General features: G+C 38.6%; 5 protein-coding genes across 7 annotated transcripts; 3 read left to right on the top strand and 2 right to left on the bottom strand.

Annotated features, from left to right (window-relative positions):
- Positions 1-5,519: 5,519 nt before the first annotated feature.
- ccdc13 (coiled-coil domain containing 13) lies at positions 5,520-14,169 on the bottom strand. Of its 3 annotated transcripts, XM_044369480.1 has the most exons (14): positions 14,025-14,166; positions 13,402-13,586; positions 13,114-13,262; positions 12,878-13,020; positions 12,694-12,777; positions 12,473-12,586; positions 12,273-12,377; positions 11,973-12,137; positions 11,705-11,881; positions 10,820-11,029; positions 10,562-10,662; positions 10,210-10,272; positions 9,970-10,101; positions 5,520-8,827 (listed from the first exon to the last, which is right to left on the bottom strand). In XM_044369480.1, the coding sequence occupies exons 2-14, from the start codon at positions 13,581-13,583 to the stop codon at positions 8,719-8,721; spliced, it is 1,734 nt and encodes a 577-aa protein (XP_044225415.1). In that variant the 5' UTR covers positions 13,584-13,586; positions 14,025-14,166; the 3' UTR covers positions 5,520-8,718. The 3 variants fall into 3 exon arrangements, with proteins under 3 accessions (XP_044225415.1, XP_044225416.1, XP_044225417.1); XM_044369481.1 differs by lacking the exon at positions 10,210-10,272 and having other exon boundaries at positions 8,491-8,827; positions 14,025-14,164; XM_044369482.1 differs by lacking the exons at positions 12,473-12,586; positions 12,694-12,777 and having other exon boundaries at positions 8,491-8,827; positions 14,025-14,169.
- Positions 14,170-15,973: 1,804 nt separating this feature from the next.
- higd1a (HIG1 hypoxia inducible domain family, member 1A) lies at positions 15,974-19,161 on the bottom strand. Its single transcript, XM_044368860.1, has 4 exons — positions 19,007-19,161; positions 18,548-18,622; positions 18,172-18,306; positions 15,974-17,916 (listed from the first exon to the last, which is right to left on the bottom strand). The coding sequence occupies exons 2-4, from the start codon at positions 18,615-18,617 to the stop codon at positions 17,843-17,845; spliced, it is 279 nt and encodes a 92-aa protein (XP_044224795.1). The 5' UTR covers positions 18,618-18,622; positions 19,007-19,161; the 3' UTR covers positions 15,974-17,842.
- Positions 19,162-23,835: 4,674 nt separating this feature from the next.
- On the top strand, positions 23,836-26,763 carry LOC122993805 (5-beta-cholestane-3-alpha,7-alpha-diol 12-alpha-hydroxylase-like). Its single transcript, XM_044368253.1, has one exon. It carries the CDS (start codon positions 24,364-24,366, stop codon positions 25,897-25,899), a length of 1,536 nt encoding a protein of 511 aa, XP_044224188.1. The 5' UTR covers positions 23,836-24,363; the 3' UTR covers positions 25,900-26,763.
- Positions 26,764-28,660: 1,897 nt separating this feature from the next.
- On the top strand, positions 28,661-31,070 carry LOC122993880 (5-beta-cholestane-3-alpha,7-alpha-diol 12-alpha-hydroxylase-like). Its single transcript, XM_044368323.1, has one exon. The coding sequence runs from the start codon at positions 28,671-28,673 to the stop codon at positions 30,204-30,206; it is 1,536 nt and encodes a 511-aa protein (XP_044224258.1). The 5' UTR covers positions 28,661-28,670; the 3' UTR covers positions 30,207-31,070.
- A 27,823-nt stretch (positions 31,071-58,893) lies between these two features.
- gjc2 (gap junction protein gamma 2) lies at positions 58,894-64,030 on the top strand. The gene is made up of 2 exons (XM_044368202.1): positions 58,894-59,300; positions 61,622-64,030. The coding sequence occupies exon 2, from the start codon at positions 61,651-61,653 to the stop codon at positions 62,902-62,904; it is 1,254 nt and encodes a 417-aa protein (XP_044224137.1). The 5' UTR covers positions 58,894-59,300; positions 61,622-61,650; the 3' UTR covers positions 62,905-64,030.
- Positions 64,031-66,191: the final 2,161 nt, after the last annotated feature.

Genomic DNA, 66,191 nt, shown 5'->3' with positions numbered 1-66,191 from the left:
AACCAGACATTTTACTTACAGAGTACATAAAGGTTCCAGTTAAACAACAGTAACAGATGGAGGGGAGGACCTGGCAGGGAGATGCTTTTCATACTGTAAATTCAAGCATCATCTTCATGTCTCAGGACAGGTCTAATAGACTCTTTAATAAGAAATGCTATTAGTCAAAGTGGATATGTTGTTATTATAGCTCCATTTGCCAACCTTTCCCTTGGCCTTGGGTAAGTCTTTAATTAATAGTGTCAAAATATATTGTGTCGAAGATTTTCTTTCCAGCAAAGACCATTACAAATCATCCATTAATCACCATAGAAACTGGGGCACTATGCATAAAGTGTATTGATCGAGGAACCTATACTTACATACAGATGGATGAGAAATTAAAGGAAAAACCAACATAAAGTGAAGTACAATGTTGGGCCTCCATGTGTCATAAGAACAGCTTCAGTAGGCTACGCCTTGGCATTGATTCTACAAGTCTCTGAACACTTCTGGAGGGATGAACACCATTCTTCCAAAAGATATTCCCTCATTTGGTGTTTTGATGATGGTGGTGGAGAGCACTATCTAAAATCAGTCAGTCAGTAAAATCGTCAGTCCAAAATCTCCCAAAAGTGTTCAATTGGGTTGAGATCTGGTGACTGTGAAGGCCATAACATATGATTCACAGAATTTTCATACTCATCAAACCATTCGGTGACCCCTCGTGCCCTGTGAATTGGGGCATTGTCAACCTAGACGAGATCACTCTCATCAGGATAGAAATGTTTCATCATAGGATAAAGGTGATGACTTTGTGTTAATTTGCAGTGACCCTTCCCTCTAAGGGGACAAGTGGGCCCAAACCATGCCAGCAAAATGCCTCCCACAGCATAACAGAGCCACCAGATCCCCTCACTGTAGGGGTCAAGCATTCAGACCTGTACCAGTTTTACCTTTAATTTGTCACCCGGCCATATGTAACATACTTGAATCTGACTTCCCTGATGATGATTAATAAGGAAACGTTTGCTACCACCCTGCAGCCCCATCCTAAGGGTTTCTGGTGATAATGAGAGCCCTTGTCCTCAGCCTTAGTCAGAAATAGCTCCCGGTGATTGGATTTTGTCAGAGGTGTCCCAATTACCATAACAGTGCTATAGTGCTACATCAGCTACAGTGGATCAAGTCTGACTGGTGGGACATAAAACAACCTGCTGTGTTGTTGCATCTGGTATGATTTCACAAAAACTTCAGTTTTTCTGTTATTAAATCTCTCTCTGTCAACAGAGTGGCATTTCAAAATCACTTTGAAAAAAAGCTGTGAAGTACTGTTCCTATCTGGCTTGGTATTTGATTTTTGTCATAGTTAAAATTGCAACAAGTGTCAGAAAACAACATTTGGTAATAATATTGCATTGTCTTGATATTTTATTTGTAGTCAAAAAAGATAACCTTGTAGCCAATCCACCCTCCTCTCCCATAATTATGAATACAGGTCTGTCCGCGCCAAGGTCAAAGTATTCAAAATGAGCTTAGAAAACTGCAATATTTTAGATGTGAAGAACCCACTCACTCATTCAAATGTTTGAGTGAGTAAACCATCTTGTTTACTGTAATTTATTATCATCACCGTGCACTTATGATTTCCCTCTGTGTGGTCTAGTTGTCTGTGCATGAGGGGAAATTGTACAGCTCAACGCTCTGCAACTTAACAAAACGGCTGCAAATAGACAAAACACAACAAAATGGTGAAAACATTTTCACCACTTTGACAACACATTAGTAGCATTTGGGAAAAAACTCACTGCAATTAAGAAATATATTCTCCAATTTGACAACACATACAGTATATGGCATCAAGAGATGGGCTGCAGATACAGAAAACACAAGAAAATACAGAAGTTTTCAGTTTTGACATTATGATTGCATGATTACAATATTATTAGAGATATCTAACATTTGCCTTCCACTAGTCGCATGATCATCAGTTTTTAAGCCTTCTCCAGAATCTGTCGTGCAACACTTGCAGCACCTCTGTTTTAATTTATTTATGTATTCTGTATTTGCAGCAAGTTTCTTGATGCCATGTATCTGTTGCCACAGTGGCAGAGATGTCTATTTACATGTGGGTTTTTTTGTTTCTATTGGCCAATGTAGGAATGCAAAAATTAATGGGGGAAATTTGTATGCACTGTACATAAAATATAACTAAATTTAGTAAATAAATATAACTAATTGCCTAAATGGGACCCAAAGGATCATTAATCCATGGAGCCCACATGGAGATTTTAGCTAGAATTTGGTACATACTGGTCCCAGCTTCTTTCATTTACAAACATGTCTTAGGGCACCAAGGTACACGCCCGTACTACCCTATTACTAGAAACTCTGTGGCTGTCTGGGTGTTTCTTTTATAAGAAACATGTAAAATAGCATTAAAATGGTATCTCTGAGAAATTACAATGTGATATTACATGATTCATCCCATGGACAAGATTTATTTGATAGATGTACTTGTTTTATTCAGTTTTTGTAAACAACACAGTGTTCTCTATGGGTATTGCTCTCACTATTATTTTGCTGTGTTAGTCAAGAATGGGTTAAGAGCAACATGTTGCATCCTACAACCTCAAACACTGAGTTTTTCCTCTAGGGGGACAAACTCTGAGTGTTTGATATTTTCGTCCTATGGCCGTCCACTGAACTAGATTCTGTGTGATGGAAGAAACGCACTTGGAGCCATTAAGGCCTGCGTCAGGGGGTAGAGGACAAGTAAGGTGGTAGAGCCTCCACTTAGAGCCTATATGTGCTGTATATTCACCAAATATGTCTATCTTTTACCAAATTACTTTAGTGTCAGAAAGCAGTTACATGGGAAAGAGAGGAAGAAACGGATTGCAGCTTGTTCAGGGTACAGCAGCTAACTGTTGCTGTAAACAGAAAATACTGTATGTGAATTTTCAAATTGTGCAGTATTCTGTTCCGAAAAGCTTCAAAACATCTCGAAATCTTTGAACATTTTCTTAATGGGCTCTGACAGTGTTTGACTGCATGCAGCCTTTACATAGAGCACCACATAAAGAGCTACAGAATATGGGTCTGTGCAGGCACAATGAGGATCCATTAAGCATTAATCAGTAGATGTGATTGCTGTGTCAAAACAAAGCTTCACATATTTATATTCATAAAGCATATGCAAACAGTATTTCTCTGAGCAATAAGCAGCCTCTTGGGGTGTCATGGTGGCTCAGCTGGCATGTCATCCCCTTTTGTCACTTTCTCCCAATTATTTCTGTCTCTCTCTACTTTGAACTATCATATAAAGGTAAAACTACAGAAATCAGCAGCCTGTGATCAGTGAGTGCTTCATGGACACATCTCCAGAAAGCAGCAGATCCCACTGGCGATTATCGGTGAGTAAAATGTCACTACCATTGTGTCCATTGTATCACTGTGTGTTAAGTGACTTGTTAAACAACTTTGTTCATTAATGGACATTATTGCTCCCCCTGCCTTGCAGCTGCAGTCAGCTACAGTCATTTTTTTAGTCTTTATGTGTCAGCTGCCTGGAGCATTAAGGATATCTGCACCAGTGACAATGGACACGCATGACACAGCCAATGATTCAAACTTCCAGCTCTGACACATTCTCTTCTGATTTTGGCTGTAAATAAACATGTATGTATCAATAAACACTCTTTCTTCTTTGACACAGGTGATTTAAAAGGCAATGTCAGTGGGAGAGTACTAGATGTTGGATTAAAATAAATTTCTGTCAGGAACGACATCAGATGTGAGGTGAAGTGTTTCCTAAAGCAATTGTTATTTTTTTGAGTTTGACAGAATAGTTCAGTATAGAGTGAGAAAACTGTTCTTCTGATGGGGGCGGATGAGACGAGGAGAAGTCAAGAGTGACAGCTAGGTTACTACAGTGATGGGAAAGGAAAGTCAGCCAGTAGTAACAGAGCATGCAGGGCGCAGACTGTGAGGAGCTAGTTTGTCAAAAATCGTTCTAAGCTAATACTGTCACCATTTTAGAGTCAGTTTGTTTTTGTGTCATTCAGCTCTTTGTGCCTTTGTGCAGTTGTTCTAAGAGTTTCAGTAGAAAAAAACAAAAAACAAAAAAACAACTGGTATGTTTCTTCAGTGCTGTCACCACTAAGATACACGCATGTATATTTGCTAAATTAAGAGTGACCTACACAATAACATTCCCAAAAGGACAATGCTATTGTGGAATTATTGTATTTATCATAATTTCATATTTATTAACTCACTTATTTACTCCATCCCCTTTAAGAAGCAAGGAGATTATTTTATTGTACAGTCCACTGATTCAATTACCACTAGGTCATTATAATGGCAATCAAAATGTATTGTATAGAACAGCAAGGCTGTATACAGCAGATTAGGCATATTGTATATGTTTAATTGGGATTTACCGATTCAGACCACATCATTGGAGGACAATAACAAGTCACTGGTTGCCAGAAAAACACATCAAAAGTAGTAGATATACAGCACATGACTAGCCACACTGCCATCTAGTGATGCTTCCCGTATCTGGACACACATTTTTTATTATTATTATTATTTATTTATTTATTTAAACTTGATAAAATGAACAAACTTGCCACAAGTACTGACATCATATCTTGCTGCACCAGACTGTGCCTGTTGGGGAATTGCAAGCAAAGCCAAAGTTTGAAAACAAGCGAGCATAACTTCAAAGGTTTGAAATAAGAAAGCAAACTGCACAGCTGCACAGAGAAAATCAAGATCAGATAATCTCCTGGCAGAGCTTGTCTCATCAACACATCACAATGAATTGTGTGTGACTGTAGTAAAGGACTCCATACTGTGTGATTTTGAATATCGGTATCAGAAACAATTTTATTCATCCTGTGGACTTTGATGAACATTTCAGTTATTAAAAGTGCTTATCATCGCTTCACCACTGTCTTAGTAAAGATAACAGCTCATTACTCTATTTCTGCTTACTGTAAATGAGCACATTAGGGCTCGACTGTTTATTTTCTTTCCATTAAATGTAAATGAGAGGCACTAGGAGATGAATGGACTCATAGAGGCACAAACCGTTTTCTGGCCTGAGTAAAGTTCACAGATCCCTCATATACTGATGGCTAACTTTAACCTCTGCGTTCACAGCTCCACTATTTACTTTAGTTTCTGGATGCAGTCAATGGTCTGCAGGAAGCATTGGTCCAGAACGAGGGAATACCTCTGAGGAGAAGGATGGAGAAAGGAGTCATTCAAACCTGGAATGACAAATAGGTGAGGCTGTTTACGTATGCTGTGTTTACATAAGTTTGTGTTTGGTTTGGTGGGTTATTGGGCATTTTGGAATAAATCTACACCTTTCTGCGTAATACAGCTTCATAAAACAATATTAAAATTGTTTAGTGAAATGTAATTTATTTGAAAGTGATGATACTCTTTAATGACTGAAGTCAACAGGAGAAGTCATATTAATCTATGACAACATAGGTTTGTAACTGAAATGATACAGTGGAATGAGTATTCAACAGCAATAAGCTTTATTTAAAAGCCAAAAACTGGTAATATTGGCCTCATTCCTATCAAGCACCACAAGTACAAGATAAAAAGCTTTAGACTGCGGTTTTGAGAAATGATTCTACATGTTTGCAAACATTGACTTCATTTTTTATATCAAGTTGTGTTGTGCAGATTTAAAAAACAACCAAACTAAAAATTTATTAGGCTAAGTTAAACATTTTCCCTGGACTCGGATGCAGTAAGGGACCATGACAAGTATTTGCTCCATCAACACCCTTTCTGACGCACATTGCTACATTTGATACATATTTGGCAATCCTGTAGGGCATGTGGTCATAAGGCATATGGTATCTCTTCTGTTCCTCCAATGACACATCTCAACAGTGAGTGGTTACCTCCGCTACATTAAAGGGTGCCTCACCTTCTATCCAGGAGGTATTCAACACAGGCTGTTTTTTGTTTCTCTGCGCATAAAGGATTTCTTCATCACGTCCAAACTCTGATATTTTTGTCTTGTGGCACTTTCTCGCTCAGTCCAATGGGGACCTGCCAATCTCCCACAGGGTCCTGGAAGAAATAGTGCGGTATTTGAAGCAGCACACTAACTCAGCCATGGTTTTAAATTAAGCGTGATGTGGAGGGGGGGTTCTGCTGAAATCCTTTTGGCTACATCGGAAGAAAATAACTCAGATGTTAGTATGAATGTGGGAGCCACTCCCACCAGGCTACGCATAACCAGACAACCTTTGGATTAAGGAGCTAAGATCACATACTGTACATACATGTGACATGCTCTGGGGAATGCATGGAGGACTACAGTGGGAGTTTGTGCAGCTTGAGTCCGCATTCATTTTCAACCACTATTCCCACACAGCTGGTTTCAAGTCAGAAATGATTAGCAGTAATATTTAAAAGGAATATTAAAGCTTTTGGGAGCTTAACTGGGGTGTTTACTATTTGGATTGGCTTGTCACACATTTATGTACAACCATCTGGGGCCAAAAAAAACAAAGAACTCTAGGAAAGTCATAGTCATGAAGGTAAACAATGTGTTGAAAACGTCTGATGAAGGTTTGGCTCCCTCTCATTGATTGGATTAGATGTTTCATTTGCTTACACAAATGCTTAAAAAATAGACATTGTTGCTCTCTATACCTGCAATGCACTTAAGGTTGCCAGCGGTGGAAAAGATATATGTTGACTTAATAAAATGTGACAGTGACATTTATAAAACAGCAAGCATACAAGATATGAAACCATGGGGAGACATCCTATCAGCATCAAGGAACACTTGTCTGATGCCTTTGAGTTAAAAGCTCTGCTACTCAAGGTATACTCAAATGGTTAAACTCAAAAGATTTAACGCACAAAGGAACCCATCGTAAAATGTTTTTGAGGATTCAAATGTAGAAAAAGACCATGGTCTGTATGATGTTTGTGTGGCAGAGGAGGAGAGCCTGTTTCCTGCAGGCTGCTGTTTGTCACATGTGACAGAAGAAGGTAGGGCTCAGCTGGACGTGAGGTTATGCAGGGACCAGCCAGTTCCCCTGGTTAGTGTCTTGTCTGGGCTGTCACAGACCCTGCAGGAAAACATGCTTGACTTGTCTCATCACGTCACCGTTGAGCTGCCGGTCATGGTGGAGAGTGCTATTCAGCAATGCCCTCAGCGCCTCTGTTTCCTCCAGCTGAATGACCAGCCAGGAGACAACATACAAGAGCAACACTAACATCTCTGCACAGCCCAAACATGAGGAGTAGAATTAGCACTGTCCCTTGGCAGTGTGTCCATTGTCGTGCATCATTATTTCTTTCTGGTGTAAATTCACTATTTTAAATTTGATAGATGGAAAAATAGAAATCTCGCTTTTTAGGACCAGGTCAAACCATCCACACAGTTTCCTCAATATTAGAAATGGCAACAGAGTTGTTGGAGCGTGTATTCAGTTTGTCTACAGACAGCTCCGGTTGCTTTAAGACTCCTGCCAACCTGCTAGTGAGGGACACTGCTCCTTAGTCATGATAGCCACAAGCGAAACAGAAAAGGTAGAAAAATGAGTCATAATGAGACTTTTCCACTAGGTAGCTCTGTGCATTTGGCCGTGATCATGTGCCGTACAATTTAGTAGAGGGCCAGCTGCTGGCGGCCATAGCGGCTAGGCTAGTGGTTTCTAAAAGTTTAAAAAAGTTTTGTGGCCACATAGCAACTGCTTTCACTTCACAATTATCACCACAGTACCATAATGATCCGTGTGCATTTTGACTGCCTACAGGGGATACATTTTATCTGATAAGAAAGCAGCAATTGGGCCCAATATGGCAACATTTATTGGGTGTAAAATTTTCCACCCAGATCCACTTATTTTTCAGCGTGTGGTGTCAACCAATCAAGGGCCACCAGGAAAAGCCAAACATATCACCATCAATGTATTATAAGAGCTGGATACCAGACCGAAAATGGCGCCTATTCAGTCCAATAACAATTGCTCAACTGGCGCATACGCCAAAAAGGTTTCTAGCCTCTGGGTTTACTTCTGGGGGTATGCGGCCCATTGAATATGTGCAGTAATGTTTCTCCTGCTGGTCCCGCCCACAAGTTCCCGCCCATAGACTTTACATTGTGGTGACGTCACATATTTTTAAATCGCTTTTCTCAGCTCAAGGAAAGTTTTACAAATATAAATCCTCCATGGATCAAAGATTCATAATACAAAGAATTATAATTGACCTTATTTACAGTTCGAGGTGTCCTGTCAACAGTTTTACAGACGTCTCTTTTACAATGGTAGTGTATGGGGAAAATGCTTTTTGGGCTGCAGGGGGATTTTTCACTACGGTACCACGAGTGGCCACTGAGAAAAATTGGCTGCAAGGCTAAGCGGCACTGCCGTATCCAGCTCTTATAATGCATCCACACATATTACACACATACGCCATCGGGTGGAGAAAAGTACGCCCTTCAGCACACAAAGATTGCAGGCAGCGCTTTTTCATTAGTCACTGCACATTTCTGTAATTATATATGATTTATATGAGAGTAACAACTAAAATTTATACACACAAACAACTATAACAATTACAATTTTTCATTATAATACGTTATTGGACCACACGCCCGTGACTGCTTGCCATTGTCACATCATGCTGTCACTGAGCCTCAGCATACCAGATCCACCCTTGCTGTTTGCACAGTACTTATTCTCAATCCAATTTTGTCCTCTCCAGCTGCTGCTCCAGGATCACTGTCCTGCAGTGCTCCTCCTGGTACTTCTGTTCTGCCTCCAAACACCTTTGGTTCATCTCTTTCTCTCTGGAAGATTGACACAAAGAAGGTATCTCATGGTTACAAATTTGTTTAAAATAATGCCATTACTCTTGATGGTGACTGTAGAGATGGATTGATGAAGCTTCAGATGGACATAGATATCTGAATAGATACATTTACTTGTTTAATTGCTTACTAATATAATAATTACACTAATAAATCTAAGTAACTGTCTATATAAATTATATAATTATTCATTTATGACATAATCAATTTTCTGATTTAGTAATGTAGTGGGATTCTAGGTAAGGGAAAGGTAGCAAGTACTACTTAAGCCTGAAGGCTGTCAAAGAAACTAAAATCTTGGTTTCAGTGCACCTGTCAGTCATGATTTTCACTAAATAAATAAATAAATAAAATGAGTTCCAAGAACTAGTGGAAACAACCCTGCAATACACAAAAAGCAGTAAGAACTGTCCATGGCCTTGAAACGGGCACGCACAATGGACTATGAATCAGTGCTCTAGTGTAACATTCCCTCATATCATATTAGGAAAAGGTCATTCTGAAAAATATGAAAAATAACATTTCATTTCATTGCAGTTTAATTGCTCCCCATGTGAGTTATTTAACCGTTGTGTACTTGCCAAGCCAAAACAATCTCTCAGTGGATAGACATTACCACCAAGGGTGCATGCTGTAATGCTTTTGTTGTGGCAGTCTTTCACGAGCAGCTGACATTTTATTATATTAGAATAGCATAAGTGTTTATGATGGCAAAGGTACTCTAACATCGGATAATTTTGACAAAAACAATCTTTGACAAATACAAGAGCCAGCAACAGTAACATGATGATGCTGTTTCTGATCTAGCTGTGACTGTTAGCTTTGCAATGTCAGCCTCTATCATCAGTGAGAAAAGTAACAGAATGAAAAAGTTCTTACTTTTGGGGACTTTTAATGGCAACTCACTTTTTTGTTGTTGTGGGAGTTTGTTTGAATCAATGTAAATTGAATTGTTTTAAAGCTACAGATGAAGTGGTATTTTTAGATCTATGTTTCTCTACAAACAGCATGACCACCAACAGCAGAAAATGCAGAGAAATAAATTGGAGAAAAAATGTGTTCAACAGAAAAAAATTGGGAGATAATTAAAAAAAAACAACTATGTCTACAGAAGGAATTACTTTGCCTGTAGGATGTTAACTTGTTTGAGGAGTCTGTCCTTCTCCATGCAGAAGTTTTTATATTCATTACACTGGGTCATCAGTGAGCTCACATCAGCTAAACATTGTGGACATTTTGAAGAACTTTGACCTCTGCGAACAGAAGGATAAAACATGAACATTTTAGCTCATAATTCATTGGCACATAATTGATATGTATGACACAGGAACAGGTCTAAATACAGCTTTATGTCTACTTACTTGAATTCTATACTACTTCCCACAGCAGGAAGCACCAGTTTATGACCAAATTTAGAAACAGAACTAGAAAGGAGTTGACATACAGTCATATTAACGGAAATCCCTGCAGAATACACTGAAAAAACCATGAGACATCAAACAAAATCAATAATGTCATTGCAGAAAGCCCCACATTAGCCAGATTGAATTATTAACCCTTATTCTGCCATAGAATTCAGTCACACTGTAACAGTTGACTCAGGATACTAGTGTTAGATTTGTTTAAGATGTAAATAGAGGATCAGAAGTTTTAATGAGTAATCCCATTAAAATAAGTATGATCCTTTATCATGATTACTAATAGCATGCGTACCTTGAAGATGTTATTCTTTTGGCAATGTCTCCCTCTTCAGGGGACAATCCTGAACTGCAAATTGTTGTGTTGAAGCTGATCTGTCTTTCCATGCCCTGTCCCTGTAAAATGTTGTAAACACACTTTCAATGGCTTGGCAGATTTTTGCGCTAATATTTTGGAATCTTTGAACTAAACTTTTCCAGGAGGTAAAATACAATTTTATGTTTGCTGAGGTGCTTTTAGATATTGGTCCCATTATTTGTTTATTTTTTTTACCTTGACTGAGAGCTGCTGGATTTCCTCCTCTAGTTCTTTGATCTTGGCCTCTTTGTCAGCAACCATCTGGTTAAGCCTCTGGATGAGATTGTTGTGTATTGAAGGCTCACTGCTCAGCTGCTCTACGTGGCTCGACTGGGTCTTCTTGCTCAGTACATTCTGCTGTTGGCTGAGCCGTGTGAGCAACTCCTGCATCTGGGTCTGCTGCTTCTGCCAGAGGCACATGAGGTGAGGAGCAGGTAATGTTGAGAATAATGTGGTAAATCATGGGCTCATCCCAGATGATCCCTCTTCTTTCAGTACGTATTTATGTGGATTATATTAACTTGTAAATTTGATGTGAAATCCCTGATTATTTTGGTTTTGGTTTTGTTGGTTATTTGGTCTGCGTAACAAGAACTGAATTGTATAATAAAACACAGTTAAAATTTAAAGACTCTTCATGCCTTTCATGGAGCATTTTGCTCCAAAACCACAAATTGTCAGATGGGCTTTAATCATGTTACGCATTCAACCATGTTTAGCTCATTAACAAAGCTAATATATTCCTGCTGTTATATAAAACCCTGTCACTCCAATTTCAGCAATTTAAATGCTCGTCTGTGGCTTACAAAATTCCATGATTATTTGAACTTCTAAACACCTGTCGTACACCCAGAGAGTAAACCCAAGTTGGCAGGCTGGTCAACCAACATGTATGCTTTTCTAATTGCAGAAAAGATGATTCACAGGAAAAAAAGGTTTTAAGATAATACTTGATATGTAATCAAATATATTATATAATCCTTACAAAACCTAATCTTTTTGTAAATGTAATGTACTACAGTTTTTGTGTGTGCACATAATAGCAAATACACCAAGTATATCACTTATCTAATGCCTTACCAGCAGAGCATCCACAAGCTCATCATCATGTTTACCCTTCTCCAGTAAAGTGGAGACCTGGACCTTCAGAGTTTTTATTTCAGCAGACAGCGATTTGTTCCTGGCTTTAGATGATTCCAGCTTTTTCTTCACATCCTCATGGTCTTTCAGGAGGGCTTCATAGTCCGCTGAGATCCTCTGTGCAGTTATGGAAAGAGAGCAAGGCCTTTGTACAGTAACAAATTCACATTTAAATTAAATAACATGGTAATAATAAACATATACACACCTCAAAAGCCTCTCTCTTCTCCTTCTCAATGGTGCGAATGTAGCTGAGGTTCCTGTCTTGAGGAGGGGTTTTCTGAAGGCCCAGAAACTCTTCCTCTACACTCAGGACACTTGATTGTCTCCGCTGAGCCGACTGGTTCAGCAGCTGCTGCTCAAGGTCCCGTACCTGTAGCATAAGTTTTGTTCTTATTTTGTATTTATTCTGCTTCAAAAGCTCTTCTTTTTCTTCTTCTTCTATTATCCTTGATTCTGTTCAAGTGTTTGTTTTATGTCTGTCAGTAATGCAGTAATTTCAGCTTACCCTTGTCTGAAGAGCTAGTATCTGCTGAGAGCGACCCCTAAAGCTCCCTGGACTGCTTAATAATTGCTGAAGGTTGACCTCCTCCCCAACCTCACAGATTAAAACCTGCATCAGAGAGCGACATTTACATGAAGGTAACAGTTCATATTTTTGAATTAATGATTAGTCATATGACCAGGTAAAAAAGATTGCACTATTACCCTCTGAGCAACTTTCAACTCCTGTTTGACAGACTGAACCTGGTTGCGATACTCAATCACTTTCAGCTGGGCAGCAGCTAATTTCTCCTGTAGAGATTTCACCACAGGATTTCCCTGTTTTTGTAAACAAATTATGAATGAGTCTGATTGAATTGCCCCCATTAAAGTTAGGAAGTCCACATGAAAATATAATTTGGGTCAATTTTCACATTAAAAATTACATCACTGTCTTCAGATGACCTCCTGTCCTGTGACTTTGTATTGATCTTTTGTCCCGATGGAGAGTGTACAAGAGCAGTCTGCAACTATAGAAAAAAGCAATTTTTCATTCATTTATTCTCTATGTAATAAATTAAACAAATCCAATTAAGTGACATCTATATTCATAACTCAAAATGTTGTTACCTCTTTCTCAAGCTCTTTGATTCTGTTGCTGTTTTGCTTGGATTTAATCTTTCCTCGCTCAATTTCAGCCATCAGCTCTCTATTCTTCTTGGACAACTCAACAATCTTGGTGGCTGCTACATCCCCTGCTAAACGCGATGTGCCTAAACAAGGATGAGTGGATAAATCATGAAGAAGCTGTGACGTACCTATAACATCACAGTTATGTAAAATAAGTGGCAATTATGTTATCATACCTGCCAAGGCCAGTCTTTCTTCTTCTCTTTTCTTCTTCAGGTGTTTAATTTCAAAATCTTTCTCACTCAAAAGTTTGAAGAGCCGACCATTTTCATCTTTTAGCTCCCTCAGCTGGTCCAGCAAAGTTTGATTCTCATTTTGTAGTAGTCTATATTGAGGCGATTAAAATGAATAATAAATAGGTGAGGGGTTGATTGCAATTTCAGAGCGTAATAGTCACATACATTAAGGCACCACTGTGGAGAACAGCTTTGGTAAACATTTAATTAAGCCTCTGTAAGACTCACCTTTCTTTAAGATTGTCTGCCTGAACACCTTGCTTAGATAGATCCAAATCATCCTGGGCAACACTGGCATTAAGTTTATCTGGTTGTGTCTCCTTTTTCCTGTCCTGTTTTTTCTTCTCCTGCTGTTTTTGTAGAGCTTGGAACTGTAGCCGCAAGTCATTCAGTTCATCTTCACGCTCCATGATCTATGATTCATATCATAAGAAGAAACTTATAAAAGAGGGAAATTACATCAAAAATGAATACTGTAAAATACTACTAATTCAAATTGTGTGGGACTTTATGTGGCAGTTTGGTACATAGGCTTTAGTTTTTTTTACACTCAACCTAACGTAGGTGTTTGTTTTAGCTGAATGAGAATAACTATTACTTCCTTCCCACCTTGGTCATCTTATGTGCATTGATAATGATTGTTTTTCTTTTTCTGGGAGACAAAATATAAATATTTGGATTAAATATTGCATGAAAGCTCAAGTGATCCCTTAATTCATGTAATGCTATTTGCAAAGTTGCTTACGTGACTAGCAACGAGCAAGATAACGTTGTTTAGTGTCACCTTAATTAAACAGCTTCCTTTCAAAGTTGCATATAAGTAAAGCTTGTATAAAAGGAAAACAACTCACGTATCATTTATCCAAGTACCGCCCTTGCAAACAAATCAGAGGCTGTTTTGCACTGCATCATTTTGTGTGGTAGATGAAGAATCTAGCAGCGTCCTCATTGATTGCGAATGTATCCAGGCAACGGCGCTCAAGAGACTTAGAACAAAATCTCGCGGGAGCACGGATGTAGTCATGGGAACAAGAAGAAGCTAACCTAGTTTCTGTGCTAGTCATTTCTCAATGTCCATTTTGTCAAATTTGTCAGTTTTTCAGTTGACAGTCATATTTATTTAAAGAACCAGAGGCCTGCAAGTGTTCTGTCAATCGTTGCGAATCTAAAGGAGGCAGGAAATTAGGAGGAAAGACAACATTTACATAATTTGGATATGATTTACATTACAGTAACATTAGAGATAAAATGTTTTTTTTGTTTGTTTGTTTTTTCTTTTGGCCGAATTAGGTTACCTCAATAATAACTTTATTTTATAATAACTTTATTTTATAATAAATTTATTTATATAGCACATTTTTAAAAAAGTTTACAAAGTGCTTTGACATACAAATTTTGTCTCGAGAGAAGACTATAAGATGGTAAAAAGATCACATAAAAGCAAATGGGCTTTGAAAAGTGATTTAAAAGAAGTCACTGACTCTGCCTTGTTTCAAGGCAAAAAGTGTTTGAAAACTTGCTCTAGCAGTGAAGTGTGAGTTGTAGCCTTATTTTTCCAAAAGTAATTGGCTATTGTTTTACAGGCTGTGGAGAACTGCTATATTTCAATCCATGTTGCCTTTAACTCCATTATGTTATTAGTAAATAACCACAGGGCATATGTTCAAACTGCTTTTGTTACACAACCCAGGTAAAAAGGCAAGAAACTCTTGCCAAATAGGATTTGGATGAACCTGCAACTGCTGTTTCCCCACCTGAGAAAAATCTCAAAGTGTTTTATCAACTGTTTATCAAAATTGAAAATAAATTTTGAGATTTTTATCAGGTGGAGGAATAGCAGCTCCAGGTTACTCCAATCCATGTTTAAAACACCCATCTATATACACTATGTTCTTTGTTATAATAAAATCTAGAGACAGACAGGTGAAATACAATTTCTCATTTGATAGTGAATCCCCTAGAAGCTTCACAAGTAACCAACCCAAATCATCCCTTAGCCCAAGTTTGGAGGTAAGAGAACCCTTAAAGATATTGATTTGATACCTATAATTGTGTGTACAGTGTTGTAAGGAGTGATGACAGTGGAACAACAAAATTATTCCTCTGATGTGATGATGAGATATGTGACATCTGTGGTTCCATTTCTGTAGTTCAAAGTGTAAAGTGATACATAGCAATTGCATAATATTTACAAGATCTTAGTTCACTGATCTCCATAGTGAGTAATACTTATCATCATAGGAGTTCCAAAGTCACAATGACACAGCAAGTTAGAGCATTTTTCTGCTTTGATGTAATACCTCTCTTGTTGGTTGTTTGGGTGGAGCATTTCGCTAGAAACGCTTTCAAAGCATTAACCACTGTGATCACACAGTGAGAAAGATAAGATTTACTTGATGGGAAGGTAATGTTCAAAAATCTGTAATGGTTTTATTGGTTGGAATTTTTGGGTACCTACTGGTGCACAATGAAATGTACACTAAAAATGTCCTATTTGCCAGCAGGTACAAATAAGAGAGTCTGACTTCAAGTCGAACAAGATAATCATTTGTAGTAAAATGGACACTCAGTTAGCTCAGTGTACATCTAACAAAATGAATGCAGTCTGCAGTAAATACTGCTTTCATGAATGTTGACTGTTGTATTAGACTCCATTTGTTTTAGCTGCAACAAGTGTACTTAATAAACTGGCATTTGAGTGTATCTTGGTATACTGTGTGGCACAAAAGACTAAGCTAAAAAGTCGAAACACATTTTCAGTGCAACTTGGGTTGGTTTTAAAAATGTACACACAACAGAATTTCAGAATGACTTGACTGATCATTTTTTATTTCCAAAGGAAAAAAAGAAACATTCGAAAAATAACTATTCTGTATTTGCACACAACATTCAAAAACTAGATTTAATAACTTAACAAGGCATTTATTTAAATAGACCTATATCATACGGCTTTATGATGGTACTTAATAGGCTACTGTACAGCCTGTGAGTGAAGCTGAGTTTATTTAGCTCATACAGTGTGTCTCATGAAGACTTGTGAAGCTGCTGTTGTAATGAAACATTGGACCCCTTTCTATCAAAGCATAATGATAAAAATATGAAACAAGACTTGCCCTTAAAAAATCCATTTTGTTTAAAGCCTACTGAATGAAAATAACTGAATTCATCAGGACACCTTTATAAATTTGTGTCATGTTTAAAAAAACATGTTTTGTTTGTTGTCTTCTTTCCTTTACAGTTTTCATCTTATGGCTTACAAATCTTCTTTGTGGAACGGCTGAGACTGGTGAGTCAAAAACCATCTGTGTCCATGTTGTTTAAATAATGTGAAAGCACAGGCCTTGTCTGTGGTCCAGTACATAAGATGCCCGTAATGCACTTAGATGACCATTTCAAAAAGTGGGCTAAGGTGCAAGCATTTTTCATCAGGCAAAAATCCCTACATTAGTACATTAAATAATGTAGCTGGTGCAAGACAATAAAACAGTGACACAGAAAATGAAATGCTACCTGTCATTGGTGAATACTTTTCAAATCTAGGCTTAGCCTAGTTATAATGTTTTCATATTTTTTGCAAGATCTTCTAGTTTTTGAAATCTCACTCGCACACCTTTCAAAATCCAAGGCAACAAAACCCTATTAATAATGTCACCTGCTCACACAGATATCAAATCAACTGGGTTTACAGCCACAAACACATTAATTGGTGTCAAAACAGTTGAGATCAATATCCCTCCTCAATACAAAAGTGACAGCTCTACCCTCTGGTATATTATTTAGAAGATACTGTAGGAGGTGGGTTTTTTTTGTTTTCCTTTTTAGCACTTTATTACTGATCCCTGTGGGGAAATTAATCCTCTGCATTTGACCCATCCTATATACACACACTAGGAGCAGTGGGCAGCCGCAGTGCAGCGCCCGGGGACCAACTCCAGTTCGTTTTGCCAGTACCTTGGTCAGGGGCACTGACAGGAGTATTAACCCTATATAATGGAAAAGTAACACACACCACGGGTGGTAGTGAGGTGCTGATCACTGGAGGCAGAAAAGTGCTGCACACTCTGGCTCCATATGCATTTCTCTTTCATTCAGAGAAATATGTGGTATGAAACATAGTGGTTCTTGTCACTTAATTTGAAGAGAACTGACTAGCTGTAGTTCCTGTAACTGTTCGTTAAAAGTTTTGATTGGCTGAAGGCCTCTTGATTGCTTTTTCTCACCCTTATAGTGGAACATGATTATCTAATCACCATCAGTTGTGTTACTAGGGTGTGGACTATATAACATACCAGTGCCTGTCTCCTACTATAACTGTTGATCTAGAAGAAGGCCTGAGGGCTGAAACATCATCTACATATAAGAGAAATGCATATGGAGTCAGAGTGTGTACTTTTTTCCTACTCTCAAGGAGTATTAACCCTGACATACATGTCTTTGATAGTGGGAGGAAACTGGAGCACATGGCAGAAACCCTCGCAAACACAGGGAGAATATTCAAACTCCACACAGAAAGTAATCATTAAGTTATAACTATTCACAGTAGGGTTGAGCTGTGGAAGAGATGTGCACATACAAAAGGTATGACACATCTGTAAAAATAAAATGTTCTACACACCTTAATATGAGGCAATATTAAGGGACATAAAATATCAAGTGTATGAGTCCATGTTCACTTGTGTTGCGCTGCGTTCTGTTGTTCTCTGGGTTTTACAATGTAGTCTTTGTACATTGAATACAGGACACCTAAAAACAAAGTAGCAGAAGGAATTAAGTTATATGATGACCATAACATCTACTAAAAACAGATTTTACAATTGACAAGTAAAAATGTTGATAAGGTAGCCAAACAATATCCAGAACACAGTTTTAGTCCTAACCACTTGTGATAACCATGAATTTAAAACATGACGAGGTGAAACTCTCCAGCCTCTCAGTAAACAAGAGGTAAGTGGCATGCAACCAGGATGTAATGAAAAAATGTGACTTCAGGCTACTAACCAATAGTCATGGCTCCAACCACAAAGCCTTGGGCTGCTACACGCATGTGGATCAGGTGCAACGACATTTTTGTATCTCCACGGCTTTTCATTTTCAGCAGTCTGTATCCAACAATGGCAAAAAATCCAGCCATCCCTGAAATGAGCAAAAAGACAGATCAATTAACAGAGGCTACTAAATGAAAACAAAATAATGTAGCTTATGTTCAGGATGTAGTACTTACATTTTACAACAAAAGAGAGAAGAGAACAGTGGGGTACACTTAACAGCATACTTTCATACAAAACGAATAATTTACAACTTGAGAGTTTTAAATGGACAATTTACTACTTTTGTATTCTCGTGATGTAACCATGAGGGCACAAGATGTACTCACCCACTGGGACAAATGGATTTTCCTTTGCTTTTCGCATAAACTTGGACTCATTCTCCTCATAACTAGACATCTTGACTATAAAGGAAAGAAAAAGAAGAGAAAAGTTCATTATTAGTGTAAACTCTATGTTATTCCCGTGACATAGCATGCTAGCTCAAGTCTGTTGCTGTTCTGAGCTAATGTTAATACCGTATGAACCGCTCAGAGGTTACACATGAAGGGCAGAGGGAAGACACATCCATTTAGGCCTAAATAACTCTACATATCATACATAATGTAAAATACATCGACTTTTGTTCAATGTTGAATCACAATCTTCTGAACTGGCTGACACTTTGACCAAAGGCCAGATGAGAGAAACACCTCTGAGAGTATGCGTAGCGTTACATAAAACAAGAGTGACTTTTTTTTTTTTTACAGCTTTAACAGCAAAATTAGTCTTTAAAAGTCTCTTCATACCTGTTTAGGGACTGAGCAGCTACTCGAGTTACCAGTAAAGAGATTATCGAAATTATCCGGAAAGATTTTGTGAGTCTGTATCGTCTCAATTCACATGAATGGAGGAAGTAATGTGCCGGGTAGGATCGTGATGTAACCACCATCACACGCAGCTCTGACGTCAGGGTTATCAACATTGTGTGGTGTTCGGGGCCTGGGACAAAATGGTAAATACAGACTGCGTCACGGAAATGCTTTAAACAAGATCGAGGTTTATCAAAATGTGTCAGTATTGAAACTTAGATTTAACGTTAAGGTCCCTAGATTAGTTGATTAAAGAATACCACTTGTGTACATAAAAGCCACAACTTTTGGGTGTCCTCGGGTGAATTTGTTTAGAGGTTAAATGATGTATTTGCCTTGTTAGAAATAGTCCCAAATAAGCAGACATGAGTTGACGGGGTAAAGAAGGTGTATTATTTAAGTTGGCTAAACATTCAGTACCTGCAGTTATTACTGTGCCATAATTTGATGTTTATAGTAAATCCGATGCATCGTGAACGCAGCAAAATCAGTTGTACAATCCTCTTGCAAAAGTCAAAGATAGTGAAACAGATGTGAGGTTCTACTGCCATCCCAACAGCAGTATTCTTCGTATTTCTTACGTAATTAAAAGAAACACGCCTTTGTCGCACCGTGAGATATTTTTTCATGTCATCATGTTACAATTTTATCTGCGAATATCGCTTTTACTGTCCAGGAAACAAGGGATACTAACAACTCCTTAGCGGTCACTGTTAAACAATTCAGATCCGTCCATGGACTTGAACTGCTTCCTTCTACCACGGTGGATTAGACGTTTGTATTATTCCTCCTTAAGCCGTCCTCTGTCTGAGAAAACAGTGCCAACCATAGACTGTGTATAAAGTCTTGTAAAATGCAACATTATGATCCGCCGGCGTTTGAACGGAGGAGGAAGTAGGTGGAAGTGAAACCTCTTGCTTCATGGGGTACTCTCTGGGATGACATTAAGGTATACGTCATTGAGGCTCGTGGCGGCACGTTTCTGCAACGTGCTGCGTCCTATTCAGAGCAACGTAATAAAAACTACTGCTATGATTCTAATTTGAAGTGACTTGACTTTGTGGGCATTTGATATCTACTCTTATTAGGAGACGTTGAGCAGTGTTGGAAAGTACGTTTATTAAAGTACTATAGTATAATTTTTCAGGTTCTTTTATTTTACTTGAGTATTTCCATTGTATGCTACTTTATACTTCCACTGCATGTCAGAGGGAAATATTGTACTTTTTACAGCACTACGTTTATTTCACAGCTGTAGTAACTTCTCAGATCTGGATTTTATGAGAAACAGATTACATATTTTATATTTGTAAGTAAATTAGATCACACTGTGGAGCTCTGTTTTCACTTAGGACGTTACCTTTAAATAGTCAACACGCAACAACCCATGTGATATACCAAGACAGTTTTGTTGACATAGAAGTATTTATAATGAATGTAGAAATTCTGCATGATTATTAGTTGTACTTCTTGGTTGCAATGGAAACCAATATGGCTGGTTAAAAACTAACTTAAGAATGTTGTATTTGTTTATATGTGTTAATGTGACTTAAAATTACACCCCAAACAAGCTAAAGCAACAAACTAAATCTTTGGTATCTTATCAACAGCAACTTACCACATGTTTGTGAGAGCTTGTGTATTGTGTTCAACTTTCTTGAGAATCAAAAACAGCTTTGAAGCTGTAATGAGCCTGTGGCATTTCCTTGCAATTATGGACTGATCCCACTGATCATGCACCAGGCCCTGATGTCTGCAGAATAGAGTAGAGAGAAAAAGGAGGGAGAGCAGTTAACTAACATCACTTACCTTCCAAACAACCCTCTGAGAACAAAATTAAATATGCATATTTTATATTTATTTCCCCAATGTTGTATAGTGTTAGGTGACAACTCAAACATTACATTAGTCTTTACCTACATGGAGATAAACAATGAAAAATTTTAACTAATATCTAAACCCTAAATTACCCTTTGCATCATTTTACTTTACCTTGTGCAATGACAAGCAAATAGTACTGACATTCAAAGAACTGTTGTGCAAGACACTGACGGTTAAACAGCTCTGCATGATGCAGTGATGCTGTGACTTTAGAAAACACCCCTACCCAGTGGTGTATTTATGAATCAGTAGCAAGGTAAGATAGTGGCTGTTCAGTTTACAGAACAGAACGAAATGTGTCAAAGCTGAGTGCAATATAAAGGGGATATCAAAATCAATAACTCAAAAATATCTTTACATTAAAATCAATTCAGTCTACCAAAATGTAGAATAGAATTGGATATGAATAAGTTCATTTCAGAGTTTATGTTCATAGGGCCTCATCTACATTAGATGTTAGTGTTGTTGATGTGAACCTCACTGCCTTCAATAGCTATTTGCTCACTCCTGTATGCATCAAATGAATGATTAACAATAACATCTCCAGTCATCATCAGCAACTACCACAAATATAAATACATGTTTGTCATATTTTGACACGACTAAATAAAAATTTAAGTTATTTTAACAGTTCATGCTAAAAATATATATATATATATCATTGCTACTCAACCCCAGACCAGTCAAAACTCTGTTCAAGTCCACACACTGGTGGAGTTCCATCTCAGCCTGGTTGGGCCTGACGGTTTAAAGTACTAAATTTTCCGTCTTGTGACTCGTTATGACCTCTTCTGTCAGGGCCAGACATCAACATTTTGGAACCATAGATGGATGTAGATTCAAAATACGAAATCTTTTAATATTTTTAGATAAATAAATAAATTAAATTAAAACTATATGCTAAATAATAACCATGTCATATTAGCTCAGTCTATTTTCAAGATTCAATATTTAGTTTAGCTTTCTATGCTAACTGTGCCTGTAACCATAAAGCCTGAAATTACAGTTAATTAGTTTGAAGATGGGGTGTGTTTTTATAGACTTTTCCTCTTGGATAAAGACTTTATTTGACCAAAATATTAGATTGTATGATGTCAGAGTCTAACATGCATCAACCCATGACATACTGTACTCTTGAGTTTCTATTTTATCGTGTAATTGTTCAATGACTCATGTCTGGAACTGGCAAAAGGTTTATTCAGCAACTACAATAAATTATTATCAAAGAGCTATTGCCACACAACGCAGTCAGTTGTTAGGATCTGGGCTGTACTGTACTAATGAGCTGACTGTGCAGTTTTACATAATGTCTAATCCATGGGTTTAAGTGGCATAATAATGAAGAAAGAAAGGAAGAAGAAGAAGAAGAAGAAAGACACAAACACACAAAATACAATAGCGTCTTCGCCCCTTTGGGGCTCAGGCCCTAATTATACATTCCAGTATATGGCACTATATAACTAATGACTTAGTGAAGGAGCCTCACAGAGCAGATGAATTTCCACTGTTAACACTTTGAAAATCAGGTGACTATAGATGATTATGTTCAAATACATTTTGTGATATAATTTTCCCTCCTTTCTACTTTTAAAAAGATCAATATTAAAAATCTGTAGATTCAGGACCATTAATAATCCTCTTAAAGTGATGTGTTTTATATTCCTAAGGCAAACACTATACAAATATAATTGTAAATATATTTTGTGTTTTTGTGACTTTTTTAAATAAGAAAAAGCTTTTAAACTCTTCACACAGTGGAGAAAAGCAGAAAAGCAAGGATTCAGTTGCTTACTTTAAACATATTTCTATTACATGGTCATAATAAGACTGCGACTCTCTCTATTGCCCTCTTTGTACCCCCTGACAATCAAGAGAGCAGTGTGAGTTTTTAGAACATGCATAAAAAGAATATCACTGTACTGGTTTGACTAGAAGATCAGGTTTTATCAAGGATGTATGCTTTCTATGCTAACTGTGCCTGTAACCATAAAGCCTGAAATTACAATTAATTAGTTTGAAGATGGGTGTGTTTTTATAGACTTTTCCTCTTGGATAAAGACTTAATTAGGACCTGAGCCCCGAAGGGGTGAAGACCCTATTGTACTTTGTGTGTTTGTTTCTTTCTTCTTCTTCTTCTTCTTCTTCTTTCTTTATTATTACGCCACTTCAACCCTTAATTTGACCCCCTAAACATGCTCAATAACTCACTAAATTTGGCGCACACATCAGGTCTGACCTAAATCCAACAGGAAGTCTGCAATATGCCCATCAAAGTACGACTTTGCGCCAATTTTGGACCCCCAAGAAACGCTATCTCCTCCTAGGGCGTTAATGGTATCGGCTTCAAACTTGAATAAACGACTTTTGACACTGTGCTGAACAGAAGTTGTTAAAAACTTTGTAATAACTCAAACGGTTTAGATATTGTAAGCCCTGAAAGTTGTAGAAAAATAAAATCAAAACTAAAATTTGTAGCTCTGTACTGCAGTTTTTCCTTTATTAGGGCCCAAGCACCTAGTGGTTGGCTCACACTCTCTGTTCAAATATATGAGTATTTTTCTGTGTCCAGCTGCAGTTACTTATTTTCTCTACACACCTGACAGTACACATTTCAATCAAACTTTGACCAGGTCATGTGGGTTAAAAGTCTTTACTTTTCTAAAAATAAACTTGATGAAAATTATGAAATTAATTTGTTTTACACACAATCTCATCAAGTGTTTTGTTTACTAATTGAAATTCAAATGAATGGGCCCAAAACTTGCATAATTTTGATGTGATGAAGTGATGTTTATCTCGTTCTTGCATTGTCTGAAAACAGCCCAGGTCTGAAGACATCTACATGCCAATGACAGAAGCCCTTCGACTGTGCCGCGGCCCGACGTGCGCAAAGGCGCGAGAGCCTGTTCAACGCTGCTTGCAGCTTGAATTTGACCAAAATATTAGATTTTATGATGTCAGAGTTTAACATTATCCATCGACCTATGACATACTGTCATACTGACATACATACTTGAGTTTCTATTTTATCGTGTTCTAACATGATAATTTGTAACATTTTTTACCACTTTGAAACAATATGTGAGAAATACATAAGAAAAGAAAGACCCCTGTGTCCACATAATTTGAAATTTTTACATCATGTGTGTAACCATACACATGTAATGGTGGAATTGAATGACAGCACAAAAACTAAAATGACATTATAATATAAATGTACTGCAGTTGAAATATGATATCTTCTGTGAATTTCACTGTATCCTGTTAAAAGGCGGGGGGGGGGGTTGTTTTGTGTGCACTTCCCGGAATGCTGAAACCAATCCCAGATGTCAAGGGAGGAGCAAAAGTCTCCTTATTAACCAAGCTGTGGACCTTAACTCCAACTCATTGTGTGGTTGTCAGACGAATCAGTCATGGGACTGCTGCTACCGATCCTTGTTGGTTTTCTTGCTTCTCTGATTGGAGGGTTGTACCTCCTGGGGGTTTTTCGAAAGCGGCGACCAGGAGAACCCCCATTGGATAAGGGGCTCATACCTTGGCTGGGTCATGTCTTAGAGTTTCGCAGGGACACATTAAAGTTTCTAGAGAGAATGAAGCAAAAGCACGGTGATGTATTCACAGTGCAGCTGGGAGGACTTTATTTTACATTTCTTCAGGACCCTCTGTCATTTGGGGCATTTGTCAAGGAGAGTCGAGAAAAGCTGGACTTCAACAACTATGCCCGGCAACTGGTGCGTAAAGTCTTTGGTTACATAGGTATAGAGGAAGAGTACCAGATTCTCCACATGTCCACCAACAAGAACCTGAAGGGGGAAGGCCTGGAGGTAATAACACAAGCCATGATGAGTAATTTTCAGAACCTCATGTTGCACAACATCAGCTCAGCTGCAGACCAGAAGACCTGGATTGAAGATGGACTGTTTATGTACTGCTACAATATTGTTTTTAGGGCTGGCTACTTATCCCTGTATGGCAATGTGCCACCCAAGTCTGAAGAGAATGAGGGGAGTGCCAAAGAGAAAGACAGAGCTGAATCAGATGCCTTATTTTACGAGTTTCGTAAATATGACCAACTTTTCCCCAACCTGGCTTATGGGGTCCTGCCCCCGAGGAAAAGGTTGGAAGCACAGAGGCTAATGGAATTCTTCTGGGACGCTCTGTCAGTGCAGAAGATGAAGGTCAAGGACAACATCAGCCGCTGGGTGTGGGACATACAGCAGGCCAAAGAGGAGTTTGGTATGGACGAGTCAATGATAAACAGGTACATGTTTGTGCTTCTTTGGGGCGCTCAGGGCAACACGGGTCCTTCTTCATTTTGGCTGCTCCTCTTCCTCATGAAGCACCCAGAAGCTATGAAGGCTGTGAAGGAAGAGGTAGATAAGGTTCTGAAGAAATCTGGGCAGGAAGTCACACGTGGTGGCCCTTTGGTCGACCTGACCCGTGACATGTTAATGAAAATGCCAGTCTTAGACAGCGCTGTAGAGGAGACCCTCCGACTCACTACTGCACCACTCCTCATGAGGGCAGTGATGCAAGATACAGCGATCAAGATGGCTGATGGTCATGAATTCCTTGTTCGCAAGGGCGACAGAATGGCAATCTTTCCATACAGTGCTGTTCACATTGACCCAGAAATCCACCCTGACCCACATTCATTCAAATATGACCGCTTTCTGAATCCAGAGGGGAAAAAGAAAACTGATTTTTACAAAGGAGGGAAGAAGGTGAAGTATTTCTACATGCCCTGGGGTGCTGGGGTCTCCATGTGTCCTGGGCGTTTCCTTGCCACCAATGAGCTGAAACAGTTTGCTTTCCTCATGCTTGTCTACTTCGACTTTGAGCTGAAGAATCCTGATGAGAAGATACCTGAAATTGACTACAGTCGATGGGGCTTTGGATCAATGCATCCCCAAAGAGACATTCAGTTTCGATACAGACTCAGATATTAAACCTGCAATCAGATTGTTGGGGGTTTTTCTGATTGTGATCATCTCAGTAGGCTTTAATTTGACAATTATATTTCTAGGAAACATGAGATTCCACACATGAGATATCACTGATATTATTATAGGCACATAATGGACATAAAATAACTTTTTATATATGTAGATATAAATAAATTGTCAACATATTCTAAATAAGAACTATGATCAGTCCCCTTGAAATGTACAATATAAAAATGCACTACTACTATATTTTGAACAGTTTATAAATCACAATCTTGATATCTATATTTTTTGTCCATTGTTTCATTCATTAACAATAATATGATCATAAACCTTAAATGGATTGTTGGTTTGACACTGAATGTTGTAACTGCTTTATTGCACAATTGTTTTCAAGTGTGATGTAATTCTCAATAGGTGAAGCTACATGTGTAAGTAGTTATAGTGCCTGCGCAATACTCAGTGAAGTGATAACCTATAATAATTGATTACAGTATTGCAAAAGTTAAGTCAAATTTTGTAGTAATGAAGAAATTGAGATTGTAGTCAAAAATGAAAAGCTTGCTGATATTTTTGATTATTTTACACTTACAGTCTAGTGTTGTATCTTATTAGATGTAGTCATGTAAACTTATACTTTGTCTTTGTTTGTGTAACCTTAATATCAGACATCATCGATGGACTGGTTTCACTAGAAGGTCAGTTTATATTCTGGGAGGGAAGTGTGTTCCATAAACTGCACCTGTAACCACAGTAACCAACTTTGCAATAGGATGAGATAATGTGTATCTGTTTTTTGATTTTTTTCCACCTTTCTAATAAAGCCTTTACTTGACCAAATGATCAAATGATGTGACCCGTTATGACCTCTTCTGTCAGGGCCAGACATCACCTTTTTGGGACCATAGATGGATGTAGATTCAAAATACAAAGTCTTTTAATATTTTTAGATAAATAAATAAATTAAATTCAAACTATATGCTAAATAATAACCATGTCATATTAGCCCAGTCTATTTTCAAGATTCGGTATTTAGTTTATTGTCATTTTCTTGTGTATTTGCATACACACACAAAAAAATGCCCTTCCTACCAGCCCACAGCAGTGCAACAACAACAGTTTGTTTGTTTGTTAAATGCTAAATGGACTGCATTTAAATAATGCCTTTTTAGTCTTCTGACCATTCAAAGCGCTTTACACAACATTCTCCCATTCACATATTGATGGCAGAGGCTGCCATGCAAGGTGCCAACCTGCTAATCAGGATAGAATCTTAGCATATTCACACACTCACACACCACTGGAGCAGCCATCTGGGGCATTTTGGGGTTTAGCATCTTGCCCGAGGACATTTTGACATGCGGACTGGTGGACCCCGGGATCGAACTGCCGATCTTCTGATTAGTGGACGACCCGCTCTACCTCCTGAGCCACAGCTGCCTGCTTGCATTGTCTTCCCTCATATTTCCACACACTACACAGTGCATAAAAGGCAACAAACGCACATGACCAGAATAGATATGTGTGTTGTGTCAAGCAGACACACGGTAGACATGTTCACAGGATAGAGGACCAGTTCATAGAAAGTCTTAAGGTGATGTAGAAATGTCATGTACTTCTGTCATTTTATTGCCTTTCAGAGGGATCAGTACAAAGCTGATCTGCAGTGATTCCTAACCAGGGGTACTTGTACCTAAGAGGGTACTTCTGCAGTTTCAAGATTGTGGAGTAGCATAATAGAATTTATTATGTGGTTTAAAAATTAAAATATTTTGCTCTGGAGAACGCAAGTTGTAAGTTATAGGAGGATATAGGTTGAACATTGAACACTCTTGCACTGTTACTTTTAAAATAATTGTTATGTAATTATACATTCCAGTAGATGGCACTATATATCTAATGACTTAGTGTAGGAGCCTCACAGAGCAGATGAAATTCCACTGTTAACACTTTGAAAATCAGGTGACTATAGATGATTATGTTAAAATACATTTTGTGATATAATTTTGCCTCCTTTCTACTTTTAAAAAGATCAATATTAAAAATCTGTAGATTCAGGACCATTAATAATCTTCTTAAAGTGATGTGTTTCATATTCCTAAGGCCAACTCTATACAAATATAATTGTACACATATTTTGTGTTTATGCGACTTTTTTTAAATAAGAAAAAGCTTTTAAACTCTTGACACAGTGGAGAAAAGCAGAAAAGCATGGATTCAGTTGTTAGGATCTGGGCTGTACTGTACTAATGAGCTGACTGTGCAGTTTTACATAATGTCTAATCCATTTGATATAATCAAATCTGTATTAAGTATGTTAGGGCTATTCATATATCTAACAGCTAATAGCTGTTAGAGCTATTCATATCTATATTTCTAACCTCTAAATATGTTTTATGCCTTTTAACATGATCATTTGTGAAATTATTTCACCACTTTGAAACAATATGTGAGAAATACATAAGAAAAGAAAGACCCATGTGTCCACATAATTTGAAATTTTGACATCATGTGGGTAACCATACACATGTAATGGTAGAATTGAATGACAGCACAAAAATTAAAATGACAATATAACATAAATGTACTGCAATTCAAATATGATCTTTCCTGTAAATTTCACTGTATCCTGTTATAAAGGGTGGGTGTTGTGTGTGTACTTCCAGGAATGCTGAAACCAATCCCCTAGGCAATGGGAGGAGCAAAAGTCTGCTTATTATCCAAGCTGTGGACCTTAACTCCAACTCATTGTATGGTTGTCAGACGAATCAGTCATGGGACTGCTGCTACCGATCCTTGTTGGTTTTCTTGCTTCTCTGATTGGAGGGTTGTACCTCCTGGGGGTTTTTCGAAAGCGGCGACCAGGAGAACCCCCATTGGATAAGGGGCTCATACCTTGGCTGGGTCATGTCTTAGAATTTCGCAGGGACACATTAAAGTTTCTAGAGAGAATGAAGCAAAAGCACGGTGATGTATTCACAGTGCAGCTGGGAGGGTTTTATTTTACATTTCTTCAGGACCCTCTGTCATTTGGGGCATTTGTCAAGGAGAGTCGAGAAAAACTGGACTTCAACAACTTTGCTCGGCAACTGGTGCGCAAAGTCTTTGGTTATGCAGCTATAGAGGAGGACCACCAGATTCTCCACATGTCCAGCAACAAGCACCTGAAGGGGGAAGGCCTGGAGGTAATGACACAAGCCATGATGAGTAATTTGCAGAACCTCATGTTGCACAACATCGGCTCAGCTGCAGACCAGAAGACCTGGATTGAAGATGGACTGTTTATGTACTGCTACAATATTGTTTTTAGGGCTGGCTACTTATCCCTGTATGGCAATGTGCCACCCAAGTCTGAAGAGAATGAGGGGAGTGCCAAAGAGAAAGACAGAGCTGAATCAGATGCCTTATTTTACGAGTTTCGTAAATATGACCAACTTTTCCCCAACCTGGCTTATGGGGTCCTGCCCCCGAGGAAAAGGTTGGAAGCACAGAGGCTAATGGAATTCTTCTGGGACGCTCTGTCAGTGCAGAAGATGAAGGTCAAGGACAACATCAGTCGCTGGGTGTGGGACATGCAGCAGGCCAAAGAGGAGTTTGGTATGGACGAGTCAATGATAAACAGGTACATGTTTGTGCTTCTTTGGGCCTCTCAGGGCAACACAGGTCCTTCTTCATTTTGGCTGCTCCTCTTCCTCATGAAGCACCCAGAAGCTATGAAGGCTGTGAAGGAAGAGGTAGATAAGGTTCTGAAGGAATCTGGGCAGGAAGTCACACGTGGTGGCCCTTTGGTTGACCTGACCCGTGACATGCTGATGAAAACGCCAGTCTTAGACAGTGCTGTAGAGGAGACCCTCCGACTCACTGCTGCACCACTCCTCACCAGGGCGGTGATGCAGGATATGGCAATTAAGATGGCTGATGGTCGTGAATTCCTCATTCGCAAGGGTGACAGAATGGCAGTCTTTCCATACAGTGCTGTTCACATTGACCCAGAAATCCACCCTGACCCACATTCATTCAAATATGACCGCTTTCTGAATCCAGAAGGGAACAAGAAAACTGATTTTTATAAAGGAGGGAAGAAGGTGAAGTATTTCAACATGCCCTGGGGTGCTGGGGTCTCCATGTGTCCTGGGCGTTTCTTTGCCACCAATGAGCTGAAACAGTTTGCTTTCCTTATGCTGGTCTACTTCGACTTTGAGCTGAAGAATCCTGATGAGAAGATACCTGAAATTGACTACAGTCGATGGGGCTTTGGATCAATGCAGCCCCAAAGAGACGTTCAGTTTCAATACAGACTCAGATATTAAACCTGCAATCAGGTTTTTGGGGTTTTTTCTGATTGTGATCATCTCAGTAGGTGTTAATTTGACAATGATGTTTCTAGGAAACATGAGATTCCACTCATGAGATATCACTAATATTATTATAGGCACATAATGGACATAAAATAACTTTTTATATATGTCGATATAAATAAATTGTCAACATATTCTAAATAAGAACTATGATCAGTCCCCTTGAAATGTACAATATAAAAATGCACTAATACTATATTTTGAACAGTTTATAAATCACAATCTTGATATCTATATTTTTTGTCCATTGTTTCATTCATTAACAATAATATGATCATAAACCTTAAATGGATTGTTGGTTTGACACTGAATGTTGTAACTGCTTTATTGCACAATTGTTTTCAAGTGTGATGTAATTCTCAATAGGTGAAGCTACATGTGTAATTAATTATAGTGCTTGTGCAATACTCAGTGAAGTGATAACCTATAATAATTGATTACAGTATTGCAAAAGTTAAGTCAAATTTTGTAGTAATGAAGAAATTGAGATTGTAGTCAAAAATGAAAAGCTTGCTGATATTTTTGATTATTTTACACTTACAGTCTAGTGTTGTATCTTATTAGATGTAGTCATGTAAACTTATACTTTGTCTTTGTTTGTGTAACCTTAATATCAGACATCATCGATGGACTGGTTTCACTAGAAGGTCAGTTTATATTCTGGGAGGGAAGTGTGTTCCATAAACTGCACCTGTAACCACAGTAACCAACTTTGCAATAGGATGAGATAATGTGTATCTGTTTTTTGATTTTTTTCCACCTTTCTAATAAAGCCTTTACTTGACCAAATGATCAAATGATGTGACCCGTTATGACCTCTTCTGTCAGGGCCAGACATCACCTTTTTGGGACCATAGATGGATGTAGATTCAAAATACAAAGTCTTTTAATATTTTTAGATAAATAAATAAATTTAATTCAAACTATATGCTAAATAATAACCATGTCATATTAGCCCAGTCTATTTTCAAGATTCAGTATTTAGTTTATTGTCATTTTCTTGTGTATTTGCATACACACACAAAAAATGCCCTTCCTACCAGCCCACAGCAGTGCAACAACAACAGTTTGTTAAATGCTAAATGGACTGCATTTAAATAATGCCTTTTTAGTCTTCTGACCATTCAAAGCGCTTTACACAACATTCTCCCATTCACACATTGATGGCAGAGGCTGCCATGCAAGGTGCCAACCTGCTAATCAGGATAGAATCCAAGTAAATTGTCCTTTACTTGATAAAGCTATGTCATAATGGATATAGACTCTGAGCTTTATTGTTTTACAATGTAATTGCTCTATAAATCATGATTGTAATTCTTTCTGTAACTCAGCATTTACTCAACAGATATGATAAATTAGCTATTACAACATTTAAACAATATAATGTAATATATGATTCCACTGAGCTGACCATACAGTTTTTACATAATGATAGGTGCTGTAATCCCTTTGACATTACAAAATATCTCATTTGGAAAAAAAATGTTAATGGATAAAAAGTATATAAATATGAATATGTTGAGTTACAGGTCTGGAAACTCATTTTTCTCTATTTTTCTTATGCTTTTATAAAGTCTACAATCTGTTTCAGGGGTCATGAATAAGCATGAAGGTCCAGAACATAGAGATTTTCATAACTCATTTGGGGCAATTCAAATCAACTTTTTCAACTTTCTGTGCAGAGATCTTGCATGTTTACTAAACTAACTAAACAATATACATACAATATGTTACATGAAAAAATGATGATACTACATGTTCCAGTATCAGTTGAGAAAAATCCTCTTTAAAAATCACTTTTACAACTTACAAGGATAAACAAAAAGATGCTGATATTTTAGAGAACAATTTCACCCCACCATCAAAAGGTTTAGCTGCTTTGATGTGTGTTGAAACACTCACTGCCAAACATAAACATACACACACACACACACACACAAACCCATAGTCCCGGACATACATCTGGCACCAATAAATGCCATATGACATTGTTTAAACAGTTTAATTTGAACTTTTCTGAATGTCATCGCCTGCATCTCATAAATCACAATCACAATCAGGGCTATTCAGAAACTTTTCATGATGTCATGGTTTGATGAGAATAACGCCTTAGCTTTTGTTATTAGTCACAACTGTACTTTTCCTTAGGGTTTTTTCCATGTAAGTGACTTACCATCTCTAAGCATGACCCAATGAGTTTCTTAGTTGACTCAAGTGGTCTTCAAAATGACTACTATATGTTAATATCATTATTGGTGATCTTTTTTTATTTTCTGCCAATCTTTGCTCAGATTTTGAAACATATTTACTTCATTTCAGTTACATTAATATTTCTAAACTAAATGCCCCTCTGTTACCTAATGGTAGTATATTGGAATGTCAGAGAGAAACAAAGGATTTATCCAGTTTTACAGTATCATGCTGATATGGAAATTCAGACTGGAGATTGGTAAGATTCCAGTCACCTCTTCTCTGTTGTCACTTTTGGGTTAGTGGAAGTGGTAAAATGGTCTTAAATTTTATTTATTTTATCGGTCAGATACAAATGCATGTCACATGGGGCATATTCTGTGTTCTCCAAAACTAATAATGATTTCTACCTCCAGACACTTGATAATGGGTCATTAATTGCAGACTGTTTGTACGGCTTTAACAGGCTCTATTAGACTGAGATTAACTGGAACATTTGTGAATGACAATTTATTAATGCCCATATCGGACATAGCTGTGTGTCATGGGCAGAACATTTGGTTTATTTGGAATTTAAAAGTCTCAAGAATCCTGATGAGATGCACCCCCCCAAAAAAAAGATATCCATTTCAGGTACAGACTGAGATTTTGAACCCACAGTCGTCATATCTTTTTTTGATAGTCATAGGCTGGTCTTCTACGTCATTTCCAACATCTGAAAAGGAAATGACGGTTACCATATTGTAACCCTAGTTTTATGAGGACTGGCAGAGGTGGATAGGGTTTTACTAGCCACTCACTCTCCATAGCACACAAACAGCTGTTCAGTGCGCCGAAAGGGGGCCGTGCGTTCAACATAACATTACAAGGCACTGGAGGACAAAATGCCTCTCTCTGAATAGTTCTCGACCTAAATGAGCTCCTTATGTTCTTAGGAACAATGGAGGGGTTCCATCTGAGAGTAGCACAGGGTATCATAATCCTGAGTTTTATTCATTTTTGCTGCAGCATTTTTGTTTCTTATTGATCTCAATCCCTTTATTCTATTTGTGAAAACTAAAAAGGGGTGATTTTTCTTCTTTTCTCCCATCCAGACCACATTAGACTAGATCCAGATCAAAAACCACTATACTTAGAACTATCAAATCTGGACTACATTAACATGGAGAGGCTAAAGTGTCTTAAAAACACAGTTTCTGTTTTGTGAAACCTTTATTCTATTTGTGAAAATGCAAAAAAGGGTGATTTCACTCTTTTTTCACATCTAGACCACATTAGACTAGGTCCGGATCAAAAACGACTATACTTAGAACTGTCAAATCTGGACTACATTAACATGGAGTCTCTAAGGACTCATTAAAACACAGTTTCTGATTTGTCAAACCTTTATTCTATTTGTGAAAATGCAAAAAAAGGGTGATTTCACTCTTTTTTCACATCTAGACCACATTAGACTAGGATCCGGATCAAAAACGACTATACTTAGAACTGTCAAACATTGCCATTCTCACAAATAGAATAAAGGTTTCACAAATCAGAAACTATGTTTTAATGAGTCTTTGGAATCTCCATGATAATCTAGTCCAGATTTGACAGTTCTAAGTACAGTGGTTTTCGAATCTAGACCATTAGACCAGGTCCAGATCAAAAACCACTGTACTTAGAACTGTCAAATCTGGACTAGATTATCATGGAGATTCCAAAGACTCATTAAAACATAGTTTCTGATTTGTGAAACCTTTATTCTATTTGTGAGAATGGCAATGTTAATGATTTACAGTGTTGCCACAACCCAGTCTTCGTTACTTTGCTACTTGGACTACATTAACATGGAGAGGCTAAGGTGTCTTAAAAACATAGTTTCTGATTTGTGAAACCTTTATTCTATTTGTGAAAATGGCAACGTTAATGATTTACAGTATTGCCACAACCCAGTCTTCGTTACTTTGCTACTTGGACTACATTAACATGGAGAGGCTAAGGTGTCATAAAAACACAGTTTCTGATTTGTGAAACCTTTATTCTATTGTGAAAATGCTAACGTTAATGATTTACAGTATTGCCACAACGCAGCCTTTGTTATCTGAAATTTCAAGTAGTCCACGTCTCTCCATTTAATTTCTGACTGCCATGAAGATCTCGTCTTTCTCACTTCAAAACAAAAGTAGAAAAGTTATTTTTACCTTTTTAAAAACAATCAAAACGTCTTCATAGATTGGTCAATTGGTTAATTTACTCTTCAAATTCTTACTTCAACAGAATTACCATTGTTCTCTCACCTTTCCTCTAATTGGCCATGGTCAACCTCTCTCACTGCTTCTGCCAATGAAAGCCTGTACCATGGCCTGTGTTAGAAGTACCATAATTCAGTCTTCTTCTTCATATACATATATATCTCAGGGTGCTGGACTGTGAACTGTCAAGTGAATACCTCAGGCAGCAGAAACCCGATGATGCAGAGGAGGAGGAGGAACCATCATGGAGGGACAAGGCTGGACTGACGGACAGCACAGAAGCACTAATCATGGCAGCACAAGAACAGGCACTCAGTACAAGATCAATAGAGGCGGGGATCTACCACACCAGACAGGACCCCAGGTGCAAAGATGTTCCTGAGACAGTTCAGCACATAATAGCAGGGTGTAAGATGCAGGCAGGAACAGCGTACATGGAATGCCATAACCAAGTGGCTGGCATAGTGTATAGGAACATCTGCACTGAGTATGGGTTGGAGGTCCCAAAGTCACAATGGAAGACACCTCCTAAGGTGGTTGAGAATGACCAAGCTAAGATCCTGTGGGACTTCCAGATCCAGACTGACGAACTGGTGATGGCTAACCAACCAGACATTGTGTTGATCAACAAACAACAGAAGAAGGCAGTGGTGATAGACATAGAAATCCCAAGCGACAGCAACATCAAGAAGAAGGAACACGAGAAGATTGAAAAATACCAAGGGCTGAAAGAGGAGCTAGAAAAGATGTGGGGAGTAAAGGCAACAGTGGTGCCAGTGGTAATTGGAGCACTGGGGGCTGTGACCCACAAACTGGGAGAGTGGCTCCAGCAGATTCCGGGTACAACATCTGAGGTCTCTGTCCAGAAGAGTGCAGTTCTAGGAATAGCTAAGATACTGCGCAGAACCCTCAAACTCCCAGGCCTCTGGTAGAGGACCCGAGCTTGAGGAAGACACACCACCACCCCCCACCCATGGGAGGGGGGTGAGAGGGAGATTTATATATATGAAGACATTTTTGTAAAGAGCTTTCTTTCAATACTTTGTTACAGTTATCAACATTTAATTGACTGTCCACTAACATTTTCCTTCATTTCAGACCCTGCTTTTCTCCTCCTGCTCACTAGATGTCCTTATTGTGTTCCTACTTTTTCCATTCACCTGACCTTGCACCTTCCTGCAGACATGATCCTCATTACCCCATTATCCAAAGAGTTTATACTGTAGACCTGCACAGTACCGTAGTCATTTGCCACTATGTGTATCATGTCCTCTAGTCATAGTGTTGCAGCCCTTTTGTTTTGCCTGAGTCTACGCTAGTTTTTGTTTGTTTTTTCCTGCCTGCCTTTACTTAACTGCCTTAACTTTTATATTGCTTTGTGCTTTGTGTTTTTAAAAGTTCTATATAAACAAATAAATACATTATTATTATTGTTATTGTTATTATTATTGTTGTTATTATTATTATTGTTGTTGTTGTTGTTGTTGTTATTATTGTTGTTGTTGTTGTTGTTGTTGTTGTTATCATTATTACTTCTACAACTTTTGGTAGCATTCCTAATATAACTAATACTATTACTAATGTTTCAAGTACCTATGGAGTCCTTACACTACTATCCTCTTGCTCTTTTCCAGACAAACTGTCATCTGAATGTCCTGCTTTTGTCTCAGTTTCCTTCAGTCTTACTGTCTGGCCCACTTACATTCTGTACATTTCAGTCTATCTAACTTACTTTTTTCCTTTTTTTCCTTCCTTCTTTCTATCTTCTCTCTTCCATATTCCTGCGTTTCTCATGGTCATATGCATAGCTTCCACAATGTCCCTATTGTTCTTTATCTGTCATTTTACTTTTCCCTTTATACTTCCCTTTTCCTTCTAATTTCTTTTATTTTTCCCACCAATTCTCTGTGCTTTTCCTGTTTACTTCTCTTTTGCTATTATTTCTCACTGTCTTTCCTTCACTCTTTATGTGTTTCTGGGTTACCTACTAGGAGTAGTTAGCAGGAGAGTGGCGAGAAGACTTCCTGTTGCCAGTAGGTGGCATCTGTCCATCCTGCTTGGTACAGCTCATAAAAGTACGGAACATGTAACTTTCTGTCACCAGTAGGTGGCGCTATGAGTATGTCTCAATATTGACACATAGATGTATTCAGGAGAACCCTCATGAAGCATGAGAAATTTGGGGCAGATTGGACAATGTACGTTGGAGTTATAAGGACTTCCTGTTTTATGGCGAAACATCAACATCGCTGCATTGCCACGGCAAGGGCATTCAGCAAAAACTCAAGATTTTGATAACTTTTCATCACAAAGGTCTAAAGATGACACTGACAAAAATTGAAGTTGGTGGGCTTAAATCTCTAGTAGGAGTTAGTTAAAATACAATGCCTGGTAATGGCAAAATCTGCGCAAAAATTGAAATTAAATTCAAAATGGCTGACTTCTTGGTGAACTAGGGTATGGCCCCAGCAGGCTTTTTTGTACGTCTGGACATGTTACATGTGCCTACCAAATTTCATTCATCTACATGAAACTGAAAGGAGGGGCTTCAAATTTGAAATTTTCTAGGGGGCGCCATTGAGCCATTTTGCCACGCCCATGCCCAAGACCCTTAAAATATTAAATTTGACATGACAAATGTGCAAAGTTTCAAGTTTCAAGTTTTCAAGCATGTTTAGGCCCTCAAAAGTGTGTTTCTTTTGGAATAATAATAATAATAGAGAAGAATTCCTTCAATTACAAGAGGGCCTTCGCACTGTTGGTGCTCAGGCCCTAAATATACTCAGAAAAATACACCTATCTACCAAGTTTAATCTTAACCACTAATAATTTATTTCTTTGCTATACTTAAGAAATAGAAAAAAAAATCTATTCAGGGATATAAGTTATAACTGCTGTCAACCTACCTCTGACAGCATCACATTCAGGATGTAGAGTGAAGGTTTCACAAATCAGAAGCTGTGTTTTTATGAGTCTCTAGGGTCTCTGTGTTAATCTAGTCCAGATTTGACAGTTCTAAGTATAGTGGTTTGTGATCTGGACGTGGTCTAATGTGGTCTAGATGGAAAAAAAGCTGTGAAATCGTCCTTTTTTACATTTTCACAAATAGAATAAAGGTTTCACAAATCAGAAACTGTGTTTTAATGAGTCTCTGGGGTCTCCATGTTAATCTAGTCCAGAAATGACGGATCTAAGTATAGTGGTTTCTGATCTAGACCAGGTCTAATGTGGTCTAGATGTGAAAAAAAGGAGTGAAATCGCCCTTTTTTGCATTTTCACAAATAAAATAAAGGTTTCACAAATCTGAAACTGTGTTTTATTGATTCTCTGGATTCCTCATGTTAATTTAGTCCAGAAATGACGGGTCTAAGTATAGTGGTTTGTGATCTGGACCTGGTCTAATGTGGTCTGGATGCATTTTCACAAATAGGGTAAAAGTTTTGAGATCATTAAGAGAAAATACTACAGTAAAAATTAATAAAAGTCAGGATTATGATACACTTTGACATCTCTGAGTCCTGTCATACTGGAGTATTAGTTTCATAAGATTTTTTAATACTGAGGAGATAAGACCACAGCAAATAGGCAGTGATAGCAATAAGAGTGAAATGCGGTTTACCATGATTAAGGACAAAAAGAAAAATATGCTACAGTTAAAATTATCAAAATTTAGGACAATTGCACTCTACTGATCATTCTCATTTCATCTTCCCCGTATTTGTTCAATTTTTCAGTTCATGAATTAGCTCGAAAATGACTGAACAACACCAGAACGTTAATTAACATTAGATCCTGACCGATCCTGTTGGCATGTCAAAGATTTAAGTAATCAATTAAGTTATGCTGTTGTGTCTCGTAAATGCGCACAGCGTCTCTGAATGGAGAGGTGCAGCTGGGAGATTGCCGCATAACTTTCTCTCTCTCTCTCTCTCTCTCTCTCTCTCTCTAAACATATATATATATATACATATATATGTATCAGTGGGGGCTGGTCCATAGAGGCAGAGGAGGTTGATCCTCCTCTATTTTTTGAGAGGCAAGAGGGAGATCGAAATATAAAAAAAGAATATTTGGTTAAAATAAACCATTACCAAATCTCAGTATTATTTATAAAATATTTTTTCTCTGTTCTTTGGAAAAAATCCTTTATTGAAATTCTGGTTAAAATGCTTCAACAGCGACACCTGCAGGGCAGGAGGAGAAAGAGCAGTGTGTGTGAAGTGGTAATGGGGAGCAGTGGAGGGGAAGTGGGGGACAGAAGAGGATGGGTGCCTGCTGTCCTCCGCAGGGCGGGATCTCTTACATCAATTTAATGTACTTCATTTTTTTTCATGCTAATCTATGATCGGCCAAGACACGTAAAATGACGCTCCAAGGGAGGACGTCCTCCCTAACCAATCAACAACCAGAATGTAATATTGACATTGCGTTGGTCCAATGACAGTTTTCAGATTTCATCTTCAATTCTCTCCACTGTAAGGCAGAGTAGCAGTAGTAGATAATGAGCAGTAGATAGCTCCTTGCATTAGCCAACGCAACAGTTAGCTTGTTGTAGCAGCCTGAAGGACTCTTTATACATCCATGGAAGGACTGTTAAAGACTGTTGTTAAGCTAACAGTGAGAATGGTATCTGGACTGTACGGCGCAGCAGCGGCAGGACGCCACTGGGGAGGCTGGAGAGAGAAGCAACCAGAGAAACAACCAAGAGAGTTAGCTTGTTGGTCATTGTTGCTAATGATATCAGACTGGTTAACCAGCAGCCACAAAGTTCTGTTAACTAATAAACAAGATGACCAACAGCCACAAATGGACGTTATGACATTGATACTTCAACTCCATTATAGAAAGAAGAAGACGTCAGATAACGTGAGTCAGATACAGCTTCTCTCTCTCTGTCTCTTTGGTTGCTAATTTCTTCTCTGATGGTTAAATGTCTCTGTAGCTGTTTTGTGAATTTATCTCCCTAGCAAGAATGCAGCAGAGATCATATAATGTGGTGTAGATAACGTTAGTTTGCTTGTTGAAGTTACAGTGAAGTAATTGAGTGGTTGTTCAGTCACCTGTTGATGTGTGATAAGTGTGTGCAGGTCTGGCTGCTTGTTTGTGACAATTTCTTCAGTTGGTTTTTAAGCTGAGTTGTATATTTAGTAATAAGCTTACAGTAACTAGAATAACAAGTGTAAGGTCATCTTTGTAGACTATATTTTGTATGTGGTGCATGTAGATAAGAGTGTGTAGGTCATGTATTTGATACATGCATTAATACTTTCTGATGTGAACCTACACTTTTAGATCTGTAAATGTTTTCAGTGTTCAGTCTTTCTAGTATTCAGCACTGATCTGTACCTGTATCAGAGTATAAGCTTTGTGGTACTTTATATATGTCTGTATACTAAGAAAATACAGAGGAAACACATATGATATGTTGTCTGTTTTTGATGAGAACATAAATCTGTTGTCACAATAGAACAATACTATATATTTGATTTCACTATGTTGGTAAAATGACACATTCTGAATCACTCCACGGCTAAAATGAGCACTTCTTTGTTTAGAAACAATATGTATATGCTAAATGTATTTAAAGAAGCAGCCTTTTCACCACTCAGGGGTTTTGTTTTTGAAAGCAAATTGTTTTATTGGTGCATAAAATTGCCCCCCACCCCTCCGATTTCATCAGGTGGGGGACAATGATATAGTATGATGCAGTTCGTTGTAAGATTCCACGTTGGTTTTCCTCCTGCCCTCCCCAATTTTTTGAGTCACCAGCCATCACTGATATGTATATATATTCCAACGTGAATCAGTAGGATGGGCATTTGATTTTCATAAGGGGACACAATGCATTGTATATTTGTTTATCCTGTTATCAAAGTTGAACACAGCTTTGGACGGAGTGGACCCCCAGTCTGGTCCTCCCGCCGGTTAATAACCAACGAATTTGGTCTTTGAAAATGGAAATGATGTCCGTGTTTATTTGCATATAGAGCAGGGAAGTGAGATCCGGTCACAAGTGGTCACTCAGGACGCATGTGGAGACGCATTTTAATGCCAGGTGTAAACAGACATATTTAAAGCTGTCCACTTGTGATCGGATCACTCATGACACATGTTAATACCAGGTGTAAACAGGGCCTCAGAGACAGGAGGTGTTCTGAGGCTTACACCAACAGGTTCTTCGCCATCTTCAACAGGGCTGTGGCTCGGACTCCACCCTGCCTGTTTATGTAGGCAACCACGGTGCGGTTGTCTGTTCTCACCAACATGTGTCTCCCCTGGACCAGAGTCAGGAAGTGTTAGAAAAGGAGCACTGCCTGAAGTTCGAGGAGGTTGATGTGTCGGTTTTTCACTGAAGGCCACACACCACCTATCACTCTCCCCATACAGGTGCCCCCCCATCCTGTCAGGGACGCATCTGTGAACACCGCTATGTAGAGCGTCACTCGGCCTAGTGGTGTTCCTGCCAACAGATGCTGTGGGGATCCCTAATAATGCAGCTCCTCGGGCCTGGGGCATTAGTCTCTAAGGAGCAAGTAATGCCACTGGCCATGCGTAGTGTTACCCCGAGTGGTGAGCTGTATATGCTGGTCCCAAGCAGGGCGGCGCGAATAGCGGGATACAGTGCTGACAATAAGCAGACATGAAGTGTCCTTGCTCCAGTTAGTGTGTGGGTGCATTATTCCTGTGTGAGGACATAACGCCGCCCGCTGCCTGCTGCATCACCATTTTGTCATGGGAAATCTTCAGATGGGCCAATAAATCTTCAGGTCACCCACAACTTAGCATTAACCTCAAAACTTATAAAAGAAAGACTCAAAGAAATACACTTGAAGCTGGTAGAGTTCAATGTGAATAGGTTTACTTTGCACAAAAAGCAATACAAAGCAAACGAGGCCTTGATCCCGGGACGAAGAACCTAATGCAAAACCATAAAAGATTATATTATTTACCTCTCATAACTCCTCCTAATTTTGAGTTTATTTTCCAGACTCCACCTCGTTTGACCTTGACACTTTGGTAATAATCCAAGTATGATTTGTAGGGGAATGAGGGTCAGGCAATGCAACCTCGAATGAGTGCCAGGTCACGATGACCTGTACCAATGCCAAACATTTCAGTCCACCAAACCAAAACAGGAGACATCTGGAGATGTTGGGAAAGAGGCGGAATACCACACACACACACTTAGTGCAGAGACGCCCACTCACGTGTGTTTATAAAAGAGATTCCCCATCTGACAACTGTGTCTCGACCATCTGATTCCTCTGTCATCCACCTCTTTCTGCCACAACATAATTGGTGACCCCGATGTGACTTTGTCCTGCATGCTTCCCTTGTGCTCACCCTGAGTCCTGCACAATGAAATTATTATTTTTTTGTTAATCCAAGTGACCATAGAAGAAGATTAGTTTAAAAAGTGCCAATAGCAATATGAGCATCGTGCCAATGGCCTTGATTGGGACTAAGTACCCAGAGCTCTTAAAACAAATTTCAGAAACAATGTAGTCTCGGACTTCTCTAAAATGTATCAATTGCACCTGGCTTAGAAACAATAGTGTCTCAGCATCTTTCACATTTCTCACAATAAAAATGGGCCTGGCAGCCTTCAATCATCACACACAGAGAACCAAAATGTAACATTACTGATCACGCCACTTCCCAACTTCCCTGGGAACCATCTCTTATTGACGTAAATGTTATCTTTGCATATTCACTGGCACATCCCATGTTACAACTGTCTCTTATTGACGTAAATGTTATCTTTGCATATTCACTGGCACATCCCATGTTACAACTGTCGCTTATTGACGTAAATGTTATCTTTGCACAGTTACTAGCATGACCATTACAGTTTCCCAGGGAGATGCGCTGTGCTGGCTGGTCCGAGAAATAATGGTACCAGTGAGCAAAGCCAGACACAGATCTGAGTGTGACTAACATAGCACTCATGGATGCACTCAGCACTGGGCTTTTTTCAGCTAGCATCGTCTGCTTCTCTGACAGAGAGGTGGGAGGAAGGGTTTTCATTTTACTGTTGCAATGCCTCCAAAAAGAGTAAGTGGTAACTTGGCCCAGCATTTAAAATCATCTTCTCTGTTTTGCAACAGAGGGGTGTAGTTGAGGTTAAACAACTCTGACAGCCTGGGGGAAATATTAATGTCTAAGTATCTGATATTACCAATGTGGAGTGGGAGAGAGGGATCTTGGCCTGCAGAATCCCAGGCATTTTCAGTCAAAGGTAGAATAGTGGATTTGTTCCAGTTTATTTTATAGTGTGAGACTGTGGAGAAGTTGTTGATTATTTTGAATGTTTCTTGTAATGATGTGAAAGGATTTTGTAGGTGTAATAATAAATCATCCGCATATAAGCTAAGCTTATGTTCTGAATTAGTATATTGAATTCTTTTGATTTTATTGTTGTGTCATATGGCTGTGGCGAGTGGTTCGATGAAAACTGCAAATAGAGATGGAGAGAGTGGACATCCTTGCCTGGTTCCCTGGTGGAGTGTGGAGCTTGGTGAAGTAATCTCGTTTGTATGAAGTGTATAGTGTTTTCATCCAGTGGATTAATGACTCTCCAAAGCCAAACCTGTGGAGGGTGGAAAATAAAAAAGTCCAGTTTACTTTGTCAAAAGCTTTTTCTGCGTCCAGTGATACAATTATAGTTTTGTTGTGTTTTTGCTGTGATCTACTGATCAAATTAAAAAGTCAGCGCATATTGTCTGAAGAGTGTCTATTTTCGATGAAGCATATCTGGTCAGGATGGATTATAAGTGGAACAACTGTTTCCATTCTGGTTGCCAATGTTTTTGTAATAATTTTGGGTCCTTATTGGGTTTTAACAGTAACGTCATTACGGCGGGATGAAAAAAAATCCTATTTTTAAATCCAGAGACCTTGAAGCCAGTAACTACAGACCAATAAGTATACTGCCAGTACTCTCAAAGGTTGCTGAGAAAGTTGTCATTAAACAACTGACAATATTTCTTAATACAAACAATTTTGGTCTACACAACTCAGTGGAATGTCCTACCTGATGATATGAAGAGCTGCAGTTCAATCAGTACATTCAAAACCAAATCTGCTAAAAACCACTCAGCTCAGTAACCATGGAATCTCAATTTCATCTCGTGGTCTTCTCAAATAATCTGCTTTTAATTTGGCAAGCTTACATTATTAATTTCTAGTTGACATTGTGGGTGTATGTGATGTGTGTAGCTTTGTATTTTGTATAATGTATCCTGTGTGTTTGCTTTGTACTGTTTGTTATTGTGCTGTTATATGTTTTAATTGTAAGGAACTACAGATGAAAATTAGCTTCAAGCTATCTCTGGTGCAGTGCATCAAATGTTAACATTTATGTTTAAAACTGCACATTGTCCCAATAAATACAATACAATTTATACTTTGTCTTTTTGTACGCTGCACTTTATACGTTGTATGAGGTAGGATGTCTACCTCCTTGATTCATCATATCTTAAACAAATGATTGTGAAACATTTATTTGTTGTTGCCCAAAGACAACAGTGTGGGCCTCTCGGTTTGGACTATGCCACTTGTTGATTCATGATTATCAGTTAACTGGTTTATTGTGAAGTGAAATCATTTAAAATACAAATATAATTAGAATATAAATCAAACTTGATTATTACAGATATTGCTAGAATTCTTATGGCCAAAGAGATATATTAGTCTCTCTCTCTCTGCTATTATTTTTTTTATTATTGGAACTGAAATACCATGTTTTACTGAAAAGCAAATACTGTTGAGTTAACGTTTGTTGACCTTTTCTGTTGGACTTCAGACTACCCACATGAATGTTTCAACAAGAACTAATTTTCTTTTCCTGAACATTTTCATAGTTATTTGGTCTTTCCTTAGACTTTGAAAGCTTTTTACTTCATAGTTACCTTAAAGGACAGGTTCACAATTTTTTTTTAAGTCTTTTTACAACAACAATCTGGTTCTTTTTTTCCCATAATCTTTCCTCCTGTTCATACTACCCATTAGAAGATCTACATGATGCACTTACAATGTAAGGAAGTAAGTAAGATTTTATATATGAAGCACCTTTTTAAAACAATGTTACAAAGTGCTGTAGAGGGCAATTCAGAGAAGAGTCCGAGATATCCACCCACTTATTTAGATGTTCAACCAAGACGAAGTGATCATTAGTATAGCAGCTGTTAAGTCAAGCAGGACCATGATAGAATGTTCGCCATTGTCAGCCTGCATGAGGATGTTATTTGTCACTCTTAGTAGTGCTGTTTCTGAGAGAATAGGACAGTAGACTGATGCATCAGAGGAAACAGTAGCATTGTTAAAATTTGATTGAATGTTATTGATTTTACAAGATTACAAGATTCAGAAAAACAGGATGAAAAGTAGCTGCAGAGTGGGCATTGAGGAAGTGAGAGTGTAATGTACATTTCTGCAGTTGAGCAGAAGACTGACGCATTGTGTCAAAGATTTGCATTTGTGGTCAGAAACAAAATCAAATATAGAAAGAGATTTCAAAGTCAGGGCAAGGGTAAAGACAAAGTCAAGAGTTTGACCATGATCATGCGTAAAACCAGACACATGTTGTACACAGTTAAATGTTGGTGATATTTAAAAAGTTGGTTGCACATTGTGCACATTAAAGTCGCCAGCCATAACTCCACTGAAGTTAATAATTCAGGGAGTTCATATAAAATAGCATTGTTAGGTTTGGGTGGTCAATAGACAACCAAGCAACATACTGGAATTTCACAATCAATTTTAAAGGAAAGTAATTCAAAGCTATTGAAGGTACCCCATGTAATCTGATTACAAGTAAAATTATTCTTAAAAATGACTGCAATTCCCCCACCACAACCTGTGAGCCTGGGGAGATTGAGGGTCTGGTAATTGGGAAGGCAGAGCTCCATTAGAGGGCAGCAGTCCCTGGGTTTAAGCCAGGTCTCTGTTAAAAGTAAGAAATCCAGATTGTGAGATAAAATGAGATTGTTAAGAATAAAGGTCTTGTTTAAACAAGATCCTATATTGCACAACACAAACACTGCTGGAGTGAAAGGCTTGACTGAGAGTGAGTTCTTGATGAAAATCTCAGTCATATTGTCTGTGTTATGAACAGTCTGACATTGTTTAGTGTGTTTTGGCAGCCACTGTTGGGACCAAACTTGCATCACTGGACTGACCCAGCATGTGATGGAGCTCACACACACAATAAGGAGCATAATCTGGACTTAATCATCTCCAAGGGTCTGGACATTTCAAAGGTTGAGGTGACTGATGTTGCTCTCTCTGATCATTCCTGTGTTTTCTTTGAGAGTGCTATCTCCGTGCACACAAATGTTCAAATAGAGGTAATCACAAAACAGTTTATCATTGATAACACCAGTTAAATATTTATTCGGCTTTCTCTTCCTTACCTGCACTCACTTGGGTCTCAGTCCATGAGCTTGTAGATAATTTCAGTTCTAAAATTACAAATATTATTGATGCCATGCACCCACTAAGGTGAAGGTGGTTTCTGGCAAGAAAAGATCTCCATGGAGAAATGCCACACTGGTCAGAATAGAAAAAAGAGCATGTTGAAAAGCTGAATGCAGGTGGCGTAAAATGAAAATCCAGGTTCATCATGACATCTATAAGGAGAGACTTCGTATTTATAATTTGGAACTGAGAAATGCAAGGCTCTGATCTGACATCATCACCAAAAACAGTAATAATGCACGTGCCTTGTTTGCTACTGTCGATAGGCAAACAAACCCTACTGTGTTAGTAGCCTCTGAACTTCTATCCACCAGGGCCTGCAATGAATTTGCCTCCTTCTTCACTGACAAAATTCTGAAAATTAGACAAGTAGTCAGTGCCTCCATATGAGGTACAGGGTATGTGTTGTCCCTGTGTCCACTTAATATCAATTCAAGTAGTATGACACAGTTATATCCTATCAACCACAAAAAAGAATGACATTATACAAGATTCTGCCATCAGGCTTTTTCAAAAATGTTTCAAATTAAATGGCCACATATCTTTTTTATTTCCAACTTAAAGTTATTTATAGGCCACAAAGAGATTTGTTTAAAAAAAAAAAAAACCTGGCAGAGAATGTGTCACAGTCAGCCATGACTTGTGCTTGTGCACACAAACGAATACCTTAGTGGATTTTGGTAGACAAAACATAATTTTTTGTCTGCTGAGGTACTTTCCATGGTGTTGAAAGGTATGCTTGATAGGAATGCTAAATGCTGAAATAATTGTCCCCATCCTGATGAAAATGCCTATGGTGCATGCAAAAGTGCATACATGTGTGCGTGCATGAATGTACGGTATACTTAAGAGTTCTAGTCTGGGGGTTTGAAAATATGGTCTCCCTAATGCCATCTTTTTTGTAAAGATCCCTCCTATGCCAGAATGAGTCATAGTTGTTAATGAAGCCATAGCCCATAGCAGCATTGAAATTCATTAACCAGCAGTGCAGACTGAACAGGTGGCTAAAGTGCTTAGAGCCCTTACCTAGATGGGGCTAGACAGGATACAGTTTTTTGCCCAGGCTCTCTAGAGTTAGGGTGAGGGACTCAGAGTCAGACTGTAATTTTATTGATTGCCTTGACATGACATCATTAGTTCCAACATACACGATAACAGTGTGGATGGTTGGATGGCAGTAAAATATGGCTGGAATGTGTATAGTGATGTTGGATACTTTACATCCAGAGAAACAGTAAGTTATGCCACAAGGGAGCCTGACGAACCTGGAGATGGAATCACCAATCACAAGAATTTCTGGTTGACCATTGTGGCATCCTCCATTGTAGATTGTCAGCTTTCAATGACGAAGGTCATCTGTATTGGCTGCCACACCCACCGCAATAGTGACAGGGGGAGGACCCTCGTGGTGTGCAGGAAAGGGTAGTGGGATGGGTTGTGATTGGTCCATAGTTAGTCCATAAAATAGCTTTAAAAGACATTAATAATCCATCGGATAATCCAGTGCTCACAAGGAGTTGTTAAAATTGTTCAAAGTTGTTGAAATTAGCAAGCAGCAGCATGCAAAAGTGATGGGGGCCAGAATCCACAAGCCTCGTTCTGTGCAAAAATGTACTTAAAAGTTAATCTGAAGTTAATATGAAGCTTCAGCCATCCAAATAAGTCAAATCATGTAGATATCTTTCAATGCTACAGTGTTTTTAGTGCCAAAGTCCCTCTTTTTGTTACCATACTTTCACCAAAGTATAGTACGAAAACAACAAGGAATTTTATTGAAACTTCACTTTAACTTCATTTATTACCTGAAGGCAGTCATTCAGTCACATCTAACTTGTCCTGTATATCTAACAGACAAGAGTCTTCATGTGGGTTTACTGATATTGTTGGTGGCAGCCGTAATCAAAGCCCAGGCTGGTGCCATGCTGATAAGATAAAGAGGGCCTCACTTATCTTCATTATATGTTTGAAGTTTGTCTAAACTGTAAAAGGCCTTTGCACATAACCATTTCATTTGTCCAAGGGATCATTTTCTTCGGTTCGCTCACAAACCAAAACCAAACTGCTAAACTATGTATGAATGTTCTCTTTTTACTTCATTCACTACATTTCAATTGTTATTCATAAAATGCAAAGTCATTCCTTGCTGTTTTCTGATTGACACTCCTGTTTTTTGCTTTGACAGAGATGTGATATCTTTCAAAGAGTCTACAGCCATGCTACCAGCAATGTAAGGGTTTTGGCAAACAGTGCCAGATGAAGAACTTTTTTATGGTAAACCATCCAATAGTCAAACCATAACTGTAAAGTCAGGGGATTACCGGTGAGTAGGTTATATGATCCGGTAACCATGAATGTCTGTGCAAACTTTTCAGACTGAAGTATTTCAACATCAACTGTTGGATGGTTTGCCACATCCAATAGTTGTTGAAATACTTTAATCTGAACCAGACTGTATTCTTTGGAAAATAAATATAATTGAGAGAAACATGTTTTCCATAATTTTTGAGTATGAGTTAATATAACTTACAAGTTATGACACTAAAAGTCCAATGTCAAAAGGCCATTTTAAAATCAACACATACTGCGCACATGTTACCCTTATCTATGGCTTATATTAATATCACAGTTAACTACAGCATTTAAGTAGAATACTGGCTCGGTTAGGACAATAAACCTGGACAATAAATCCTCTCTGCCAGATGAGTCAGAAGTTGCTCTGTAACAACCTTCTCCTGTACTTAGATACTGCACTAGATAAAACACTGTACTTTGTCTAGTCACTCATAAATTCAGTAACTCTAGTCTTTCTGGAAAGCTCAAGTGCAAGCACCCAGGCCTTTGAAAATTAACTGGATTTATAAAAGGTAATTTTTCAGAGCAAGATCTGTGTTTTAACTTATTTAATCAGGTCAGTTTCAGATTGTTTTGCAGACTGATTGTTTTGTTAAACTACAAAAATACACAGTACACTCACAAATGTAGAGCTATGTTTCCTTCACTAAAAAAACAATTGTTGGTTATCATGGATGCCAATTACTTATGGAATTTTCATTAATTAGTTAATCAGTTAATTTGTCATTTTAACACCATGAAAGCAACAGTCAGTGCTGGCTAAAATTGAATTATCTGCTAATGTCACCTGAATGTTTTCTATCCTTGCTAATAAAAAAGGGCACAGGGCACTAAAAGGTTTAATGTGAGACAAGTGAACACAAGAGCTTTGTGAACTGGGCTATTTTACCATTTGGGATTTAAAGAACTGTTTAGTAACCTACATGTCTCAAACAGCAGCATTTTCTGCAGACTGCATCTGTGAGGGAACTTCCAGACATTATTGTATGAGTATGAAATATGCTTGTGTGAACTTCTGAAAGGTTAAAATGCGTAGTGACAGTCACAGAAACCATGTTTGTGCATCTGAACAGTATGTTCTTGTGTGAAAGCATGTCCTGCCATGTCTGTTTTGGTAACTGCGTAGTCACAACAACTCTCAGAGGTTGGAGTGAAAACAATAAAGGAGTATTTGCCCCACTCTTTGGGGTTCACTCCTCTGTGGCAGCTTGTATGTATGTATTAAGTGTGAGTGAGCCATGCTCTGAGCGTTAAAGAAAGTGTGACAATACTGTATTGAGAAATTGCTTCTTTCTTCATTGAAATCAAGTGCAAGAGGTGAATTGCCACGACAGTCCCTTAACTGTGGAGTGCACAGGTAAGTGTGTCTTGTCCTTACCAACATTTTGGGCCATTTGCAACTTTTGTGTCCACTAGCATTGAGTATAGCGTGTACACAGTTAAATACATCTTGTTTTTGGTAGAGTCCAACTGTACCCCAAAGTATGCTTCTCTGTCATTAGTACTATAAAACCACATTGGTTATGATTCATCCAGCTCAACACACACTAGCATAAATTGGCCAATAGTTTGAAAAGTATAATAAATCATGATGAACTCACCAATGCTGTACATTTGTGTAATACAAAAGACATTTCCTTCAGAATGATGTGGGTAATGATGCAATTGTGTAGGAGGTCCTTGGCTTTCAAGTCCATTTTAAAGTTTTCTGCTCTCAGATTCTTTTTGTCCACAGAATATATAAATATATTAGTTAACAGTTTATATTTTGTGGTAAATTGTGTTTTTTTGTTTTGGAGTCAAGAAAGTAATAAATTAATCAATCATTCACTCAGTTGCAACATGATTATTTTCACAGTTTCATTTTTATATATTACAGTATTCAGTCTTTATAATCTATGAACTTTACACAGAGTCTATGAACTTACACAGCTTTGTTGACTTGTGGACTTATGTCAAAGGTTGATATTGAACCCTGATGCAAACAAATTAGAGGTTGAATCAAATGAGGACATGTTCAAGGGTTCACTTTCACTGTGAAGAGCTGTGACAAAACCTCATTGGCAGAAAGCCTTTGCTTAGAGGTCATTTTCAATTGAGAGAGAGCATAAAGAGAGAGCACACAGACCACAAAGAGAAAGCAAGCCTTTTTATGTTTGCTCCTCAATGTGTGAATTATCAATATCCTTGCATGAACCATATTTCCCTGCCCCCACAGCACGGTATATATCAAAGTTCTTGTGGGAATTATGTTTTCTCCTTCCTCGTGTCATGTGAACTATCAGTGGCTTTTGCACCACTACAGGTATGGTTATGTTAGGTTAGGGCCCTTAAGCAGAGGGAGGTTTTTTGAAGTTTATAAAACGCATGTTATAATGACCTCAATATCATCCAAAACAACCAAAATAAATGTTTGTAACATGTTCATATTTCTCATATGATTTATACAGCCTGGGGTCAAATTGACCCCAAAGAAGAGCAATGCATACAAAGTGTATACAGGACATTGAAAACATGTCATTGTGTTAATTGAATGTTTACCCAGTTATCCCCATTAAATTAGTCATTTAATATGAAGCTCAAAAAAAAAATACGCCAATTATTCATTTAGAGACATTAAATATTGAATGGGGTCAAATTGACCCCAAAGATGATAAGAGGGTTAAGAAGTTTGCTCCCATACGAAGTTGTTTCTTTAATATTGTCCCTCTTTAAGGTACAAGAGGTAGATATCACACTTCCTGCAGTGCACAGCCATGTTGGGACAAGTAAACAGAGGAGCTCATTGTTTGAATCTGGCAAAGAATGGGTACGTTGTACTATATCATAGTCTGCCTGACCCTAACACACAGCTCTCATGACACTAATCATTGCATGTTGGCAGCCATAAGTCACAGGATGTGCTGGGATGGAAGTGTAAGCAACAAAAAAAAAACAAAAAAGACCATTTGAAAAAGAAATTCAGTCCTTTTTGGGATGACAAATTTTTGAAATATGTATTGAACATGATGATAGAAATATACTTTTATTTCTTAAGAGGGGTGGGACTATTAAAAAAATGATTTGTTGGTTGGACATTTGCTTGATGCCTATTTTTGTATCATGAAAATACAGTGAAGTTCTAGCGGATATGTTTTGTTTTTGTTTTTTAAATTAAGTGGTACCAATAGATCAATTAAAACTGCCAGACAGACAGTGCAGATAGTTCCTTTCTTTACAGCTGATGACACTTGTTGTAAATTTTTACTTTTATGTGATTTACTTAAGTCATGTGTATGTGCTGTTTGCTGCTAAGAATAAAGTAAAGATGTGACAAATAGCCATTTTAATCACTTTTTTTTTTATCTCATTCAGATTTACCATAAAAAAATATAGGTATACAGTATATCTGTTGGAAAGTAGTTTTATGGCATTGGTACTATTAGGATAATGTCTTCTCATGTTGTAGTCTTTGTATGTAAATCACTTTTAGCTGCATTTCTCATATGAAAAGTGTTGCACACTTTAATTTCATTATTATCATATAGTACAAACTGCTGCGATAATCTGAATTGACATGTAAAGGTTCTCTACATGTCAGTTCAAACATAATGTCAAAAAAGAAGTATTTGAGTTATTTTGAGATCATCAAGTTGGTGGCAAGCCATGAAACATCAGACAAAGGAGTTATGTCATCCCAAATTTCCGTCACTTGACAAAACACAATAAACAGACCTCTGCATGCAGCTGAGGAAATGCCTTGCACAGGCACTGTTGGCCTTGAAAATAACCTTTGAAAATAGCAAATATTCTAGGTCCAAAATTGAACACAAATCTTCAGCAGAACAGGAGGAAACATTTTAGTAGATAATTAAATGTGTTTAACACTCAGAAATGCACTGGAGGTTGACTAAACCCCTAAAATAAATAATAATGTGTATAGCCGATGATAATTTTGGTAGTTGTCTCACATCTAATTAAGCGTGAGTGCACACTCACAGAAAAAGCAAGGTTTTAGAGGTCCAGAGCTATATCACTGTTCACTTCTGGGTGAATGAATGGGGTTGTGGTAGAAGTCATCCCGCATTAAATAAATAAACAGTCGATGGTCATGGCAATGGAGGAGGACAGGCTGAGGAACAATGGGGCCTTTGGCAGGATACTGGTCTCCTGAGTGTCCTGCCTGTACTTGGTGGTGAGGGGGTTTTGAAGAAAAATGACCCATTGTCTCTCTCATCCTGCTTCTGAGCCTGAGCAGTGAAACGATGCCCCTGGATTCCCGCCCAGGATGCTCTACCATAAAACATAGAATAAGCTACTGCTTTATCCACATGGACAGGTACGTACAGACTTTCATTATCCGTTCTTACTGTGGTGCTGTGGATTATGCTGGGGGCTCTCGTAGAATGAAATTGTTGTATTTATATGCCTAAACAAAAGCTCCTTTTTTTTTTTAATCCAGAATTTTCATTCAACTGGAAATTTAAAAGTTCATACAATTTCGAATCCAGTGGAAGAGCTTCCATACTGTGTGCGCTGAGAGGTTGAATTTTTAATGCAGCTGATTATTAAGTCACAGAGTGTCAGTGTCAATGTCAGTGATACAGGGTGTAAGTAGTTAAACAAGAAAAGCATTCCCCTAACCATTAAACAATGAGACTGCAGCATATCAGTGAAACATTACTGTTTTGATGTGGCCTACATGTTAATTATTATTGTTACCAGGATCTTTAAGAGTTTGTGCGCTAACAAATTAAACAGTGGTGATGAACTGTAATAATGTTTGCCAGTATTTATCTATGCACTGCACCCCTCAACAACTACACTTGGATTAATTAAATGTTTTTCAATATTGTATCTCAGCTGTAAAGTACTCTATGTAAAGGATTCAGCTGGGATGTTTGTGTGTCATGATGATTCAACACAGGTTTGCGTTCATGCTTTCTCTGTAACTGTTAGTCAGTGTCAACTGGGTCACTGCTCCCAGACTGTTATCATCCCACCTGCTCAGCAGCAGACATAAGTCAAGATCAGTCATTGCCCTCAGTGTCTGGTGAGTGTCTGTGAAAGTCAAACAGTGGTGGAACATAACCAAGTACATTTACCAAAGTACTGTATACAAGTACAATTTGTATTTATTTCATACATCCACTTCATTACATCTCAGAAGAAAACTTTTGACAGAGTTGAAAACTATTGTTATGAGTTACTTTGAAGATTTTACATTCAAAACCTGACCATTTAATACAATTTGATGCATTGTTAAAGATTAAACTACCAAATTGTGTTTTAATTAGTTAAAATTAGCTCCCACACAATCAGCTACAACATCAGTAAAAATCATCATCAGATAATATAATATGTATTAATATAACGTTGACAAAGGCCCTTCTGCTGCATATTGGATGCTTTTACATTTGATACTTTAATTACTCATTGCTGAGTCAGTGCAATGTGTTAGTGTTACTTTAACTAAACAGGATATGAATACATCTCTCTTATTGAAGCCATGTGAAACACATTTCCAGAATGTCTGTGGATGATAAATGATGAGCCTGAGTTGACTGAATACTTGGTTGCCATCTAGTGGCTCAAAACATCAACTGAAAAAAAGTGAAGAAAAATAGATGTAGCTGTATAGCTGTAAATTAATGTTTAAAGCAAAGTATTTAACTATAATCTGATTTGTAGTTATTCAAAAGCAGGTCTTCTTTTTCCACTCAGTAACTACATAAAATATTCACTACATACATCTATTATATAATCACTTCATGATCTTGAAGTTTAATATTTTGCACAGTGCATTTCTTTGAATTATCACTTTTAACACAAATCAGTGCCTTGCTCAGCAGATTTCCTTTTCTTATCGCTGGCTTAATAGCTGAGTGTAAATGTAACATGTGTTAACTCCACTATACAGTACGTGCATATGTGCAGTTTTGGTCTGAGCTTTTGTTGCGTAAGTATACGCCAAAGAGAGAGGATATATCGCTGTTATCAGTGGGGTTCCTGCAGCATTGTTACCAGTGTTGGGAGGTCACTGAGTTGGAGAAGGGCAACAGCACTAAGGCGTCTGGAAAGACAAGCTGCAGTAAACATATCTCTGGTAGTCCAGATGACCCTGATGAGGTCTGCTGCTCCTTTGGGCTTGCCCCAGATCAACCCATGACATGGCCAGTTAAGACAAGATAATGTCAAAGATTAAGACCCCCCAGCTGTGCAAGCAAAGAGTTGTTATTTTGTTTATTTGGATGGGTGGGTTGGATGTGCATTGGATTTTACTGCCCCGATGGAAAACTTCATCAGCTAGTGAGTGTAAAAATAATGACAGAGAATAAAACAATTTATATATTACATATCTCTAGTTTCATACAACTAGTTTTAGATGGAAATATAATTTGAATATCAGTTTAGTGTATTTGTCAATTACCAAATGAACTATTCAATCAACTTGTTAATAACTTGTTGTCAGGAAGCTCCTATGATCAAAGATCTGTCAAGCAAATTTAAGTTAGGGTGCTCATGATCTAATTTAACATGAGTGGAACATGTAAACATTCAGCATACTGCACTATTTTTCTTTAAACATATTGAGGAGAACTTATAACTAGAATATTCTCATTCATCACTTCTTGTTAATTGAGCTACAATCTTCTGATAGCCTGCCAGCAAGCTAAACATCGTCAAAATGAAGTCATGTCAAATGAAATAAGAAGATTATGGCTACTCTTAGCAGGTGTTAAAGGTCAAACATGACACGGCTCCATTGTGAAATGTAGCCTACAGACAGTTGCCACTATGCATGACTACAGATGTGCTAACACTTTGGAGTGTTCTCAGCGTTTTTTGCGAAAAATCTCACTGTAACTCTTGACTAGCAGCATGTTTGGATCATTTCAGGGCAGTAAAATTAACCTCCTTGTGAGACTGGCTGCAGACCAATTTCAGTGGAACATCATCTTCTTTTAACGTTGTTAAAATGTTACTGATGATTATGTGATCCTGTGTTTCAAGCAAGTTGACTTCAATCTTTGAGTCCAGATTTGCAGTATGGTATGCAGATGAAGGCTACAGTATGTTAAAAATTTTGGGAATGTTCTGGAAAACCTTTACAGTTTTTGTCAGGCAACCATGTAATGTTTGTTAGTTTTTGCGTGCAGTGAACTAAACTGAACTAAAGTACATTCATAATAAAAAGAGGTTTCCATTGGTTTTTGAATGAAGTGTTAAAACAGTGTAATGCACACTCAGTTCAACTTGCTTCACTCGTACAGTATGTGGGAGGCGCAGAGCCCTGGCTGAGGGAAGTTGTTGGCATGCACCTCAAGGCTTTTCATCTCAGTCGCTTCAGTGGAGTCCAGCCTTAGTAAAACTGGCACGGGACGCACTCACCCTGGGGGTAGGATAGGCTCGGCTGAGAAACTGAGAGAAAAATGAGCAAATGAGATGGGACTGCCACCACTCTCAGGCTGCCTATGGGATACCCCCCTCCTACAGCCTGGTATAACAGCAGTTTAATGATGGCAGTAGGAGGGATGGGAGAGGAGGAGTCCGAGCACCAAGTTGCATGTTTTTTGCTCTGGTGTCTTGTGTCACTCTTTTCTCTGAGGGGGGGCACATCTAAGTCACATGGTGGAGCTTGATCTGTTACATAAACACAGACCTCCACAGCCCCCAGTCTGCTCGCATCAACTTTGTTCAGTAAATACACTGTGGATAAAACTCTTGTGGTGACATTGTGTGACATTCTTGTGGCGGCCAAGAAGAGTTGTCGAGATCTTCCCTCCTCCATGTTGCATCACTTTAAAACTTGGCTATGCTGAAAACCCCTCACAGCTCCCACTGACCTCTTAAAGGTGAAACTGTCTGGGAATAAAAAAAATCTGTCTGTTAAAACAATTCCGTGACTTGCAGAACACGTGATAAAAATGAGCTATAAACGTATTTTCACACCACAGGAATTTTCTGGATTATTTTTTTTTTAGAATGAATTTATTTGTCATCCGTCATGATTTTAAAAATCTCAGTCCGATGCCACAGATGCTACCGCAATTTAAAAAAAAAAAAAATCGGACCTGTTTTACATTTCACACTAAATATAACTTTAACCTAATGAATATTAAAAACACTGTCATTTGGCTGTCACATGATGCCAGTCCTTGTAACTAGAGCAATGTCAAACAGTGTCTTACAGGGGAATACCACAATATTTTCCTGGCTCTGGGCAGTCCAATCAATTTTTATCAACGTGAACCACATTCTCCCAAAGCCTGAATTGTCCTACAGTAGGGCATGGGACAACATATTCAAAACCAGTCATTGGTTTGACTCTGTTGGTTAGTACACGTCTGGTTTTGCTTTAAGAAATTTTAAATTTCAATTCAAATACTTTGATATAGTCTCTGAGAGTTAATTGTCAGAGAAAGAAATTTGTTTTGGGAGGAAAAATATTGTTTCATAATTACACTTAAATTTAACATAATTTACATGTTAAAATGATATTTTTTATGAGATAGTGAGAAGAAAATAAGGGTTATTTTAGGGTAAAACAATTATCTATTCAGATAGTGCTAAACTATCCTCAGAAAATACCTGTATATCAGTATCAAAAATGTTTTATTCAATCAGAGTAGAGCATAGTGGAACCTGAGTGAGTGCTAATTGTAAATCACAACCATGAGCATCAAGTTCTACTCACTGTCGAAGAACATAAACTCTAATTGACTTGATGAGTCTGAATCCCTCTAATGTTCACTTATCAACCGTCTTCATTGGACCATCTGTGTCTTTTGGATGACAGGAAGATTTTGCAGGGAGAGAAATGCATTGCAACTTAAAAACACGTGCGTATCTGTCCCTTAGGGATGGCACATGTCCAAAGCCCAAATGCTCTAGCTATTCCAGCAGCATCCCCTGTCTTCTTTTCCTGCATGCTGCACCAGGGGTGCTTGCTACGCCACATCTCTTCAGTCAGATGGAGAGGGGAGCCTTGAAGGCGAGGCCTCCGGAGAATGAGTCCTGCAGGCCCAGATGGCTACTTCTCAGAGCTTTCTTTAGACTGAGAACTGCTCAAACAGAATGAGATCTTACAGCAAAGACTTCTCATGTGCTTATATCCCATTCTTGACATGTCTTGCTGCAGTTGTCTTTGCTCTATGACTACCCAAAGACAGTCCAATATTCTCACAATATATTAAGACAGGAAATCCTGAATTTTTCATCCTCACTTAAACGACTGAGTTGAAACTGTGATCTGATTGATGGTGGACTTACTGTTGAACGTTATTCTTCGCTTTATGGCTGTATACAGGTCATAATTAAGGTTTATTGAGGACCTTGTGAGAGTAACATTATGACAATGACAATGACCAGATACATTTCATTAATGCAAACCAGACACTAACCCGTTTATCTGTGCTCTAATAAAAGTTGTTGTGTTTAGATCCCTTCCCAAATTTGACAGCAAGTTCTGGTACATACAATACAGAGATGGAGAAATTCCTTTCTGATTTTCTGTCTTGCATGAATCACCTCATCACCACCACCATCTGTACTTTGTCATGTTATTTCAGACTTTTCTTTTTTTTTAAAAAAAGAGTGATGTGCATGTGTGTATGTAAGAGTGAGAGAAAAAAAAACCTCCTGTCCACATACAGCCAATCTTGCCACCATGTGAAAAAATCCATCACGTGCCTGAAGTAACAATGTGTGCTACTGCGCTCCACAGGCCGAGGTGAAAGCCTGCAGTATAAACAGTAAGTTGGAAAGGACGTGTAGCGGGAGTGCAGAGTGCGACCTGTCCACTGCTCTATTATCTGGCCATCTGCCTGGATGGAAGATCTAAATATTATGACACTTGATATAACTGAGCGTACCTGCTGGATACATTCTAGCGGATCTGCACTGAGGCAAGATGGTTTATGTCTCTGTGACCCTCCTGTCCTCAAACTCCCTGTCTTTGTATCCCCAAAGTTGTTTTTTCATAACTGTCAACCATTGTAAACTGTTATGTAATGGACAGATAAGACAGAGGTGGCTAATCTGCATTTAGTGTGGAGGATGTGTAAGTGTGTGTCTGCGTCTGTGTGAATTTGTGTGTTTTTGTGAGAAAAAGAGAGAGGGGGATGGGAGGGGTGGGGATGTTGGGGTATTCTTAATGACCTTTTGGATTTTTACAAATGTGTGTAAAGTGTGCCACAACCATACATCACCTTTTTGCTCAGAGTGAGCTCCTGCTAACAGAGTGAGCTCCTGCTAACTGTATGTATGGTTTGGGGGCATAAGGACAGTGCAGAGAGATATATGGAGACACAGAGAGAATAAAGAGAGAGAGAGAGAGACCCTCATCATCTGTGTTACAAATGTTGCACATGAGTGTTGACTGTGTTGCGATTAACACGCTCCCTCAGCTGGCCGTTCATTTCAATCTGCAGTACGATTTCCTCCAGTCTGAACCCTTGGATGCAGGTCACTTGCCAGAGGAGGATTTTTTTTCTGCCTCTCTGTTTTTTATACTTCCTTCTCGGGCAAGAAGGCTGGTGTAATAGAAACCAGACACAAGCCAGAATGTGAGGCATTCACAGCGGTGAGACCTCCCTTCTACACAGAGTGGGAAAACAGGAGAAATAGGAAGTCTAGTCTAATAAGTTCCTACGTTGTTTCTCGTTTCTGGTATTTTGGAAGTTATCAATAAGACGGAAAAGGCCAGGACATTAGGATGGAAGTGGTATTCTGTGGATCAGACTGTGCAGGGGATATGTAGAGAGAGCAGAGGAGACCTTCAGGATGGGAAATGCATGTGCAACTTTTCCAGGTGGGTTGTTTCAGTTATTGACTTTCCCCTAAAGAAACAGTATGATAGTTTCTGTTCAAGTGTGCATATTTTGTCACGTTGAAATTGAGGACCGTTTGTGAGCTCATATGTCTGAATTGACATCAGACATAGGCATTGACATATGACTTCACATTTTGTTGGATTTTCATCCAACAATATGACCCAAATCTAGTAATGTAAAATATTTTATATGTAATTAGGCTTACACCTACATTTATAATGAAATTCCTGAATAATGTGACTTAACCATAAAGTATGTTCTTTACTGTGCTTGTATTGAGGTCAGCTGAAATATTTATTAAAAAGTGACATTATTTTGTAGAATGTAAACATTTGGAGTAAATGTATTGTATATTTTCTGTACCCACAATACTTCTGTATCTAATATTGTAAGATAAGCTGTATTTTTCAAACATTTAAATCTGGAAGAGTACGGTTTTTGCCTGTTTTAAAAATATATATTAATGAGAAATATCTGCTACTGGTCACTTTTACCTTTACTTTTGACTATTTAAACAAATATTAATAAAAAATGTCAATTACTTGTAGTAAATTTCTTTGTATGACATCTTAACAGACATGTATTTAGCAAAATATCATGAAATCAAACTACAGTATCAAGGTTTTTTCAATCTGAAGTAGAAATTTGCATGTTTTATGAAAGTGTCGCTGTTTATCTTCAATGAATTTAATTTTTATTTATTGAAACCAGCAAATCCCACACAGATTAGAACTCTCTTTTCAGGGAGAACTGGTTAAAATGGCACCAGCACTGAAAATTAAAGACAGACAAGGCAGCACATGATTAAAATAAAAAGCTATTAAACACTTTTTTTTATTAAACACGGCAATAGCAGGCAGATATCTCCAGTTCTCTAACTGTAAATCCACTTAAAGGTGTAATATTGATGCTATCATACACAACAGATTCATCCAAACTTCTGTGTAAATCCTAAGTGAAGCATCCCTCCTGTCATGCCATCCTGAGGCAGACATGAGCTGCCCACCATAGGTGCCATCTGTCTCCATGTGGCTGTACCCCTCCCCAGCGTCAGCAGTGCTGGATCTGGAGGGGAGGCCTCGTGGCAGAGCAACAAGCCTCTCCTGTTCACTCAGATGGCAGGGGAGATGGCACATCCCATGCCAGGGAACACGGTGCCACAGTTATGAGATCAACATGAACTCTGCAGCTCTGTCTCATGAATGACGGGAAAGAAGGGCTACGCATTGCAGCTTCATTCACCTCACAGACTCAGCAGTGACTGTGAATGTGAGAATGTGTGACTGTGCCATGTCATCTTTTTTTTCTCTGCGTGTCCTTTGGCATCAAGTGTTGACGCACCGAGGACAGTATGTTTCTGAAGTGGCACTCTTGAGTGGAGCACACTCTGGTACCAGAGTGGGCTTTTTTATACATTCAGAGCCCTGTCAGTTTCACTTTGTGTTTTCAATCTGTCATCCTCTTCTAGTGTTCTCTCGCTGTAGTGTCTTTAGGATCAAAGCTATAATCAAAATGATTGTTGTTGCTTGTGGGTTTCTGTGTGACTTTCTTTCTTTTCATCTCTGCATGTCCTAAACTATTTCAATCTGTTTGAGTGGAACACTGGAAGTGCTGCATTGTGTGTGTTGTGATAGGGCGACTGAATGACATCACCCTACTTACTGACATGCATCAACACAAGCCATTGTCTTGTGTTTGGCTGTGCAATGAATGGAAAATAGATGTCTCTACATCAAGACGTCCTACTGTGCAAAATACTACAGTTTATGTTTGAAATATCTGCAAAGCTGCACAAGACAAAGCTTCCTCACATGGTTATCTGTATATAAGTCATTTAATCTTTCAACTAGAACTCAAGAATTACAGAATTACTGTGACTGTGTTTTTAACTTTCTTGTTTCCCTTTCAAAAAGCATGAAATGTTTCTTAGTTGCAGGTCTACACAGGGTATCTTGTGGCCTCAAGGTTCAAAATGCTGACCATGTAATTGCAACATCCCTCGTTTGACTGTTGCTGACCTTTGTTGCGTGTCACCCCCCATTTCTCACTCCCTTCATTTTCTGTCATGTCTATACTGTCCCCTGTCTAATAAATGGGGAAAAATCCCCCCAAAACTAAATAAAAGCCCTACACTTGATTTACTTTAGTCAGACAATTATACCAAAAAAAGCACAGGCATTTAAGAAATAACTATAATTGCAAGTACAAAATTACAACTAGTTCATTCAGTAAAACACACATCTACACTTGATACGGTCCCTACATAAGTCTTAATCAATTCTTTATCGTCTCTTCACAGATTCTAGTTGAAAAGCTTGTAAGAGCAACATGAGCTGGAGCTTTCTCACTCGTCTCCTGGAAGAGATCCACAACCACTCCACCTTCGTGGGGAAAGTGTGGCTGACTGTGCTTATCATCTTCCGCATTGTGCTCACGGCAGTTGGAGGTGAGTCCATCTACTCCGACGAGCAGACCAAGTTCACCTGCAACACCAAGCAGCCCGGCTGTGACAACGTATGCTATGATGCCTTTGCTCCTCTCTCGCACGTCCGCTTCTGGGTCTTCCAGATCATCATGATCTCCACTCCCTCTATCATGTACATGGGTTATGCCATCCACAAGATAGCCCGAACTTCAGAGGAGGAGCGCAGGAAGCAGATTAGGCTCCTAAAAAAGCCACCTCCTCACTCCAGATGGAGAGAAAGTCACCACCTGGAGGATGTCTTAGAAGAGGAGGAAGATGATGATGCTGAGCCCATGATTTACGAAGATACACTGGAGGTGCAGGAAGCCAAGGCTGTGCCAGTAAACACTAGCAAAGACCCGCAAAAGCATGATGGCCGCCGAAGAATTATGCAAGAAGGACTGATGCGAATCTATGTTCTTCAACTCATGTCCCGAGCTATTTTTGAAATCGCTTTCCTCGCTGGACAGTATCTCCTTTATGGTTTTCAAGTTAGTCCTTCGTATGTATGCAACAGGGTCCCCTGCCCACACAGAGTGGACTGTTTTATCTCTAGGCCCACAGAGAAAACAATCTTCCTCCTCATCATGTACGTGGTAAGCTGTCTTTGTCTGGTGCTAAATGTGTGCGAGATGCTTCACTTGGGAATTGGTACTTTTCGGGACACCCTTCGCCTGAAGAGGAGCCGGGGCCGACGGACGTCCTATGGCTTCCCGTTCTCACGCAACATTCCAGCTTCTCCTCCGGGGTACAACCTTGTGATGAAGACAGACAAACCTAGCAGGATCCCCAACAGCCTCATCACTCACGAGCAGAACATGGCCAATGTGGCCCAGGAGCAGCAATGCACCAGCCCAGACGAGAACATCCCCTCTGATCTGGCAAGCCTACACCGTCACCTACGGGTAGCCCAAGAGCAGCTTGATATGGCCTTTCAAACATATCAAACCAAAAACAACCAGCAAGCCTCCAGAACCAGTAGTCCTGTATCTGGGGGCACAATGGCAGAGCAAAATCGAGTCAATACAGTCCAGGAGAAACAAGGAGCCAGGCCAAAGTCAGCCACAGAGAAGGCTGCAACCATTGTGAAAAATGGAAAGACCTCTGTCTGGATCTAGAGATAAATATCATTTGGTAAATTAACAGTAAAAACTTTTAAGTCTCCAGGACTGCACTATGACACAGCTGGAGCTGGATGTGTCTGTGTGAGATGCGACCTTGGACAATAACAACTGAGAATTTCAATCACACTATTTGAAGGTGTACAGTGCACAGTGGGCCTAGTTTTTTGGAAATAATTAAAAACACACACACACATACACACACATAAAGAAATGATCATATCCAGTATCATGAATCTTCTTTGTTACTGTAGTGTGTCATTTTGTGCTTTTCATAGCTTTTGGACATGGTTAACATATGCTTACTTAGTTAAACATCTCTAATTCTAGCTAAGATGTCAAAGTATAAACAGACTGCTTCAAGCTATTTATCTCAGCTACCCTTGACTGCCGCTGAACTGGATTCATTTGAAGGAATTTAGCTTTGAAAGTGTGTGATTGCGCCCTCAATCCAAATTTGAAAATGCAGTGCAAAACATTCTACCATTGCACAATGACTCATTTCTGGAGAAGGATGATTGCTGATTCTTGTTGGAAAGATGCATGTTTAATATTTGGGGAAGTACTTTCGGATGTAGTGTGGATGTGTATTGCTGGAAGCAGATTAAACATGAAATATTTTGATAAAGATAATGAAACAGGGCTGTGTCACTGTAGGCTCTTCTGGTTAACATCTGCTCCGTGTGATGATCTTCAGTCATTGCGTGCAAAGCTTTTATCTACTCTATATTTTTTCCAAAACCTTGTAGTGTCACATTTGAAGGGGAAGAGGTAAGTGAATAGAAAATCAGATTATTTTCTAAACTAAATATTGATTTTCTGCAATCTGAAGCAGATGATGCATGCTTTTTAACTGGGAACACACTGTATACACATAGCTAGACTACAGTAGAAATCCCATCCTTAGCTATTCAATTAGCTCTACATTTATCTTATGTTAAGGCATGTTAAGTCTTGAAGATGAGCATTTTAGTTTTTCTGTCATTGAAGCAGTATGTTTCTAAAATTGATTTCAGTGTAAAATTAAATCCTGCCTTCACTGTTGTCATACTCCAAAGTGCCTCAAACTTTAAAGACTGTTCTAGTATTTTATTCATGAAGAAATAAACTTATTTGAAACCTCTGTGATCCTGCGTTATATGCCTCATCACACTTACAGAAAAAATGAAAAGCTTTTATTGAAGTCCAATTCAAAGTTAGAAACTGGGAGAGAGTATGGGATTTTAATTTTTTTTTTTTGCAGAAAGATAAGTAAGATGTTACAGCAAGTAACATCCATGTTATAATGAGAAAAAGATCTGGTCAATTTACTCATTTAAAATGAACATTTTTAAATGAAAATTACTTATTTATGCAATTTGATTAAGTTTTATTTCATCAGATATGATGAGATTCCTCTATTACTGGGATCAGAAAGTTTGTCTTAAGTGTACTGAATAAGTAGGAAATGTATGGTCAGTAGAGAAGAAAGAACTGACATCTGTAATAAGAAGATAAGTAATCAAAATTACTACAAGCAACTTTCATTTTGTGCTGATTTTAGCAGCTCCTGTGGACAAAAGCGGTAATGATTGTGAGTGAAGACTGCATTTCCCATGAGCACCACTGCCTTGTGTTGAAGATCTTGGCTAGTGTTTGTTTTGGAAGCTAGTGAAAGAATGACGTTTCTTATTTTTAATACTATCTTTCTTTTTTAAACACAGCTGTTTGCAGGATGCATAGTGATGAGGTAATGTATCTGTTTGTGGCTATGTACCATTCATACACCCACGTAGGTTAAATGTAAGGCTGCATTCACACCAAATTTGGCAATGCAGTACCTTCCCGCAGGGTTGTACGGAGGTGTGGGCGTGTTTATTTGTGCTTTAGAATGTAACTGCCATGAAACAATCAGAAAATAACATTTTATTTCTCCGATTCAGTGCTTTGTTCACGCTATCGCAGCTCACTCCCTTCTTTCACTCTCTAGCTTGCTCGACCATTGCTGCTCTCTCTCTCTCGCGCGCTCATGCTCTCAGCTCGTTTGCTCTCTCTCTCTCTCTTTTTCCTTCAGGAGGAGTGATTACAGCGAGGAAAACCTCTTTCAGTGTTCATATGGGCACCTGACTATTAACACTGTTTTAAGACAGACTTGAAAAATTGTGAACCCATCCTTTAAAAGGTTCTATGTGTAAGAATCAGAAATTCTTTCTCATTAGTGACATCCGTGGTCGTTAAGTGAGCTGCAGTCAGCATCCAGTTGCCCACACTCCATCAGCACGAGACTAATGCAGATGATGTCTTTTTCCTCACTTACACTTCTCATAATGACATAAAAGATCTCTTGCATTGTGTTTTGCAGTGTGCTTCAGCAAAGCATCTCTCACTCCCAGACAGTCAGCTGCTCCCCTACCCCTACTGTACGTGTGCACACTCAATCACATACACCCACAGCAAACACAAAGAAGCTCCTGCTGTGCTGTGGCTGCCAGCTAGCACTTATGCACAGGTCAGGGTTTTTTAATACCTGCACCTACCCAACCCATTATGAGAGCCAATCTGCACCGCCCAACCCACAAAAATATGCATTAATCAACCACCCAAACCCAACCCAACTTGCAAACCGCCAACTTTGTTTACCTGCCGTGTCTACTAAACACTGATGGGCTCAGTGAGCTGTGGCCGGGGAGCAACATGCTGCGATTTTGTTGTGAAATGTGTGGCGGTCAATGGAGGCAGCGACCATCTCAACCCCCCAAAAAACAAAGTTACTGTAGCCAGAAACGGTGATAGCCGGCATGGTTAGGCAGCTAGCCACCAGCCAACCTGGTGGGTAACAGAGCTGGAGAGTAGGGGTGTGCCCGAATACAAATACATTATTCGGCAAAGCACAAATAGTGGGTTTTATACAAATATTTGTTTCGTACAAATATTTAAAAATTATTTGTTGATGGTATTCCCCAGAGATAAAGCTGAGCTACTGACACAAGCAAAGTGCTCCCAAGGGACTCTCCATAACCTGTTGTTCCCCTTCTCCTTTCCACAATGTTAGGTTGTAAAAAAATAGGCACTAAATGAAAAGTGCAAAGCAATAATTGCCTTTGAAGTTCCTCCCTACACATTACACAGTGTGCTGTCTCTGTGTTATGGGTGTATAAATAGGAAGAGGTCTGTCTGCATGAGGCAATGAGTAAGGTTTTAGCTCAGTAATCAGCTCAGTCATCTATGATCTGGGAGACTCCAGTTCAAGACCCGATGTGGGACCTTCTTTGTAAGGTAGTTTATTATTTTCTAAAATTAAAAAA

The sequence above is a fragment of the Thunnus albacares genome, chromosome 12, assembly GCF_914725855.1.
Source record: "Thunnus albacares chromosome 12, fThuAlb1.1, whole genome shotgun sequence".
Classification (NCBI taxonomy): domain Eukaryota; kingdom Metazoa; phylum Chordata; class Actinopteri; order Scombriformes; family Scombridae; genus Thunnus; species Thunnus albacares.
The sequence above is the reverse complement of the archived record's forward strand: the minus strand, read 5'-3'. Positions and strand labels throughout refer to the sequence as shown.

Bases quoted from the DNA above. Each gene is read 5' to 3' on its own strand.
- higd1a (XM_044368860.1), bottom strand. From the start codon at position 18,617: ATGTCTAGTTATGAGGAGAATGAGTCCAAGTTTATGCGAAAAGCAAAG. The intron at 18,307-18,547 runs GTGAGTACATCT...TGCTCATTTCAG, and splicing joins AAATCCATTTGTCCCAGTGG to GGATGGCTGGATTTTTTGCC. The intron at 17,917-18,171 runs GTTAGTAGCCTG...CTTTGTTTTTAG, and splicing joins GGTTGGAGCCATGACTATTG to GTGTCCTGTATTCAATGTAC.
- LOC122993880 (XM_044368323.1), top strand. From the start codon at position 28,671: ATGGGACTGCTGCTACCGATCCTTGTTGGTTTTCTTGCTTCTCTGATT.
- ccdc13 (XM_044369480.1), bottom strand. From the start codon at position 13,583: ATGGAGCGTGAAGATGAACTGAATGACTTGCGGCTACAGTTCCAAGCT. The intron at 10,273-10,561 runs GTACGCATGCTA...ACTCCTTTCTAG, and splicing joins AAAAGAATAACATCTTCAAG to TTCTGTTTCTAAATTTGGTC. The intron at 10,102-10,209 runs GTAAGTAGACAT...TTCTGTTCGCAG, and splicing joins GGAAGTAGTATAGAATTCAA to AGGTCAAAGTTCTTCAAAAT.
- gjc2 (XM_044368202.1), top strand. From the start codon at position 61,651: ATGAGCTGGAGCTTTCTCACTCGTCTCCTGGAAGAGATCCACAACCAC.
- LOC122993805 (XM_044368253.1), top strand. From the start codon at position 24,364: ATGGGACTGCTGCTACCGATCCTTGTTGGTTTTCTTGCTTCTCTGATT.